Source organism: Patagioenas fasciata, chromosome 2, assembly GCF_037038585.1.
Source record: "Patagioenas fasciata isolate bPatFas1 chromosome 2, bPatFas1.hap1, whole genome shotgun sequence".
Classification (NCBI taxonomy): Eukaryota; Metazoa; Chordata; class Aves; order Columbiformes; family Columbidae; genus Patagioenas; species Patagioenas fasciata.
In genome coordinates, this window is record NC_092521.1 from 55,427,145 (window position 1) to 55,499,233 (window position 72,089).

Consider the following 72,089-nt stretch of genomic DNA (forward strand, 5'->3'; position numbering starts at 1 on the left):
ATGTAGTCCAATCCCCTGCAATGAGCAGGGACACCTTCAGCTGGATCAGGTTGCTCAGAGCCCTGTGCAGCCTGGCCTGGAATGTCTCCAGGGATGGGGCATCTACCACCTCTCTGGGCAACCTGGGCCAGTGTTTTACCACCCTCACTGTAAAAAATTTCTTCCTCGTGTGTAGTTTTAGTTTAAAACCATTACGCCTTGTCCTGTCATAACATGGCCTTCTAAAAAGTCTGTCCCCACCTTTCTTATTAGACTCCTTTTAAGTACTTTTTTAATTGTCCACCTGGCTGACAGAAAATCCAAGGCACAAATACTGCATGCAGAGTATGTAAGGCCTCAGGAATATGAAAACAGAACAAGTTCCTGCAGCTTTGTGTTGGCAACTTACCTTGTGCTGTGTGCATCTGACAGAAAAATGCTGCTTCTGTCTGGTTTTAAGGGGGCTTGGCTGTAACTACACGCTAGGTACAAAGGGAGACCTTAAAGCAATTACATAGCTAAGGAAATTGAATGAGAAAATATTAAGCCACTGGTTATTTTTACAACTTAATGATTGTAAAAATAGCTTAAATGACTTGGAGTATCTTTTTTAATTAGAGGTATGAACCATATAGCACTGTCTGAACACATGGCTGTTGATTTGATGTTCCTTTTTTGTGTTATGAGCTGTGAGATAAGGACAAGATAAACCTTTTCGGGTTTCCTCCTTATATACATATCTACATCAGAGCTGTGAAGTCAGAGGCGGAAGCTGCTCACACAGTACTGGCACGACACCGAGCCCTTCCCCAGAGCTAAATTCTGATGAGAACCCCAGCACTGGGGAGAAGAGTACCACAATGGCAAGATGGAGAGACGACTGAAGCAGGATCTTAATGTTCACCTCAGCAATTAAAAAAAATAATAAAAGGAGACCCCCCTCCCTCCACCCCAGAAGTCTGCAGTCCTAAAGTGCAATTACTTTTGTGCAGTCATGTCAGGCCAGGGATCAGACTGGATGAAGTTCAAAGCACAAACATCAAACGAGTGCTGTTCTGGATTCGAGGAGGAGGGGGGAAGTAAGGAAAAGAACAACAGTTCTCAGGCATTCAAGTGCATCAAGAAAATAAATGTCCCTTTCTTTTGGAAGAAAAACAACCCCCAGTCTGGTGGAATCCTGGCTTTGTAGTCATGAAAAATAAGTTGGGGTTTTTTTCACTTCTAGCTGAGAATGTCCCAATATGACACAGTACAAATAAACAACACCAAAGCAAGAGCTGGCGCCTTGGGATATTTTTCCGGTGCCCTGCTGCTGTACAGCCTTATTTTATTCTCCTCTGGTGACTCCTCAGCTCTGGGTACTGATGAAGCGCACTGAATTAAAGGCATCTGGTAGGAAGTGGCTCTCTTCTCTGGTCGGTCGGGGCTGGACCCGTCACTTGGTCTCTGGCCGTTGTACAGCAAGTACCTGCCCCGGGCATCCTGCTCCATTTTGAAGATTTCATACTCGGTGTGAGGTAGGCGGATGCCGAGCGCGATGCAGCCGTTCGTGTGAGTGACATCTTGCTGAACCCCAACTTGCCAGGACCCCTGAGCTCCACACTCGTTCCCGTTGAAGACGTTGAGCAGAGAGGCCGTGGATATATCCATGGGAGTGACCTTCATGTGATTCACTGCAAGAGGGGAAGAGAGGAGCTGTCAGCAGGGGGACAAAAGCAAAGGCAACATGTGGATTGGGGTGTACCTGTCAGATCAGAATTGTCCCTGCTTGTTCGTTCTTAAATCAATTTTTTTATATTGCAGCAAATTTATTTGCAATATTTTATGTATTTGACGTAATTCATTCTATCACAGAACACATGCGTGCACAAACTCAGTTGAAGAAAACCTGATGGCCACATATCTCAGTCAGAGATTAAGCAGAGCTTTTCATAAATTCCAGGTGATCATTTACAGATAAAGCCTGGTTGGTTGGTTATATGAGATAGGTAAAAGAGGAAACAATAAAACTGTACTCATGTTTTATTACCATTCATATTCATCCATAAGTAGGACTGTTTAGAATGTATTTTTCCTAATTTTTAACATATGTTACCCTGCAAAGCTAATAAAATAATTATTTCCAATTGGAAATTTTGGAAAGTACCGCAGCTTCATTATCTTCCTATATTACCTGTCCTTTTTTGCACGAATTATAAAGTATTGCTTACCTACAAAGGGATGCTCTTTCTCATATCTAAACAGTGGCTACAGCTTACAGTATCAGATGTAGAAGTGCTGCAGCTTCTGCAATTCCAATTTGCCTGTATTTCTGAGGAGCTTCAGGCACATAAAGTTTCATTTTTCAGACAAGTTTAAAACAGTAGGAAAAGCTAAATTGAATGAGCCCATGGAAGCTGAATAGAGGTTATTCCTGGTGTGCATTTTACACTGTGTATCAGGAAAAAAGGTGTCTGAATGGATCAATGTTGACCAAAACAGAAGAAAATAACCAGGCCTCATGCCTCTTAACACACCAAAATCCCAAATTCTCTTGCAGGTCGTTAACAGCGTATGTGTCTTTTTAGAGTAAGATTTGTTGAAAGTTTCATACTGAGGTTTTATAAACAGGTATTTGACTCAATGGCTCTACGTTCCACATTATTTGTCCTACCTGGTGTAAAAGCTCATCTATAAGTAAGTGAACCTAAAAACTGAAACTGAATTATTGACCTCATAGTGAGGTAGGCCAGAAATTCAAGTAAAACCTGGGTTCAACCCCAGGAGCTTAGCTGGCACATGTTGCATGCAGCTGTGAAGAGCAAAAGCTCTGACAGGCGAGGATCTCTCCTGCCTTCTATGAAAATCACAGATTGCTGAATTATTTCTTATAGTTAGCTGCTTTCCTAAATCAGAGCCATGCAAGAAGCTGTATGTTTCTCACATGGTAACTGAAATAAGGAGGAGAAGAGCTCACAGAGTACTTGCAACTTCCAGAGGCTCTGCTGGGGCTGCTGCCGTGGTAGGACGGCGTGTTTTGGAGATGTTTGCTTCTGTGAGTGGTTAAAGCCACTGATCTCTCTCTAAGCAGGGTGCTATGGGGCTATTTGCACAGCAGGGCTGCTCAGCCACAGGGACCTGGCTGGCGTCACCACTGAGCGCTGCTTCTCAAAGTACTCAAGGGGTTTTGGTTGGATACATCCAGTCGTCACCGTGGTGGGATTAATCAGACCTGCCTTTAGAGACATCCTTGCTTGCTCTAGGGCCCCTTGGAAGCTGACGAAAAGATACACGCTTGTTGCTGCTGCTGCTGTATATGTCTTAAGCAGAAAATGATTTATACCACTTATGACCTGAAATGCCCTCTGAAGGTGCATTTTTCTCCCTACTGAAGGAGCCCTATAACACAGATCTATTCTCAGATGCTTTGCTTAGATGCTTGAAGTCTGGCCACCAGACTCAAAGACTTAGTGATGTGAAATCTTATTTTCTTGTGCTGCACTTAAAGATCTCTGCCCCAAATGAGTATTGGTTCAGTGGTGTGAAATGCCATGAAGCTGTGTAGTTTGGCTGGGCATTCACACAGTGTCTGTGGACTTCCCAGGAGATGACTAACTCCTGAAAATGACAAAATGAAACCATCACTGACCAAACTTATGAGCAAACTCTGCTCTGTTCCATAACTACATGGCCACCTTCACTGCCAGTGTAGCAAGCCACTCTACCTTTGAACACAAACTCCGTGCCGCCCATCACTTTGGACGAGTGCACCCCCCGGCTGTAGCGTCCCTTGGCGTAGATGGTGAAGGTGGGGTGCTTGCAGATGGGGTCAGAGTAGTGGTAGTAGTGACCCTCCCAGGTGTTGTTGTTGTCATGGAAGATGAAGTGCCGAGTGAGGAAGAGGACCTCTGGCCGCACCTCGCAGCGCTGGCTCACCCACTCTCCATGTAGCCCGATAGTCAGATCTGCCTTTGGGGGTAAGATGGGAGGATGGTGCTCGTCTGACCGGTAGATGATTCTGCATGCAATGCATGTGCGGTCGTGGTTCTGAAATGAAGCAGAGAGAAACCCTCATTAGGCATTACCTGTCATAGAGGGAACTGAATCAAGCCATACGTTTCATGTTGAAGTGACATCGGCCTAACATTTTAAAGAACATGTTGTTATTTCTTATCTTTTTAATGTTCTCCTGCAGATTCACCCTTCAAAGCACCTGAAACATGGCACCACTTGGTTTTGTATGTATAAGATTGCACAGCAGGAGTGGAGTTAGGAGATTAATTCCCTCATCTGCATTTATCTGAAATGAATGTTTTAGTTCAGCTTTATATTGCATCTAGAAAAGGCTGACTTCATGCTTATGAGAATCTGGCAGATGGTAATTTACTACGGTAAATTACTGTGTACTGTAGGTGGACACAGGTGTCCTAAGTACATTTTCCAGTTGTGTAGCAGCCTCGGAGAACAGTAACCAGCTATTTTAAACTTTTTCAGCTTTTACGAGCCCTAACACAAGCTCGTGAAGGGTACAACGTGGCTGGCTGCCACTGGACATGGTGAAAGCTTGATGTCCCTCTCCAGCAAGAAGGGGGTCCGTGGTACCTGCTCACCCCTGTGGGCCAAGCACCAGCCCCCAACAGCCGGATACCCCCAGCCCCATCTGTGAGTGTCGGGGGTGTCTTACAAGGGGCGTGCAGGCTCCGAGCCCATGGCAGGAGGGGAGGGAATTTCACGCTGAGGCTTCCAGCTCCTGACACCAGAAAACGAAACTACGAAGACCCATGTCTTGTTCCTAAGGCTGTTTCGGCCTCTGCGAGGTTTTCTCTTGTTGGCAAATGACTTTGGCTTAGCTATTCTCTTTTAAAACTCTATTTTGCTTTTTTTTTTTTTTTTTTAATCCAATGGCAAGAGAGATGGCAGCATTAGCATTTGTCTCTGCTGTGCTTAACCTTGAAGTAAATTTTATGAACTGATACAGGATTATGAAACTAATTTTTTAGCTCACTTCATTGATAACAAATAATTAGATCAAGGAGAATAAATGCTGTTCCATCAGATAAAAGCAGTGTTTTCTGTTATCCTGCTGTCTGTTTTGAGTTGGCGATGTGCTGTTCATCTATTTTTCAGGATCTCTTGTTGGCTGATGACGTTCAGAGGGGCTGTAAGGAGGCTTATGCTCAGAGTGAAAGGCAAAGACCACACAGACAGCTGGTACCTTCATCTTCCAAGGACACTTGATCCTTCCTGGAGGCAGGGGGATGCACTGGGGGGAGGTTACTGACATCCACCTTGTTCAAGCTGCGAGGTATTTTCCTGAGGTGCAATTCGGAGTGCACCTGAGTCAAGAGCTGTAGCTCCCCATGCAGCCACTGGGGAGAGAGATTTACACAAGTACATTTTCTTTGTGCCTCTTTCCAGCTCTCTTTTCTCAGTTCTCTTTGAGCTACCTTTGTAATGTAAATGCTCATGTTCATCTTCATTGTTCGTACTTTAAAGTCCACGGGAGCTGCTATGGAGTCAGCTTTTCTCCGCTCACTGCCCTCAGCTCATGGCACACTTCAGGGGCAACATTTACACAACCTTTACACCTTCACACAATTGGTACCCCGAGTTTGTCTGATAATATGACTGCAGGTAGCTTCAGAGAACCAACATACAAATACGTATATCCCTTTTACACATATTATACAGGGTTTATATTTGCCCGCAACCTAAATGAACAGCAGAAGTCAGTGAAATAAATGAAAAGTCTGCTGTTCTACATCCCCAGGATGTAGAATAATGGTCTATGTGCAAAATAAGTCTAAATGATGTAGCTCAGGTTGATCTGAACCAGTGCCGGTCAACAGCCCTCCTTCGAGGAGGAGGTTGGACTTGGTGACCTCCAGGGCAGTCTTTCCACCCCAAAACATGTGGTCTTCTGGGAACCATGTGCCAGCATGCTATTAAAGTGGATGCAGTTCTCTCCCACTGTGGGACTTGTTAATTAGTTTTAAGATACATTTTTCCGCTGAATTCTCCAAGCAGGTGCAAGGGCCATTAGTATCTTAGTGAAAATACAAAGAACATTTAATTGAGTAGTTTAACCGCAACTGGTAAAGTTAGCACAGATTTGTGCCATAGTAACTGACAGCAGAGGCTGGCACAAAACATCTGGTTCTCCTGGACACTGAAAGCTCAGATAACACATAAGGACTGTGAAACTGAGCCGTTTTCTGAGATCGCAAGTTTGAGTTCGGATTTACTGACGGTCAAGAGAGGAGCCAAGATCCAGTTTGGTTTCCTGTTTTGCTGTAAATTTCTTGTGTGACTTAACATAATTTCATAGAAACACAGACAATTACAGCTCTCCTGTTTGGGATGGGACTGGCAGGAGGCTAAATAAAGACACTGAGTTGTCAGAAAGCAGACAGAAGTTTCAGGGGCCTCGATATGATTAGAAATAAAATAATAATTATTATTATTTGAAAATGTGTGTAGCTCTATTCGTGGAACAAACCTTCAAATACAATCTGACAGAAGTCCAGTGTCTAACTTCCTCTTGCCTACCATAAAATCTCACTAGGTTTCAACTGGAAGCTTGTTTGGGACTTATGAATTATGTTAGGGGGGACTTATGAAAGTCTGTTGATTTCTTTATCTCTCTTCAGAGCACATCAGTCTTTTTCTTCAGAAAGTGGTCTGCTTTTCTGGGCAGTTTGTGGCTGAGGATTGCTGGGGGTCAGTAAGCGACTAGGAAATAAGCTGGGCTGACATGCCGTGACATGTCTCAGGAGGCAGCAGAGCCTCTCCATTTCCCCTTGAGCTCCAGCCATGAACAGGGATGCCAGAAGCAGAGATCTACCCTGTCCTGGGCAGCACTGCTGGTGCTGCAGAAAAACTGTCAGATGAGGTTTGCAGCTCCCAGTATCAATACAGGTTGGGGGAGGAAGGGATTGAGAGCAACCCTGCAGAGGAAGACTTGGGGGTACTCGTGGATGAAAGGTTGGACATGAGCTGGCAATGTGCACTTGCAGCCCACAAGGCAAATGGTATCTTGGGTAGCATCAGTACAGCATGGCCAGCAGGTGGTTTTGCCTCTACTCCACTCTGGTGAGACCCCACCTGGAGTACTACATCCAGCTCTAGAGTCCTCAGTACAGGAAAGGCCCCATTGGAGACAGTCCAGAGGAGGCCACCAAGACAATCAGAGGGCTGGAACACCTCTGCTGTGAGAACAGACTGAGAGAGTTGGGGTTGTTCAGCCTGGAAAAGGCTCCAGTGAGACCTTATTGCGGCCTTTCAGTACTTGAAAGGGGCCTATAAGAAAGATGGGGACAGACTTTATAGCAGGGCCTGTTACAATACAACAAGAGGTAATGGTTTTGAACTAAAGGAGGGGAGATTCAGGCTAGGGACGAGGAAGATATTTCTTACAGTGAGGGTGGTGAAACACTGGTCCAGGTTGCCCAGAGAGGTGGTAGACGCCCCATCCCTGGAGACATTCTAGGCCAGGCTGGATGGGGCTCTGAGTAACCTGATCTAGTTGAAGATGTCCCTGCTTATTGCCTGGGGTTGGACTAAATGACCTTTGAAGGTCCCTTATTCTCTTTGAAGATCTCTTATTCTATATGATTCTGTGGCTCCATTCACTGCCAACCAAAGCACCCAAAGAAACACACACTTAACAGAAATCACCTTTACTTCTTGGAGACCGACGTCCAAAAGATGCCTTGCACAGACTCCTGCAGTGATCCAGGCTGAAGTGTTGCTCTGTGGAAGATACTAATGTCTATCAAGCACTCATTTCTCCAGCATGGTTGTCCCACCATGGGCAGACTGGCATCATGAACAATGTAAGGGCTAATAAACTGCGCTGACGACAGTAACTTGATTGCTATGATTGCCCCACTTGCATAAAGTAAAGCAAGAAAGCAAGGAAAAGACACTTATAAAACTGAAAGTACCTTATAAAAGCTGAATTGGTCAATAGTAGGAGACATTTTCTGCTGCTGTTTCTTTTCTGTTGAATTTGAAAGCTCTTATGATCTCCCAGAGGAGACCCTGGCAGAGCAGCATGGGCCAGCCAGGGTGGTTTGGTTTATATTCACATTGCCCTCTCAGAAGCCTGTCCTCCACAATCAGTCGGTAAGCCACGACAATTTAACCTGGGAACCACTGGTTTCTGTTGCCCTTGTTAAAAATTTGAAGAAAAACAAACAGAAAACCAGCCTGTTGTCTTCTCGGTCACTCTTGGCTGTTTGTGGGATTCCTCTGTTGTTTCTCAGGTCTAGTGGATGGACAAGAATGAGATCTGTAATCAATCCTATTTGCAGCAACATTGGTTTTTTATTTTATTTATTTATTTTTTTTTTAAACCAGGAAGTACTATCAAACATAAATGCTCTTTTTGCTGTTCTTCTAGTAGTGATTTTAGGTTTCATCTCTGCTCTACAACATTAAAAAACAAGGGTATTGTGAGTCAAGGCTCTGGTGCTGGGCAGGGAGTATTATCATAGTTTGGTGTCTTCTCCACTCTCTTCTGGGAGTGTAGAAGGTGCAGACTGCTCACACCTGCAGCTGCTTAGTCCCTTGGCAGTGACCACTGGCAGAGGCGGTAGAAGAAGGTCCACATAGCTCCATAGTGGAAAAAAAATACCTAACTATGAGCAATCCCTTCCTCCAGATTAGAGGTGGATTCATGTCTTGAGGAACAAGGAGTTACTTCCAAAATTTGAAACTTGTACAGTGTGACTACACTGTGAGGGGAGTGACTCCTTGGGCAACCACAGTGAAAGTCCAAGTTAACTCACAGAAATCAAAGTGAAGTTTAGCAGTATGAACACTTGTCTGTGGATCATCTGGTTCTTGGACCTCTGTGGTCCTGAACTGCTGTAAGTCTGTGCAACCCATCTAATTCTGAGGGATTTGTACCAGCTCTGAAGATCTGGCCAGTTGTGCTGCTAAGAAATGTCCAACTGGCCTGTCTTCTAGTTACTGACAATGTGTCAGGATGAAAGGGCTAAGGTGAATAGGCACTTTTTGCAATGAATAGGGAGTGGGACAGGGGGAGGCTGAGGCAGTGAGGAGGGATACAGGAGTATCCCTTTAACAGGCTGGCTCAAGCACCTCATACGGATGTACCCTGAATGCATCGCTTCCCTGAGACCAGTGCTTGAATCTAACCCTACATAAATCTTGTTTTTGTTTTTTCTGTGATACTGCCTTCACAGAGCTATGAACTTCTTAGTAGAAGAGTATACCACATGTAAACTCCCTCAGTACGATTTTTGTCCAAGTAATGGATGAGAGAAAGATCTAGCTTTGTTATGAGGCAATTGTACTTAATTATGAAGTAATTTATGTTTAACAACTGACTGTCTTTTTCACTGTTGTTTTTTTCAGGTCAGCTGCTCTTAGCTCTTAATTACACTAGCTGAGGCTTTGCAAGTCACTCCCTTTCCATGTGTCTCAGCAAAAGATTATTTTCTAAAAACAGACATTGAAAGAAAACAGGGAACACAGGCATAGGACATTCAAGTCCAAACATGATTAAGTACTCTCTAATAAAAAGCTCATTTGGGCAGGACATAAACTAAAAAGCAACAAAATGAGCAGTAGACAGGAAGAACATCTGTTCTAAGTTTTGATTATCTTAGGTGTACAATGCAATACTTTTAATAGCGTGGTTTTGCTAAAAGGATTGGCCCCTGAAATGGCTACTGCCCAATGACTGGAAGATCCCTTCCCATGAAGGGTGCCTCCTTGTAGCTCTGCAATGACGAATCCATGGTGCTGCAACTCCTCACCCTTTAAAGCCAGGTTCTGAATCAATCCATGAGGCCATGTGGGCTGAAATAAGCCTGAATTTCTGGCTGGAAACTCAGTCCTTGTACTTGGGGAGAAAACAGTTTGTGATCTGAAAATTTCCACCAACATTTTTCCTTATCCCTCCCTCCTGCTGCCTCAGCTGAAGTGGTAATGGGGCCAGAGAGCTCTCCAAGCCAAGCAGGGAGGTTTCTAATAAGAAAAGCAAACAAGGATGAGGTTCCTTGATCTTTTTCCCAATTGCTGTGGATAGTCAGAAACATAAACCCTCTTGGCATAGTTCAATTTTCTCATAAGTTCCATGGGTTTCTATGGCTGCCTAGGACTAATTTGCCTCTAATCAATTCATAGTGTTTTTTATGGCCTAGGACAAGAAACTATCACACAACTGGCATGCTCTCTGAGCAATGGTGAAATGTGCTTTGAATAACACCTAGAAAGATCTTTTAGCAATCTGTTCTAGTTTTCTTTGTACACCTTTGTATTCTGATGCTTTTGTTACAGAGTAAGACATCTATGGACCAAAGACTTTTCAAAATGTACAGAAAGTCTACCCGTGCCTTACAGTTCAAGCAGAAGCTGAAATCAATGCTTAACATCAGAGGGAAGACCTGCAGGATATACTGCAAGTTGTATTTAGGGACAAAACAAGCAAGCACTAATAGTAAAGAGGAGACTGAAATGATAGTTATTTTCAACTAAACACCTTGTTCAAATTTTTTGCTCTCTCATGTATCTGTTTATTCTTTAGATCCTGAAAATGAGTCTGTATTTCAATCCAAAAATTTTAAACCACTATTTGTCTGAAACAGCTCAAACTGTAACTCAACTCTTCTATCATAGAACTACAATAGGTGACTATTCTGATATCTGGCTATTTGCATAATGGAAAATTAACATTATCTCAACTATAACCTACTGGTTTTCAAGGGAAGATTCATTGCTCAGACTACTTAGAGTCTGAGAGATGCAATGCATTCTTAGCAGAACAGACCAAAAAATTAATGTGACGATATTTTTCATTAGATTCTTATTTTAAAAAGGACATAGGAAAGTATCTCATTGAGTGTACACAGTCTAGAGGAAGAGAGATAAAAGCAAAATTTTGCTTTCTGATATTCATTTTTTTCTCTGAAAAGCAAATGTTTCTCTTAAAAAATGAGAAAAGCATGTTCATGGGACTTTTTTTTGTATTTTTAATGGAGAATTTTGGCCATTTTCTGACAGGCTCTCTCTGTCATCTTTTATAGTTGCAAATAGTCGGTATTTTACCAGACAAGAGACACATTAAGAAGACAAAAGCATAGAATGTAGTGATGTGTGTCAAGCTCCTAAACCATCCAAAACTAAGGCAACTCCCGCTACAGGAGGCCAGGTGTTGGGGCAGATGTGGGACTGCTGCTGTTCAGAGCTCACCCAGGCTAAGGAAAAGCAGTGAACGATTTGGAGAAGTGGTGAACCTGATTAATTTCCTCAGTATCAGTTTGTTTTACCCCTGCAAAGGCTTTAAACTTGCACAAAATTACACAGCAGTTTGCCAAAGTTATTTGGGAAATCATGTCTCCTCTTTTTATCTGGAGCCACTCCACAGTGGACACATCCTTCCCATACTGTAGCTTGTTTAAGAGATGCAGGTTTCAGCTCTGCCTCAGCAAGACAGAAAAGCACACGCTCTTCACAATCATCTCGGCCACCTTTGGAGTCCTCCTTGCTCTCCTCTTCCCCCACAGCAATGCCAGTGTCAAACCAAAACCCAACCCAAGCCCCTTGGCAGAGCAGAAGCTTCTTTCTCTAACGCCTCCCTCAGCGCTCAGGCGTTTCAACTTTCACCTTTTATTCAAACCCAGATATTCCATGTGGTTACTCTAAGCACATCCTTCCCTCCCTGGCCCCCACACCATTGCTGGCTGGGCCTGATCTCTCCTCAAGGGCTGCTGCCACCCCCACCCTGCTCAGTTAAATAATACTATGCTGAAGTCACTTATTTCAAATTTCTGTAGCAATATCCTTCCTTATCAAGCCACGTACTGACATTAATAATATTTCCACAATGGTCTGCTGTTGTCTCTGTGCTGGTGGCTGTAGCGTGGGGAGCTTGTTTGGAAGAGCAAAGTTCTCAGCTAGTGTTTCTCAGCTGCCTTTGGCCAGTCTCTGTTTGCACTTGTTACTGCTGTGTGGCAAGAAGCAGGTCTTGTTCATGATTGGAAAAGGAGGACAGGCTGCATCTATTTGGTATTGCGAGAAGCAAGAGTTAGCAAAAGCCCCAGTGCCCTGCTCCCTTCTGCACCCTCCCATTGGTGGGAAAGACACTCCTAACCAAGCTGTGGAGTCCACATGAGACAGCCCAGGCTCTGCTTGTTCACAAGGCTGGGTTGCTCTTGCGTTGGAGGCTTCCCCTTTAGGGTGGATCCTGTGGCTAGCCTGTCTGACATTGGCTATGCAATGTCACCAGATGGACCACATAGCAGTGGCTGCATCTGGCATACTGGCCCCTGCATATCCTCATTGCAGGGGGATGTGTGGTGAGGGACCAGGTGCCAGGTTTCCTTAAGCACAGGCTCAGGCGTGAACTGCACATGCAGTATGGACCTAACCAGTGGTCTAGGATTTTGTAGGGTCCAACAGTCAAAATACCTGGGGTAGGGAACCCTTGCCATGTGAATGCATGTATTGCCATGAGGGAAAGCACTGAAGAAGAGGGGAAAGAAAAGACACACTCAGCAATGATGTCTTGCATCTTACTGTGTGTCATAGGCAGGGCTAGATGGGACCAGAACAAGTGATGCCTGGTCAGGATGCTTTAAATCTCACCACTCGAGAAAACCAGGTGCCAGACTTTAGTGTAAGTAACTGAGTGCTCCTAGGACGAGTGCAAATGGAAACCCTTGGGAGAACGCCAGTTCAAGGAAAGGCTTCCAACTAAAGTTGGATATTTTTGCCTCACCTTGCCAAGGAGCGAGTCCACAGAAACGACACTTTTATGAACTCTTCAGTTTAGTATCAAGCTCTGTTCCTCCACCACTCTAGATAACTGCAGATCAAGACAACACTTTAACAAATGGCTACAATCTCTTTCCACCACAAGAGCAATAATTTGCAGGCTTTCCATGACCTCATATGAAGCTGAGTTGGCTAATGTGTATTAGGCTGGCTCTGGGGAGTTGACAAGCACAATTGACACAGTTATAATTCAGCCTGCCAAAGAGGATGAAGAATAACAAAGATTTAAAACTTTAATTAAAAATCTTGAAGCAAGTGAAATGCTGGAGAGAGTGGTAACTCCCTTGCAATGTTGTCAGTTTGGGATTTCTTTTGGTGGGTAACAGACAAGCTGCATGCAGGAAGGAGGGTGGAGATATGTTCAGATTTATCTGCATATGCATGCCATATATTTTACAATATTGAGGAACAGTTTTTGTTAACTGCTCCCATGAAGGAGAAGATAGTGAAGGAATCTGAAGGCACTAGCATTACAGAACTGTTCAATCTACGATGTTGATTCTCTTGCACGACCTTGCATAAAACTGAAATAAACACAACCAACATGAAATTCAAGTCTTCTGCTTGTTCTTTTCTGATATAAACTACTTTAGCCTGGGCAAAGGACAGGAACAAAGAGAAAACCAGCCTTTTTCTCAGATGAATGTGCTTGCACGTCATCTATCTCGTTAAAATGATATTGATTTATGGTGACATGAATATTTTGGGAAGTATCACAACAAAAAAATTCCTGGAAAATCCAAAGGGACAGCTTAAATGTCCATCTTCAAGAAGAGAATATTCCAAAATAAAGCTGCCTTATGTGTTTATTACGCCCTTAAAAAGCAATCTATGTAGCCCTCTGAACCATGTACCAATATTACCAGCAAATTCTCCCTCCCCTCTTACAAAAGGTGAAGCCATTGTGGTTAGGTGCCAAAAAGAAGGAAGGTGTCAGTAGTTTAGATACATATGTGGAGATGATCTGAAGGACCATGTTTCATTTTGCTAGGCTGAATAGCTAATCTTGATCTCTGGTACTGTGTTTGTGTTGAGGCAGGCTTTTCCTGCAGTTGCAGAGCAGACAGCAACAGTTAAATCAGTGAAGATGTACAGGGTCTTAAAAGCAACCTTTAGCTTTTGAAGGTTCACACAGAGAGTGAAAAGCAACGTTTTGCTTCAGCCCTTGCCTAGCACTGATGCTGGTGTAGGCAGTAAGTGGCACCTCCAAAGGAGGTGCATGGCCACCGCCAAGGGCAATGCCAAGCATGGCAAGGACCAGGTTCAGCTAGAAGCTGTTTGCTTATCTCTGCAGGGCATCACATGCACTGTTATTGTTTGTAAACCTAGAATTAACTTATCTGAATGTTCTTCTGGCTGTTCTTTCTTTGTGCTACCCTCATAATTTCCCTAACCAAGAGTATTTTGCAAGTAATAATGAACAAAAGAAATCCTTCAAGTGTTGGCTTAATCTGGAAGTCTAGTGGCACTACTCTGGGAAACAAAGGAGTTTTGTCCTCCAAAATGACACTTTTTGGTTGAGATAATGTTTTGCGTATTTCTCTGAGGCACTTCACATGTTTAACAGCTATTTATTAATTTACGCTCTCATTTGCCTGGGAGCTCCTCAAGGACATAGCATTCCTGTACAGACTAAGTCACTGAGTTTCAAAGAGATGAAGACACAAATTTTCAAAGCCACAAAAAAATTTGCGCACTTTGTTCCTTCACTGCCTGGCTAAAGCAAAGCCGAAGCACCAGTCTCCATATGTTGAATCTGTATTAGCTGCAAATGCCAGTTGCTGCTGAAACTCAGCTCCCAGCAGCAAATAAACCTGTAATAGAGAACTGATCCGCTGGAATTGCATTTTCAAGAGAAAATGTCTTACTGCAAGTATGTGGCCAGCCAATGTTCAAGCATGACAAAGGCAGAAGAAGGGTTATCCTAGCATATTTTAGGCTTCTCGCGATGTTCTTGACCATTCCAGCCTTGTTTCTAAATAAAGATCTAACTAGAATGACTGGTCATCACAGCTCTGCTCTGATCTTTCCTGTTGCTCTGTCAGATGATAAAAAAGCACAAGGAGTTCTTTGTTTACAAAATAATGTTGCTGAGGCAATTACATGTGAAGTGTCCCAATATTGCTGTTGTACATATTTCCTGTAGTTTTAGGGCAGATATCTCTGAAAAGATCTTCTGTCCTTCCACGTAGCAAACAAATACTGCATCCAAACCTTGCTTCACTCTACAAGCCCCTGTATGCATTTGTAAATAAGTTATGATTTTATGCTGCTTGGCATTATCCTAATCAGGAACATTGTGTCTAATATGAGTGATGATGGCCAAGCAGTTTCGCCATCCTGGTCTTTCCAACCGTGTCCTTTCTCATGCTGGCTAAAGAAGCTGCATGTACAATAGCTTGAATCCTTTGACAAACTCACAACATCAAGAGGCATCAAAGATGTTTGGCCTGGTTCCTCAGCAAGTCTTAATTGATATCTTGAGCAAGGCTAGAGGACCGCCAAGATAAATCTATGCAGTGACCTAGTCATCAGCTGCACTCAAGAACTTTCACATATTTTACCGGAGGAATTTGTTTAAGGTATGCTCTTATCTAAGAGAATTCATAAAACCTTAAGAGATGACATATATATTTTTAAAAGCTCCCTGATTTTATATGAACACTTGAGATACGGTAATCTGTGAATTTATTCAGATTTGTAGCTCAGCATAAAGCTGTCTGGTTTTTGGACAGCCCTTTTGATTTACCAACCTGTGGTGAAATTGCTACAGGAATCTGGAGAACGTCCAATTCTATTTGTTTAAAGTCCTGATCATGTGGCTTTGGCATTCCTAGCATATCCAGCAATCGTTTGCTTTTAATTACCATTCATTTCAACCACATAAGTAATGAATGTGGCTACCACATTCAACTTACAGGCTGTGTAAACTCTTGAGCTGGGTGGAACTTTCTTCTATATAGAGGCTTAACTATAAATTTAACTCAAAATGTGAATCCTCTTAACTTATTTTAGGCAGGCCCTTATAAGTTTAAAATAAAAATAAATAAAAAGGAAATGAAAAAAGCCCTAAATGAAAGATTCCACACAATACACCTGATTCACTTCAGAAGCAATTTCCTGGCCTCCCCAACCTCTTGGTATGACTGTAGAAACCTTAAGAAAACAAGTTGATTTAATGTTTCTATTTATTCATGGTGTCCAGTTTCCAGAGGAGTCTGTGCCTTGTAGTTTTAAACTCAATTTAGCATTTAAACTCAGTTTCAGCTGGGTCCCAGTGGAGCAACAATTAGAAAAGGAAAAGAGTTCAAAGAAGAAGGGTTATAACCTTTCAGCGGTATGTTTGCCTGGACTTTAAAGACCCAAAAAAAAAAAAGCATCTCTCATACTGTTCTTCCTACATTTGGCAAACACCAGGTCGGACGGCTGTGTTGTGAACCTGTTAGCATAGAGAATTTCACGGTACAAACCGACTCCCAGAAGTCTTTCATGGCAGCTGAGGCAAAGGTTCATTTTTTAGTGGTACTGTTATTTGTATCATGCTGAAAGCCTGGTTTCAGCAGGCCAAACTTCTCTTGAGAAAAAAGAAATCTCGCATTGAATTTGAGCAAGAGGAACCTACCAAAAAGTCACAAAGACAAGCTGTGCTGTTATGCACTCCAATATTGCATTAAACCTGCGCATCGTTTGCTGTTGAAGGTTCCAGCTGAGACTGGTGTCCCAGCAATCCACATGCTGTAAATACACATTGTGGGAGCCAACCGGGTCTTGCAAGCAATGGCTGGAGGAGAAACAGAGGCATTGTAACTCTCCATAAGTCATAACTGGCCAAACTGGGAGTCGAGCAGTGGGCTGCAAGTCAGGACTTGGGGCACCCATTTATTAAAGCACAGTAGTTTCATCATGGAGAGCTGGAATCCTTATGGATTTTTATGCTTTCTGTAGGCAATAGTACTCTTATGAATAGGCTTCCAGTGCCATAAATTCAGCCTCTGCCAACACCTGGGTACCAAAACTCTTATTTGGAAGCACTGTACAGGGGACAGACTTTTTAGCAGGACCTGTTATGACAGGACGGGGGGTAATGGTTTTAAACTAAAGGAGGGAGATTCAGGCTAGACGTGAGGAAGACATTTTTTACAGTGAGGGTGATGAAACACTGGCACAGGTTGCCCAGAGAGGTGGTAGATGCCCCTCCCCTGGAGACATTCAAGGCCAGGCTGGATGGGGCTCTGAGCAACCTGATCTAGTTGAAAATGTCCCTGCTTATTGCAGGGGGGGTGAACTTTTAAAGGTCTTTTCCAACCCAAACTATTCTATGATTCTACTTCATGAATAACAACAGGTAACTAGTTGGCTTGTTTGTTTTTTCCTTCCTCTAGTTTTTGTAAATATATGATGTGGAAGCCTCCCCTGGGAGCCAGACTGCAGGCTGTCCCCAATCAGAGCACACAGGTACCCCTGGGCGGGACCTGCCCATCCAGACGCATGGGACTGCAGGTTAATGGTGTTCAGGGTGACCCAGGCAGACAGGCTGAGGCTGGCCTGACCTTTCACATAGAGATGTCACCCACTCAGGTCAGAATGGATTGGACCATGTCTGAAATCATGGACTTTGTGGATGTAAATGAGAGTTTCCAGTGCTCTCACAGTTTATTTAGCTAACCTGGTTCAAGAAAGAGACCTCTTATGCAAGATTTGATCCCTTATATTGGAGCATTATGTTTTAGAGGGAAGAAGTGATGCTACAGCAGCAGAAGAGACAGGAAGGAAAATTGTTAACAGTGTGTCCTAAAATTACAGCTGACGTGGGCAAAAATCTTACTTTTATAAAGCTGGTTGACAGTACATCTGATCATTGTGACTGTAATGAAATTACTACAAGGTAGAAGTGTAAGCATTTACTATGTTATTTATCAGCTCTTAACAACAGAACTAGATTTGACCGGAAAAAATAATCAGCTAGGGTGAATTAAACCAAGATTTTATCTCTATTTCATGTGGTCAGAAAAAGGGGTACTATATTTTCTAGAACAGACACAACAGATAGCCAGTGTCAGATCATTTGTACCTACAGGTACCTGCAAGGAACAGGTTTAGGAAAGAACCATCACTCCCAAATAAGCAAAGAGAAAGCCAATGTGCTTGTTTGGATTAATTAAAGTAAAATTTTGAGGAGGAACATGCTGTGGTTCACCTGTTGTTGCTGAAACTCTCCATTTTGGGAAGACATGTTTAAAAAGAAAACACAGATTTGTCCCTGCTCACTTGAAGAGAGCAGAAGAATGACAGAAATGACAGCAGCTTTCATACAGAGACATATCTGACTGTGAATTAAAATTATACCTAGGCCAGGCTATTAAAATGATTAAAGGTAGATCATGTAAGGTCCTGAACTACTGAAATTTGATGTTCACAGGAGGCAGATATAAACCAGGGTGGACAGTTTTGAATGGAAGGGAAAGCCAAAGCTTTCTCATCAAAATCCTCCCTTTCCCTGTTGTGTTTCCTGCTATTGCTGATAAGCTATAGCCGATTTGTGAATCGTTTGCAATGAGATGATTAAAAATGGTGATAACCCATTAGCTGGACGTGATGCTGTGTCAGCGGCACCCGGCAATGTGGTTCCAATCGCCGCCTGCCTTTGAAATGTCACCAGGAAAGATCTATAGACAGCCCTCCTGCAGGCCATCAATGTCTATTTTTCCTGTTTGATTTTTATTTAACTTACTATGAGTTGATCAGTTCCCAACGAAGCTGACGGCACTTTGAGGCCCCTTTGAAAACTGAATTATCAAATGGAATTAGAGCCCCATGAAAAATTCACCTGTTTTTCATTTCATTAATGTGCGTGCCTGCGTCTGGATCCGTGACCTGCACAACCCATCAGGGCTTTTTTCCTTCATGCTGCCCTTTCATGTGTCTACCTTCCAATTTCCTCTTTTTCTCTTCAGGTTATGGATCACCCAGCTTCCATATGCTCATACAATTTGATTTCCTCTCTCCCTGGGACTCCTGCAGCTACAGAAGCATCCACTGATGCCCGTTTTCTCTTGCTTTTTCTCGGTCCTGTATCAAACTTTCTTCTCAACTGCTAGCCTACAGCTGTGGTCCCAGCCAACAACTCCCACCACTGTATACAAGTCTTTGATTCCATCTTCAGAGTGGCCTTCATTGACCTTAGTTCATCAGACTACTATTTGCGCATTTGATGTAGTCTCATAAACCACAGCAGAGTTACTATTCTCTTGAAATACACTGTGTGATATTTTTTTAATTGGCTGCATCACCTGTAAGGCTGCAATCCACCTCTTATTTTAGAAGCACATCTACACTTTAGGTTACACTAGTGCACTGACTCAGAAGAGCTGAATAACGTGGGCTTTGTCACTAGTATCTTAAAAAGAGGGCATATCTACAGACACATACCTTGGCATTTTGAAGAGGAGGTTGGTAGCTAGAGGGCCGATAGTACCTCCTCTGAGTAGCATCAGTATGAATGTCTCCAAGAAATAGCTCCTCCACAAGGTGGTCCAAATTGTGGTGCAGATACTGCTTCTCCACACGGATCAGCTGGAGTTCATGCATGGCAAAATTCAGAGCTTTGGTGCATTCACAGCCATTCTCTTCTCTCAGCAAATCGTAGCTCACATCCTGCTCCCAGGGACTATCTTCAGGTATAAATCCAGGGCACGTATGGTTCACCAGCTCACTTAATTTTTTGGCTATTGCTTCATTGTGGCATATGATCTGTATGCTGCGCAGCTGATAATCAGCTTCAGTACCCCCTCGGATGATCCAGGATGCTTGGCGGAGACGTATTTTGCCACGTATAACTAATGTGTAGATAGGGTTTGTGCAGCGATTGCCACCATAATAAAACTGGTAGGCCTTAAATGTATTATTGTGGTAGAACCTGTAAGATCTTGTGATGAACTCTGGGCCTGCCCTAACTTCGCAGCTGTGGGAAGACAGAAAATGATGGAAACAAAATTTTAGCAAGGTGAGACATCCGGTACGCTACAGGTAACAAGGCTGAGCAAACCCCCTTGGCTCCACAGAGACACTTGGGTGCTAATGTCCCTCTAGCATGAGTGGGAGTAAATAGGAACTGGGCACCTGTGGCCTGCCAATTAATCAACAATTTCCTCTGCTGTTATGCTGTTATTAGTATATTGCTTCATGTTGATCGTATCTGACTAAGGGCTTTACTTTTGTAGGTTTAAATTCTTTTACTTATGTTTTTCTTTTCCTTTTTGTCTAGGGACCACTACGTGGCTCAATTTTTCTTTGTAAAAAGTAGCATCTTATTAAACATCTATTTTTATCTTTTGCATGGCAGATTTAGGAAAAGGATTGATAACATCAGTAAGTGAGATGCTGAATATCCACAGAACAGTACAGCTTCTATGCTGCTGTGCAAGTTTCTCAGCAGAGCTCTACCAACTCTGATCTGCAGAGGACATGCAGGATCATGCTCTCAGCTTTTCCACTCAGACTTTCAGCAGGGGTGGCAGTTAATTCAGACTTCTGACTGTTAATGCAAAACTTATATTTGGCTTGAATTTGGGCCATGCAATGTTCAGGGTTTTTTTTTTTTTTTTTTTTAAGGTGTAAATAGCAGTTAAATTCCACTTCCCGTAGAAAGTCTTTTTGTGCCTTCAAACTTATCCCCCTTGCCACATCTGCACGGCTTAATACAAATACACCCCTTTCTGTTAAAGAACCCCAGTCTTTCCTACTACAATTCACTTCAAATAAGCATGTGAATGTTGCCTGCTGAGACAGGAAGCAAAATAGCTCTCTGAATTATGAATTATCATGTACAGAGAGTAATAGAACTGGTGAAATACATCTTAATTTCTTATGCTAATAAAATCTGTGCTAGACACATGCTCTGAAAGCAAGGACCCATTCAATGGATCTAATGCATGTAGTCAAAGATAGCAGAATGTTATATTTGAGTAAGCATCCCTTTTGGCAATTTGTTGAGATCCTTCCTATAGAAAGAGAGATTTAAAGATATTTCACAGCATGCTGTTCAAAATCCAGACTATAAATTGATTCATCAAGACAGCTTTATAGTCTGCTATTCTAGTGTACATAATGCTGCTTTTTTTCCTTTTATGCATAAACATATAGAAAGCATCTGGAATTTACAGCATCACCATATTAAAGAAAAAGTTTTCCCTGCTGCTTAAAGTGGGAATATTCATCCTTGCTTCTCTGCTTCCTTCCCCTCTTCTGCAGATATCACTCAAGCATCTTGTTTTATCTTTTCTTACCCAGTAGAGACCCAGTGTCCCTCAATATTGGGAGGCATCTGCACAGTGATCCGGGCTCCATTGTGAAGGTGTTTCAGCATGTGATGACACTGTGACTCCTTGAAAGCCCTCCATGCGCTCTTTTCCAAGGACCGAGGGTGGGACCTGCTGTCTGGATGAAGAAGAGCAGAACCTTCTCCCAGCCCTGTGGAAGAAAAGTGTAAGTTATCATGAGACCCTAGTGAGAAAGGCTTCAACGCGATAAAGGAGGTTGAGAACATCACGTTGAATGACACTTGTTCACAATATTTTATGTGTAGGAATGTGCTGTTTACATTTCTTGTCTAGTCTGAAAAATTAAATAAATATGGGAAGATCTTCCTCTCTGTCAGCTCACTAATAATCCACTAAATAGGTTTGCTTTATGAAATACAAGGGAGAAAATCGTTTGAACCAAAGTGTTGCACTTTCACACCCAGGAGATGTGGCTCTGAACCTGAATTTTATAGACACCTCTTTGATCTCTAGTTGAGACAATCAAAACCTGGACCTTGAAACTTGAAGTTGCATTCAGATCCAGACGTAAACTGTGCAGTTTCATCCCACCTCTAATTTGAACGCTTCTATAATAAACTTGCAAATGAAGACTACTCTTTAAAGCCTAGGGAAAACAGATACTAAAAGCAAAGCCTCTACACACAGGAAGCCTCTGTTATGACTGAGGTGGTCAATTAAAGGCAGATTCTGCTATTTTTATTTTAAAGGGGAAAAGGAATTTCAAAAGCTAATTTTATCTCCAGCACACAGTAATTTTGGTTTCTAGTAATGTATGTATACAAAACCCACCAGCACTCTCTCTACACAATATTAATTGAAGAAAATTAATATGTAGCTTCAGAAGGAATGTGTCTTTACTCTTTTAGGCACAGCCTGCTCTCAGATATGTTGGAAAACATGGATCAAAAGAAAAAAACACATCTAGAGGTTAAGAGGTGAAAAACATGAACCCTACATCACGGGTTGGGAACTGTATTGCTTTGCCAGATGGAATTTAAGAACTGGTGGGCTAGAAAACAAATATGGGGTGAGGTGGAGAGGCTGCCTGTTAAATCAGGGTGGCTGTTTCAGGAGAGGGATGTCTCACTACCATGCGCTCCCAGGGGCAGAGTCTGGAATTCCCCCTTCTCTCTTCTGGTGCCCAGGCTGCCTGATGCAGGATCCTACACTTTATTCCCCAGGCCCCACCTAATACTTAGGCATGTACTTGAGTAGTGTGTAGCACTGCTACTGAAATTACAAGAAAATCAGTGGTGTGTTTTTTTTTTTTTTAGGGCAACACTGTCTCAAACCTTTCCCATTTCCTATTGCAAAAAAGAAAACAGTGTCAGTGATGCATTATGTTGGCTATGCCTTAGATCTTCCGAAAGAAACTTGGGTAACACCTGGGAAAATGGCATTGCTAAAATTATAAATACATGTCAACCCTTTTAAAATAGCAATTCCTAAACTAAACATAGGCAAGGACCTGTCCAGTAGGCAGGGTGAAGAATGATCAGAAAGAATACAATAAATACCTGAATGTAAACGGTACTCACCACTGAATGATCCCAAGATTTAATGAGATCAGTGATTACAACCTCATAAAGTCTTTACCGGAAAAGCTGGTAGCTTTGTTGCAGGTTACAAACAATTCTTCAATGTGAATGAGAATTTATGGCTTTAATTTCTAAAGGGTAATAAATACTAGAGATGCTTTGATATTTGAGCACACCCTCTGAGATGCCCTTAAAGGAGGCAGATTTTCAGGGGCCAATACTTCTCCCTTTCTGGAAGTCACGGCTTCTCAGGTATTTCTGCATTGCTGAGCAGAGTCACTTACTTTAGTGTCAAATATCTGCCCATTCTTCAGCCAAAAATAGCATGACTGCTTCACAAATGGTAGAGCCAAAGTACAGTGATGCTCTGCTTGAACTGACCACATCTTTGGAGGGGCAGGATTTAGCAGACAGGGTCAGTGCTTCATGTATGCAGTGGTACAGCCTCCTGGGCTGAAGCCTGGAGTAGTATTTGGCACTCTCAAAAACCTGGGTTTATCTGAAACCTTGTGGTTATGGGACAGATATCACAAGCCTTCACACCGCTATGAGAACAAGTTCAGCCAGATACAGGTGAACTTACCACTCTATGTATTTTTGTCCATATGAATTTCAGCTAGTGACTGAGAGCTTGCCTCCTAACACCCCTTTCCATCTCTAAGTCTCCACACACTCAAAAAGCCCATGTTACTTCAGCGCCTCATTCTGAAATGGAGCAAGCGCTCCTGTCTATGGGTTCAGAGCATCTTTCGGGTCAGAAGTGACGCCTCCTGCCAGACACCAAATAGAGGCTGCAGCCATCAGTACTAATTCAACAGAAACATAGTTGTCAGGATGTCTCCTGCAGACAAATTATCTCACACTGAAAAAGTCTTTGAAAATTTGCTTTTCCCCTTAAAGTTGTCAGGTATTTGAAATCTGCCTTTGAGAGGAGGTTTTGAAATGGTTGAAGTGACTTTTTCCAAGGCATATTTATTATACCACTTGCTTTTAAGGAGTTGTGTTTTGCCTAGCTCATGTCATATGATTCAAGAATACAGATGCACTTAAAAAATGAATGATTTATTCATTTAAACATACTTGGGCATTTAATTTCTCCAAGCAAAAATTCTTCTGTGGGAGGATACCATCTTGCATGTGTACATATCAAAGGAGAAAATGCAGCAACCACATTATACATTCCCAATTATTCCCTGGAGGATATTATGAAAAGAAGGGAGTTTTGAAAAGGACTCAGATTTGTGTTATTATACAGTGTCTTTTCTTTGATATAGCTCAAAAGCAATGGGGTACCAGTTCCTCCTGTCACATGTATGTAGTTTTGTCTGCAACTTGCAAATTATAAACTGTAACCAGTTGACCAAAGGGACATTTGCATCGATACCTCCAGAGATCTGTACCTGCAAAGAGGGTATTTGTTTGAGACTCTGTTCATCCAACTGTGACAAATGAGGGCAGGAACAAGTTTAGGTAATCAAGACAGGCATGAGAACATAACAAAGGCTTCAGAAACAGAGGAAGGGATGTAGAAAACACACATGCCAGGCAACATCACATAAATATGATGTGAATATCAGAATATGAATTACGGTATAAAATTAAAAGACAGTGATGGGACCTTTACCTATGTTCATGTTGCTGGGGCAAGGAAATACTTAATTTAGCACAGGCTTCTTCCTTACCAAGTAATCATTTCAACGCTTTTATATTTACTGGCATATGTCTGTACATATGAGTACCATACAAAGGAGCCATAACTTCCCCTTGTACCATCTGCAGATCAAACACCAAGACCGGTGATAACGCTTCCCACGCACGGCAGCAAACCCCCCGCACCACCTTCCTGTGCTTCTCCTGGCAGCAGGTGCTCAGCAGCAGCGCCATGTCGCCCGTCCCCCTGTTGCCCGTACCCCTGCTCCACCCTTGATGGCATGCAGTGAGGTGTTCTGCAAAACTGAGGTCCCGCAGGGATGATATTGCTCATTTTTTTAATGATCCATTGGGCCATGTTAAATTCAACAAGGCTGGAAGGCTCGAGGTTGAAATGTGCTTTCACAAAACTGGGAAAAGCATTTCACGGCTCTTTTAAAAGCCCATTTTGGAGCCTAGACACAGTTGCAACATAGTTGGAGCCGCTACTTTCATTCAGAGTGATCCAAGTCTGCTATTCTCTACAACAGAGACAGATGGTTGGTTTCAGTACCTCTATGACATGTCACGTAAGTATTTCAGACTCAACTGAGAGTACCTCAGACACTCTCTGACTGACTTTTAATTTTTTTGTGTTATGAAGGAATCTTACTCACTTGTTATAAATAAATAAATAAATAAGGTCCACCATGTTATTACTCCAAAGTGTGACAGACTTCAAACAAAAAAAAGATCTTTGCATGAGACTAATAGCACTAATTCTCTGAAGCCTCTGGCTGGTTTTCACTTTAGCTACACGACAACCAGAGGTCATAAGATTGTATCACCCGCTCCACGGTGGCTGTTTACACAAAAGGAAAATTCCAGAGCCCATCAGAAATGCCATCTAGAGAAACAAAGCAAAACAACTGCATTTTCTGATGAGCTGATAGCCAGCTCCTCTTTCATAATCAAGCCCACCTTCAGCATCAAGCTGGTTAAAAATCGTATAAGAGGTGCTACAGCTAGCTGGGGATCCCTGCCCAGGCCCTCGCGGGTCACATTTCACAGTGACAGATGCAACATCCATCTGAATGGGAAAGTGGAGGTCTGCACAGCTGCCACCCCAGTTAGATGTGGACAGGAGCATGAACTACACCAGACAGAGGACCTCACGCTCTCAGATTCACTTACAAATCTGTATCTGATGTGGGAACAACCATCCAAGATAAAAATAATTGCTAAGGGAAGATAGGTTACTTTGAAGTTCTTCAAAGACTTCTGCACATAGCTGCGAGTAAAATACAAATCTTGAAAGGGCAATCTGTTGGCAGCCCGTTACCCAAATGTGTTTCAAAACTGGCTATGACAAAGCTCTCCGCCAACATTTCTGCAAAAACCTGCAAGCTTCTAAAATAAATGTTTTTGTTTTCTGAAAAATAGTATGCAAATAACCTAAAATTGCAACACAGATAATGGTAAGTAGAGTTGTCCTTGAACACAAGTTCTTATAATTTAATTAGTGCCTAAACACTCCAACCAAATTCTGTTCTCAGCAATGCCAGATTTCTGAAGTATAATGCAAATAATCTTAAATCTTAAACAGCTTTGATGTAATCAGTTTAATGAACACCTTTACTAGAATCCCAACCATGGCTTCCAATGTGTCCAAGTGTAGTGCTTCAAACCAAAACTCAAAGCTACCAGGTGTTCAGCACATTCATGCTTTGCTAAATGAGAGAATAACTTTTACCTGAAAGTAGGATTGAAACCTGGATTTAGATTGGTATTGCTCAGCAGGAACCACTCCACTTTTTCTTTCATTTATAGCAGTGTAAATTCAGAAAAGCACAATTTTATTATGAATTAAAACAACCTCAAGTGATGGTACAAGTTCAAAATACGAAATGGCTTCAGCTCTGATAGAAACAGTTTCATCTTTGTGTTTTATTTCTGCAGCAAGCTCTTTACAAGTTAGAACTTGTTTGAAACTTGAAAAACCTTACGACAGATAAAGAATAATTTGCAGGATTAAGTTTATAGCTCTCCTTATCTAGGCAGTTGCCCTGCACAATTAAATAAAGAGACATTTGGATTACGTTCTTTCTTGATGTGGGATAGTGTTAGATAACACCCATGACAGGCTTTTAGCTACAGCGCAAACTTACGTAATTGCCATGGAGAATATAATGTCCCGTTACCAAGTCGTAGTCTGTGTTTACCAGTGTTTTCCCTGCACTTGGAACTTCAAAGAGTCCTCGCAGGACTGGGACCTACATTAGCTACTACAAAGAAAAGGGTTGGGAAAGGAAAGCTGGGTTTTATGGCCACGGAAGCAGACAGGACAACGATTTCCTTTCACATGTATCTGCTCCCTTCCTTGTGCACACAGAGTTTCCAGATACAGCTTTCAAAGAGATGTGAAATGAATGTTTCAGAGTGTGGAAGGTCCTAAAGAGAGATCCAAAGTATATTTAGATGGAACAATCAAAAAGAAACTCCTCCAAGGCTGACAGGCCCAGCTTTGAGGTCCTCTGTTGTCCTACATCCTGGTCCTTACTCAATGCCTCATCTTGGAAGAGGTCAGAGAACAAAACGCCAAGCAGTTACACAACTAAAAGTCCGATAATATGAAGTTCGGCTCTTAATTGGGATGAGTGCTGCTACCCGTGCAAGGTGAAACACCACTGTCTGCAGAATGGGCTTCTTTATGAAGCCCTGAAGGGTTAAAGCCCACCTCTCCTCAGATCAGCAGGAACTCTCCCCCTTGTCATGAATGGGTGCAGCACTGGGCCGTAAGTGCATTCCAATATTGACAGTAGTTTGGTCTTGCCCTCTTTGAAGAAAACATTTGCTCTGTGTCAGAGACATCTGTCCTGCAGCCTGCAGACCCCTGCCCTGTCCTCCACCCACGCCTCGACACCAGCATTTATTCAAGTGGAACTCTCCCCAACGCCAATGAGATTTGTGTCTGAGTAAAGACAATGCTAAACAAGCTTGCTATGTATAATCCTGCCCTCTGTCAGCCCTGCTTAAAGCACCACATCAGTAACAAAATACTAGCCTTGCCTGGAATAGCTGAAGGAATTTGCTTTCAGCATGGTTTAGGCTAGTTTGGGGCTTCATCGCCTGGCAGCCCATCTCCTATGGGCACCCTACAGAGCACAAAAGTTTCCCTTACTGCTTGCGACACCTACATCGTATCTCTGTTAGCCCACAGTCAAGCTATTGTGATGAATGAAATTGAATTTACACTGTGAATAAAACTGAGTCCATCTTCTAACTCAAGCTCTAAAAGTCTTACAGGAAGCAGCGTGTCTTCCCCTCTTTTCCTCTTTGTTGTCTTCCAGATTTCCAAATGCAGTATTTTTACTGAGGGAATAGGTCACATACACCTTTAGCATGGAGCACAGTATTTGTCCATTTTATGGATATGGGTATTTATATCTCCTGATACATTTGCTTATTATTTTCCTGAACAGATTTTGAAATGGAGCACTTTATGTAACTAATTTAATCAATATTGCCGGAGAACTTTTAAAAGCATAAACAGTTTTCCTCTGAAAAGCCTAGCAGTCCTGTCTTCATCATCTTTATTGGTACTATTTCCATGATGTTATCAACAAATAGTTTTACTTCAAGTTTTTAATACATTATTCTAACAGTAACATAATCAGAAATATACTAAAGTTTCTTCTTAGCATTTGTATTTGTAAAAAAAGTTTACATTTACAAAAGAAATTAGCCCAATTTGTTTTGAATCCACTTGAATGTAGCTCTTATTAATTGGGTTTTCTGGAGCTGAATGATCTTAGCATTTGACATCTGAAACTTCTGTTGCTTTTTGTCTAAGCAAAGAAAACAGTGATAATGGACAACTTCCAGCTGCAAACATTATTTTTTTTTCTCCTGACATTGTACAGGTTTTATTTTGATTAACAAAGACAAGTTTTTTCCAAATTTTAATTCAGTTATGTTAAAGTAGGCATTCTTAATATAATGAAAGCGGAAGCTTTAGCTTTACAGAACATGTTAAGTTGTGTTACAAAGCTTTAAGTCCTAAAAATCCTCAACCACTCACCCACACTCACTTGCTTTTAACCCTTAAATTGCCATATGTAATAGAAATGCAAAAGAAAATGGGAAAACATCAAGTGCTGTAAAGAGGCTTAACACTGCGATCCCCTGAGATTGCAGTTTATTGTTACATATTACCAATTCGGGCTAGTTGCTGACTGAAGGATGTTCCTATTGACTATATGACACAGAGGGAAAAGCTGTAGGACAAGTTAAAGCTAACAGGATAAATACATTTAAATGGGCTACATTTCAGTGCATTATATGGCACTGATGTCATTTCAAGTTTGTAAGAGGGCAGTAGTTTCCCCACACTTGAAGCTCAGATCCAAACTGTGCACTGCCACATTACTGAGGTGTTTTATCTTTATATAAAAGATGCTGAGTTGTATCTTTCTACAAGAACATAGGTTTATGTTATTTGATTAAATATAACTGCAGATGGGAGAAATAGATTATTTTTGTCCTTCATCCTCTTCTGGCAGCTGCTGTTTTGATCTGATCACTGGCCCTGATTTGTTTCCTGCTCCAGCCAGGGTTCTGCTCTGCTCTGTAATTCCAAGCAGATGAGCCGGGGAGTCCAACCCTGTAATTATGCTTCCTCTCTTTGCCCTCTAACTTCAAACCTCCCATTTTGACTTTTACATCCCAGATCACAGAGTTTTAAAGAACACCTCTGGCGTCCTGGCAGGTCTGGCTCGACTAAACACAATTCTATGCTCTCTGCATTTCATAGCTGAGCTGTGAGAAGGGTATAAAACCCCCTCCTTGGGAAGAGGGTCTCCTGCTCCTTCTTTCTCGAAACAGAACACAAAATCAGAAGCTCATGCTCTTTATTATTTATTGAATGCCATCTGTGTGCCTAGCACTTGTACAAACACAGCGAGAAACAATCCCTGCTCCACAAAATCAACCCCAGAACAGCTTTGAAATCCTTATCCCAGCTCACAGATCTCACACCAAACCCATGTAGGTCACTTGCATCGTAACAGTTAAAAAAAAATTCCTGTTTTTACGAGTAAGCTTGGGGTCTTAAGAAATGTAACTGAAGAAGGCTGGATGCTGCAAAGTACTTCAGAATTAGGAACACTCTTCAAAATGATGCTGTAACCAAATCACTCTTTCAGAACAATATCGTGCCCAGATTTTTCAAATCTGGCTGCCAAATGTTAGAAATACCTAAGCAGCTCATTAAATAGCCTCCTTTTCAGAAGTTGCTCAAGAAGAGCAGTGGCTTTCTGGAAAGATGGGTTATCTGTTTAAGTGCCTAAATATGAATTTACAAGCTGACCTTGTAAGTTTAAGTATAATATGCTGGCTTTTCTCACTAAAATTTTGCTTATTGTGCAGTTTTAGAGAAATGTCAATCCAGGGCTAAGCTGAGAGAGCATCAGAGCAGGGCTGTGCATCATGACACCCAGAGTTTCTGCTCTGTGCAGCAAAACTTTTTGTTTGGTACATGACCCAGTACTGGCAGACTCTTCTGCCCAAGGCTTCCCAGCAAATACCTCCACATCAGAAGAACTCTTATTTGCCTGCAGGTGAGCTGTGGATCCCGCAGGACATCTCAGCCAAGCTCCCGGGAACTTGGTTGAGCCAGCCCTTTGCCCAGAGGTGTGTAAAGCATCTTTGTGTGAGGTGCCTGGAGCAGCTGTTCCATCCAAGCAGTTACAGGCATGCAACGATAACATCTCCAACACGAACTTGGAAGCTGGGTGCTTTCTGCATGATTTTACCTACCTCGGCTGGCTGCCGCACCCACACATTTTACAAAGGGGTGCCGCTAACAAGGGGGTTCAGGCAGACCAAAAACGATCTCTGCTCGCTTCGGCATCCGTGCGGACCTTTCCTCCGCGAGACGCCCGATCCGAGCAGCCGGGACCCAACATCCACACCCACGATAGCGCACCCACCCGCGACCCTCTCCCTCCACCAGCGAGGTCATGGGGCCCGCTCACAACCCCGCCGGCTTTTCGGGCGCACCGCGAGTCGTCACCCGCGGGCAGCCGACCCGGTCCCGCCCCGTCCCGCACTCACCGTGCAGCAGCAGGGCTGGGAACAGGTATCTCATCAGGCTGCCGTACGGGGCGGACATCTCCCCTCCTCGCAGCGCTCCTTCCCTGCGCCTTCGCTCCGGCCGTCACCTCCCGCCGCGCCGCCCGCGCCTCAGCGCCGCCGCGGGCAGCCCACGGCCCGGCGCTGGGGGGCAGGCGGCTGGCGGGGCCGGGGTCCGCCGGACACTCTCCGGGGCCGGGACCCGCCGCCGCTCCTCAGGGCTCCCGCCCCGCACACAACCGCTGCCGTCGTTGCCCAGGCAGAGCTCGGGCTCGGGCACCGCCGCCGCTCAGTGCTCGAAGATGCCCGCTCCGTCGCCACTGCCTCCCCCACCGTCTCCGCGGAGCGCAGCGGCGACTCCGCTTCATATTTCCCCTTCCAGCAGGAGGAGGAGGAGGGGCTGGGAGGTGGGGACTCCTCCCGGGGCGGGGAGGGGGGCGGCCCCGCCGCTGGGCTGGCGGTCCCGTCGGAGAGCGCTCCCACGGCCGGGGAAGGGGCGCTCGGGACCCGCAGGGCGCGGGTGGCGGGGACGGGAGGCAGCGAGAAGCGGGCTGTGTGGTGGGCGGCGGACAGCCCGGGGCTCGTGAGACCGGACGGCGGGTGGGATGCGCCCGTGGGAGGCTAGAGCACGTGTGGGAGAGCGTGCGGGGGCGGTCGGTGCTGCTTCACTGCGGGGAAAGCGGCCCGAGCAGGGAAGGGAGGTGCCGGTAGAGCTGCGACTCCAGGTGCCAGAATCGCGCCTCCCTCTGGGTGCTGAGCGGTTGTTTGCTGCTGCACCCATAAGCTAGAGGGAAAGTTGTTGTGTGCCTTTGCCTCAAAAAGAAACCTTCATGTGGCTGCAGCTTTCCACATAAATCGGGCATTTTAAAGTCTAAAAATAGATGTCAAGGTTGTCTTCTTTGATGCCATGCTCTCTTGCATGCTTTACCCCGTGTCTGTTGCTGGTTAGTTTTACTTTTTAGTTTAGTCTTAGGCCCTGGTCATGCAAAGACACATAAGCTTAATGTTGTACATGGGACTCATATGCCTGAGTTTGAACCTGAGGGTTTTGTTTCTGATGTCCTCTGGACAGGCATGTCATGTTTTCTTTGTGTTTGCACTCGTGGACTTGTGTACAGGCCTCATGGCAAAGACTGTGTAACAAATTAGCGGAAATTGTGAGAAAATCAACATAACTGAGTTTTGGGCAGCTTAACTGAGCCAAACAGTTGACATGCTGCATACTTAAAAAGAAATTGAAACAATGATGTCTTCTTCCAACTCCCTTGAGAGGGAAGAATAAATTTAATCTTCCTCACTTGTATAGGGAGGAAACTGAGAGAGAAACAAGTGATGAGTCAGAATTAGAGCTCCAGTGCCTTGGATTCTCAGGGCTATGCTTGCGCCTCCACACAGATGTTTTTCAAACAAGAAAGGATGGCTTCCAGTGCACTTTGTGGTGGTCTGTACAAGCCTGGAGTCATCAGATATCCTCTCAGTGACCTGGAGAGAGATGCACAGAGAAAAGCATCATCCTTTCAGAAACAGGTGTCCATGAACATGAGCAAGTAACACTGGGTAAGGATGTAAAAATACCCTTACCCAAAGGTGCTTGCTCATCTTCAGCCCATTCCTGTAGTTGCTATGGAGGTGTATGTGAAGGGAGGTGATTCTTGCTGTGGACATAATACATCTGGAAAAGTTGTTTGGGAAGCCTTGTGTATCCACTTGGCTGCTTTCAGGACTAATTCAGGTCAAAACTCTGATTTTGACACTTGTATCAATCCTACAGACACCCAAGTAGTTTTTCTTTACCTTCAGGTTCTATAAGTGAAACAGATCCAGTGAGCAAGGAAAACTACAATGTTTGCTTAAATACAGTACAAGCATCTGTGTTTCTGAGCCTTGAGGACACATGGTGTGCTTCAGATCTGTGTGTGACAGTTGCATCTCCTAAGAGAAGTTCCTGCCAGGGTGATCAGTGAGAAAATACTGAGCGTGAAAATGGGAGATATAAGTAGAAGTGCAAGGCAAGGTATGTGGGAAAGTGAATTGCTCTGTTGTTGGCCATGAGCGCCAGATTATTACAAAGGGGTCCTGTGTGATGGAAGAAGCTGGCTTGAGGATTCTCACATTTGGCAGGTGTATAGATAATAGGGCATGTAGGAAGGCTCTTCATGTAAGTCACTTGCTATTTACCTGAAGGTAAAGGGTAGATCAGCATCAGTGTAAGCAATAACAAAGGAACAGCAGTTTCAAAGTAAAATTGTATAAAAGCAGCAACATCTGAAAGGAGAGACTTTTTCTATAGACACAATCTGCTTTACCATACCAAGATTAAGTGACATAATTATCTGCAAAAAGATGAGATGAGGATCACCTGCAAGAAGTCATTTATCCCAAAAGCTAATTATCCCCAAAGCTCATGGTTTCTCCCCTGGGAAGTGACAGCTCCCTCTCACCCCCCAGCAGCATCACTAGCAGCTTTTCATAAGAGGAAAAGGGAATAACTTTAGTGCTTCATTGGCCAACTTGGTAAATGAGGCTTTGCTTGTGATTTACTATCAGTGCAGCTTCAAATGTGGTAGTGAAATAAAATGAAATCAATACCCAATGGGTTCAGACACAGGAGAACTTTCCAAAAATAACACAGCCTGTATGTTATCTTTTACTCATCTTTTTTACTTTGTGTTATTTTAAGGATATGGTTTTTTTCAGACTGACGCACAATATTATTTTTAAAATATGCCCAATCCTACTTGTTTCATTACTGTGCCCCTATTCAGAGTATGCTGTAATGGGAAGCAGTGACAAATAACAGCTCTTTGCACTTTGATCTAAGCAGCATGTCACATCAGTGCTCATTAAAAATTGTATTAACCAACCCAGCCATGACTTTCTGAACCTGGGCTCCCAGGGCAGGGTATATACCTAATATAGATGTAATGTGAAATCATTTACCAAGGCATCCCTTGGCCATAGTCTCAAAAACATCACAGGGGTCAAAGCATTTCAAAAAAGTAAGTAGTCAGCAGAAGTTTGCACAGAAAGGAGCCTTTTTGAAAAAAAAAAAAAAACAAAACACAAAAGTGATGGGAAATGTACTTTGTGGATGGGGCCCTCTGCAAAAAGTATTAAAATAGGAAGAAAACTAACTTGTTGGACTTGTTGCGTGACACTTCAAAGATCTAGGCATATCAGCACAGTACTTGTCTAGCTAAAGTGCTGGCTGGTTGGCTGGCTGCCAATGCCAGCCTGGTGGTGAAAGATATTTAAAAGAGAGAGAAGATAGGAAAGAATGGAGACAGCGAGCATGTGGGACACTTTATGCTATGGAGAAGAATGGGATGGGGCAGCATTCTTTGACTTGGTAATGCTTTGGCAGTGACATGACTATGATGTGCTAATGGCTATATCATGTTCTCTTGAATAAGTCAAAGAAGTGTGATGTAAAGATGTATTGGAAAGGAGTGGAGTAACTAATTCGTAAAGAATCAAATTTCTGTCAGATTTCTGTTTATGAATTGTCCATGACAAATTCATCAAAATAAGTGGAGATCTGGAGAGAAGTTGCCCTACATGTCCAACTTGAGTTAGAATCCACAAGATGAGCCTGAAGCCTGTCTGATACATAGAAATATTCACTATGTGACTTCCTATATTGGTTTCAGCTGTTTGAGGGAGAAGTTAAACTGTTTTACGACGTAAAACAAATGGCAATCAGTTTGTTTCTCCTTTCAATTTGGACTGAAAATACTACATTTTATGGGGTAGGGTGGGATTTATCAGTTACAGTTATATTTTTAGAATAAGGTGTTAAAGTACTTTTAAAAAAAATATATATATTTTTTAAAGTAACTAAAGAGCCTTTGGCAATACTTTCTAGACATTTAACTCCCAAATTGTGCAGAATATTTCAACTTCCTCTACCAGGGACTTGATCTTCAATGAAGTCACTAAAGCTAGTGGAATTTTATGATTATTTCAAGGGATACTGAATCTGGGTTTAGTTTTCTCAAGCAGGTGCCTGTGGCAATGCTCACCTGCAAGCTATGGCTCTGAGATGGTGCAGGTTACCACAGAGATGTATCTTTTATTGCTCTTCCTTGTTTAGGGAGATAACTAGCCTGAGAGGTGTATTTTGGAAATGAATTTATTTTTGTCATCTGAGACACAAGTCCCATGTAGAAGGTCTGCTACCTCGTAACAGACGTGCAAAATATAGACAAAACACAGTAAAAATGAAGGTCTCGTGGCCGTTGTCAAGATAGGCTATTTTGCCTCTGTTTTTTCCAGATACTCTCAGAGACATGCATGCACACACATACACACACACAGAGCCCATCTGCTAGAACAGACTTGCTGGTTTCACAAAAATGTAGTTGTCTGAAGTAGGTTTTCTAGTTTTCCTAGAGCAGTTTGAAAACTAGGTGGGAATAAAGGAATAAAACGACATGAAGAGTAGACTCTGCAGAGCTCAGACCATCCCAGACAAAGAAATAAGAGAAAGATGTAAAGAACTGAAACCAAGCAAATGGCTTTCCATAAAATCAGCTCTCTCCCTCTCGTTTCTCCCCTTGCTTCCAGCATTTAAAATTTACTCGTGATTTGATTGCTCGAAGCCACAGAGGAACTTCTCTGTGTAGAATTACTTTACTAGCAGCATGGACAATTTCATGGTGCTATTGCTGCAACCAGACCTTTAGGACCAGCTCCCAGGGAGCTCGACGGTGGTCTTGCCGTGAACTACAGCGAGGGTTGGATCAGGCCCTGGATGAGGCTGTTGGGAAGACCAGCTGGAACAATGAGTGCTTGTTGTACACTGACAACGTTCATCTGGAACCACGGCAAACAGGGGACAAGGGTGTTTTTTGTTCAGCGTACACATGAGCAGCCATCCTAACCCTCTCCAGAGCTGCTCATTTCATTTGTCCATGGCACTCAAATGCCATGAAAATGAGTGTGGCAAAAACACCTTTGTAAATGCTGTTTATGCCTTCTATTGTTTGCACAGTGGCTTTCTGAAGTTTTGACCTAAAAAAATAAGTAAAAAAAACCCTATGCAGCCAAACCAGCAAATTAAAAATCTGTCGTGGTCTGGGCAAAAATGCCCTTCATATATCTTCTTGCTCTGCAGTGCTGTGCAACTAGTCAGACTAATGATGGTTTCCATCACAGAAGACAGAAGAAAATTTCTGGAAAAATTTGAACACGTGTGCGGTGTTGTTCATTGTTGCTTACATTTTCTCAGAGTGAAATTAAACTTTGATTTTGATTAATTTCTCAGAGAAAATGGAAGTTCTGGCAATTTTTTATAAACTATCCAAAGAAGCAGATTTTATTTCCAAACTGAAAAATGGATAAATGTGACTTGCCAAGCTTGTGTGAGAGTCTCAAGTAGCAGCTAATGCATCTGAGAGGTACTTTCTTAGTTTATATTCTTCTCGTAGTCCCTTTGGGGCTGATGTCTCCCCAGGTTAATAACATCACTGGGGAAATGAGATTTTCATTCCTTGCAGAGCACTGCCCATGGTCTTCCTTCCACTTGGCAAACTTCTGCGGCAGGGGAAACACATAGTAGAGAGATAAAGAGTGGGAAATGGAACCTGTTCCAGGCTGCCCTGTTAAAGAGGAAGGTGTCCCTCAGCAAGGAGAGGAAGAAGCTCTCCTGCCCTTCTGCCTGTAGCTGACCTGCTCTTTGAGGGAGCTGGTGGGAAGTTTTCTTTCGCAGTTTTTTTCAGTGTTTGTATTTGGTGATCGGTAAGGTGCCTTAGATACACAAATGACCAAACACAAATTGAAAGTATGATCCTGTCTCACGGTGCCTATGGGCTTTTGTAGTGGCCCTTTGGCTGGCTGGTATCTAGTCTCTTTCTTGTACTAAGGTTGCTTATTTCTCAGTTTTATATACAGCTACTACTTTCAATCTTGATCTGGAATTGCAGGTCTCACAGACTTGGAGGTCTGCAAGTATCTCAAACATACCCATGTATAGGTATTTTAATTTTGTTCGTTACAAGACTGGCTCATTCAAAACATTCACTGAATTTTAGACTCAGGGTCTAAAAGCCACTTGTATGTTCAAGCACGAGAGTATTTTCTCAAAGCTTCTTCCCAACGGAGGCTAACTACCATCTTTCAGCAAAAGCATACTGCCTCCATGCACTTTCAAACAATGACATAATCAAGGTGTCATCATGGCCACTAAGGGCACAGCTGGCTACCAAAACCCCCATAGAAACATAGGTTTTGCCAAGCAGATTGAAAATAAGAAGGAGGGAAAAAGTAAGTGATGAGAAGTCTTGGAGAGTTACCACTTCTAGTCTTGGCAGACAAGGTGGAATAGAGGCCGGGGGCAAGACTTTGCTCTGGCTTGTTGTGCAAGGCCAGTGTACATCACTTCATTTCTCAGGGCCTTGCTTTCCCCAGCAGTGGAAAAAAGAGTACAGATCTGTGGATAACTTCATGGAGTAAAAGCAATGCATGTACAGTATGAGCTGTAACTTAGAATTGGAGTTCACCCACAGCTAGAATGGCATTTTGTTGAGGTTGGGAGAGAACTTTGGAGGTCATTTGGTCCAACCTTCCTGCAGGGCCACCTAGAGCTATAATTCCCAGGATCATGTCCATGTGGCTTTTGAATATCTCCAAGACGGGAGATTCCACAACTGATACAGGGCAAGCCATAATGATATCAACTACAGTACATTTTGAATTCTTTCATAATTTCCACCTATTTATGTAAAACGTATGTTATATACATATATATACATATTTTTGTATGGGTGGTGCAGGTACGTATACAATACATTTATATGCACAAAATGCCTTTTTTATGTATGCATAAAATCTTTGAAACATCTGGATAGTGCATTATGCAAGCACATGATCTTCAAGTCCATATGCAGCCAGCCAGCTTGCTGACTGCCTGAATTAACTGCAATCTTCCCAGACAATTCTGTCTGCAGCTGCAAGGTGTTCTCTAGGCCACAAAAAAGTTGCCAGGTTCTGCAGGAAAACTGCTTATCTCTTGAGAAAATATTCCCAGCAGCTTCCTGGAGAGAAGCTCCATGTTTCTTGGAGCAGTGGCTAAATTACAGTTGTAGGTAATAAGGGAAGGGAAGGGAAGGGAAGGGAAGGGAAGGGAAGGGAAGGGAAGGGAAGGGAAGGGAAGGGAAGGGAAGGGAAGGGAAGGGAAGGGAAGGGAAGGGAAGGGAAGGGAAGGGAAGGGAAGGGAAGGGAAGAAGAGGAGAGGAGAGGAGAGAGAAGAGAAGAGAAGAGAAGAGAAGAGAAGAGAAGAGAAGAGAAGAGAAGAGAAGAGAAGAGAAGAGAAGAGAAGAGAAGAGAAGAGAAGAAGAGGTCTGATGCTTTTCAGGCCCTAGAAAATAGCTAGTGAGTAACTGCCCAAAGTAACACAGAGCTGCTCTGTCCCCTTTTGCATCTTTGTCTCTTACAGACAACAGTGCCGAGATCTTGCACAGCCTCCATGTCTGGAGGATACCTTATATCTCTCCTCCTGCCTTTATTTTTTTTGATCTGGACGAAGTTACAATTAACTTGTGTCAAAGAGCACACAGAGGTACCTTTTCTTCCTGCCGTTCACAGCAGCGCAGAAGCCCTTTATCACTGTCCCCTCCACCCGCTGTGGCTTCGGGATCTCTGGCAGCCCCTTCCCCAGCCCCCTCTCTCAGCCCCTTCCCTAGGCACTGCAGTCTGGCCCTGTACCAACAAGGAACATGTGCCTGCGAAGGATTATGGAAAACACCTGGCAAAAGGGACATACAAGGTGTGCTGACCCTGGTACCGCTCTTCCTCTGTTGGACACATGCACAAATAAACACACCATATGTAGGTGACCCGTGGAACTGTTTTTCCCACCGGAATAATTGCAGCTACTCCAATTACAACCGCGTGTATGTGTGACTTGCTCCTGGCAGATAATTCAGTGATCTTAAAGCTATCAAGTTACTAAAAATAGCCCCATTCATTCCACTCTTTAATTACTGAACTGTTCCCCATCACATTACAGAAAGAAAGAGTATATTGGGTAGTAACTGTCTGATGTGAAGGAGTCTACACACAGAGTTCTCTGCTCATCATGCAAAGGTGGTAAAGTCCCTGAGATACATTTTACTGGAGTCTTTTGCAGAGTTTGCCTTCATTGTGAATCAAGGGGCAGAAGCTGCTGCTGCTTTCACTTTGGTGTCTACTTTTCCAGATCTGGAGGATGCTAATGTGGTCAGAGCAAGAGGCTGGTTGGTGACTCTGCATTGACAAGTGTGGGGAGCAGAATTTGCTCTGAGCATAATTTCATGTGAAATGGGAACAAGCTGCTTGCACTGAAGGGAGCTATTCGAAAGGAAAAGGAAGAGGTAGAGTTCATGCAAATTCCTCATGTCACACCAGATACACCCTGTAGATTTTCACTTTCCATGGGGGCCGCAGAGAGTCTCTAGCAGGGGATAGGAGATAACATTCTACTCACAGAGTGTAAAACAGAGTGCCTTTCTGCCTACTGCCCTGTTTTTATCATTGTATATTATGAATATAGACAGTAGCATATCTACTGTTTTCTGACAATGCTACCACATCAGAGTCCACATTCCTGTGGGATAAAAACCTCTGAGGAATACGGGCAAGAGGAGTAGGGGTGGCTGGGTGTAAAGGGCCCCCTGCAACACACTCCACCGTTCACAGACTCTCTCCTCCCTGAAACATCAAGACTGGAAAATCAAGAACTCAAGAGAATTGCAATTTAATTGCTCATATGCTTTCATGGTCACCCATTACCAAATTTGTTGCTCATCTCATTCCTGTCTGATATGAATCTGTAGCTATTTATGAGATCCCCATACTTACTTTTACTTGCTTATACTTGGTTTTGGACACCTTAACAGTATAGAGGCTTGCTCTGAAGAGCTATGTATTCCTTATTCACTGGTGAAATGCCCTAGATGTAAGCACTGGGAATGCTTTGTGGCTTGATAGACAGAATAACTTGTATCCCAGGAAGAGAGACACACAGCGGTCCTGCGTTTCACTAACCCTGATGATGATGATGGTGATGAAAATATTTGTATCTTTACTTGCTTTTTCAATTTTCAAGTACATCTTTGTCACTAAGTATGTTGTTCCAGGTTTTGTCCAGGTTTATACAGTTCAGTAGTTTCCTATTGCAGTCAATGGGAGTTTCAGCTTTGGTTTCAACAGAAGTGGGATAGGTTGCAGGGCCAGTGACAAATCCTTTATAGTTCAGTTTGAAAGCAAGTGCAAACAGCTAGAAGAAATATCTTAATAAGGATAATTTGCATGTTGAAACTTACATTGCGTAAATGTGCCATTAATATCATTAATATCTTCCTGGAGATAAGATGCAATGAACTTCTTTGAAGATGGATTGCTCAAGTCACCCCTGGCATGACTTCAGTGGAATCTCACCCACTTCTGACAGTGATTTATTTTGTCTGGAGCACTTTCCTCTGGGAGTCCAAGATGTGTATCTTTTCAAAGCCACACAATCTAACATCAGAGAACTGAGAAGCAGGACTCTCAAGTTCCAGTACTAGCTCAGCCATGAACTAGCATTATGGTGGTTGTCTCATTTCGTTTCTGTATGCCTTGGCTTACACATAAGTCTCACAGGCATACTTATTTCTTGCAAAAGTTTTCAGAATTTCGCTTTGAAAGGTGCACTCATGAAAAATTTAAATTACCACAAATTAAATGCTTCTAAAATAATTTGCAAGTAAAGAAGGCGATTCATTCCCACTAAAAGGAAAGAAGATGTTCCCTGAGGCTGTCATAGACATTTTTCATCAAGCCTAATACAATGGAATAGCGAACAAGTGTTATTGGGGTGTTTGTTTGCAACAGAAAAAGGCCCTATCCTCAACATTCTCTGTTGTTGTATTAGTGTTTGTTTGTGTATTCAAAAGTTAAAAGTGTTCACTTCTATTGCAGGAGAAATGGCAATGGTTCAGGCTCGAACATGATTTGTGGTGGGTTGCATTTAAAACTTGTCACATTTGACGTGGAATGAAAAATTGTCTGGCCAAGTGTTAGTTTAAGAAGAAGATACCAACATTTTAGTCCTTCACATTAACTGAACAATTGCGTTTCTTTAACCTACTGTTATGCCTCCTTGATGATGGCTAGGAGCTGTTTTGGGTCTGAAATAGATTTGTGTTCATTTTCAAAGTCCTAGGTTTTAATGCATGCTTTGCATCTTGCCTTCAATGAGATACGAATAATAAGAGTGGAAATGGAGGCATATTTCCACAGTCTAAGTTTCAAGGATATTTGCCTGTATTGCAGCAATGCAACACAGATTTTAGGAGTGGATAGAGCCCTTACCGGTTCTCTGCTTTCATACCTCCATGCTTTTTTCATACCTTGACTTTGTGTTGTGACGACTCAGGGTCGTTTTTCTCTCTGTGATGCTTCTTAGGGACATAGTTTAGGGGTGAACTTGGCAGCGCTAGGTTAATGGTTGGACTCGATGATCTTAAATGTCTTTTCCAACTAAAAACAATTCTATGATTCTATGACAATAGCAAGGGACTTGTGATCTAGCCTGACCTCTTGCTTAACAGAAGACTTTTAATTAATAGTGAAGTCACTTGTTGCGGAAGTTGAAGAAACCACGATTTATCTAAACAGTCTCAGACACATGGACAGAACAGAGAATTCAAAACACTCATAGGCAAAAAATGTTTTGTTATAACAATATAGGGAGGTAACACCCTTAGAGATAAGGTGACAGTTAGTGCTTTGAGACATGTGCTAACGATAAAAAAAATATAAGTTTTTTGTAAAGAAATATGTATCTGCTGATGAAGGACACTTGGTAAGTAGTTGCAGCAGAATGGTGTACAGTTTATCGTGTGAACTACATTATATTCTCCTGTTGCTATTTCTCTTATGCATGCGAATATTAGTGTTAAAATGTTTAGGCTATATCTTAAGTAAGTGTCTGTTCATATATGTATTTGTGTATGTATATGTATGTGTATACATACACACACATACATACATATGTATGTCTATGCCAAATCCTTTTATGTCTAAACTGTAGATTGTGTCACAAGACTAAACAGCATAGTTTTGTAAAACTAAAATGAAACATCTGTTTGGAAAGGTCCTGGCATTGTAAGAAAATTTTGCAGGCAGTTTCTGCGTTCAATGAGCATTAACCTACATAAGTTTTTATAACTATTTCAGCTCAAATAATCTCATCACCTACATTCAGAGAGTAAAGCTGAGGGATCTGTTGAACTTAAGTAAATGCTTCTCCTGAATTAAAGTTGTTAAGCTTGCATAATGTTCTCTACGGTAATCTGTTGTTTTCACTGACTGGTAGTATTATCAACTATCTTAGCTGGACCCCTACTTTAAGGTGAAATATATTTTTCAAAGACTTCAGCAAGAAATTATTATTTTTTCACCACTGCTGTGAAAGGCAAGGGACAAGTTCACCTTACTTGTCAGAAACTGCTCTCTGGGAAGAGGCCTGGGTCTAAAACAGGGGATCTGGGGATCAGAGTCCTTTGTACTAGGGAACCATGCATCTTTAAACACATCTAATAAACATGCAGAAATGATTACTCCATCTGAGGCATCCAAAATTAGTAAGCATTTAAAACATAATCTAAATTATTTATCCCAGGTCTTATGGTCTGGTCTTGGTACCCAGCTTTCTGAGATGCATGGCACTTTTTTTTCTACAAGACATTGTTGCTTCTTAGATGGAAATTATTCCAGATTCTGTTCAGTTCTTTTTCCTAGTGAGTAGAGGATATATTTACCTGTTCAGGATAATTCCTTTATGATTTACCAGGGAAAAACACATTGTAATCGCCACACTTTTTTACTACTGTTGATACAGGTTGGCTGCTTGATGTATTGATCAGCAGTAACTGAGTAGGGGGGTGCTTGGAGGTCTGCTTCTCCTCTGGAAATCAGATCACCTCATGTTACACCATAATTTCTCAGTCCTTTCTGAATTCCTCACAGATAGGATAGATCAGATTTGAACACTTGTTCTGAGAGCAGGGAGAGGACAGGGAAAACTGTTGTCTTTTCATAAACATATCAAAATCTGCGTCAGGGCAAAGAAATGTGGGCTCTGAAAAATAAAGGTTTTTCACTGTATCTGCCTGAGTAGAAATAAAAGCAGGAAAATAGCAAGTTGCCATGGTGAAAATGTTCACGTTTTTCAGCTATATTTTTCCTTTAGTAAAATGCACAAATTGGGAAGCGCGATGGATCAAGTTCTGTGGGTATTTCAGCATGGAACTTGGCAGGGAGCAGGTTTGGTGGCGATGTGGCATGCCTTTTGCAAATAGGCAACATCAGGCTGAGGGACTCTCACAGCCATTGTCACACTGTGCAAGTAATTTCACACACTGTTCACTACTCCCTGCCTTTGGGCCATTGAACAATGGTCATTTCTGAGCAGCTCCAAGATGTTAGTGAAGCTTTTAGGAGTCAGGCTGTTCAGTCTTCCAGATGAGGCACTACATGCAATACCAGTGGACCAGGTCCTGGACCTTTTACATGTACAGATATAGAGGAAACAAAAATGAATAGAAGCCTTTAGAAGAGTAGATACTCAACTGTATACCATGTCTCCATGTGCAGATGGGAGTCCTTTAGCATCTTTATGCATCCAAATAATTGCATTAGGCTTCCAATGCCTGCCCTTCTGTCCCTGTGCTCATGTTCCCTCAACCGTGCAGACTAAACAAAGTTCAGAATTGCTGTTTTTTAATTTCAGGCCTCCTTCTTTCCCATATGCTTTGTGTTTTGGTTAGGCAACTGGCTAATACTTTAGAGACTGTTTCTTAGTATCCATGTGGATGTAATTTAACTATCTTTTATTCCAGTCATGCTTTTATTTGAAATTTTAAGAGATGGTGGTACAATACTAAAAAGAAACAAAGAAAAAACCCACATGATTCCTTTCAGAAAAGACACGTTATTCTATGAAATGCTGGACCACTGTGCAAAATAAATCAGGCTATTAAAGAATAAGAATTAAAAAGGAGAACCGATAAATAATAACAATTACCAGAGTCCTGCAAATACTAATGTACTGGCTAGGCAACACAAAGTTTAGACTCCATTCTTCGATGTGCTTGTGCTCTTCAATAATCTTATATATATGGGGATCCATCTATCCCCGTGTCAGGTGGACACGGCTCTGTGTGAACAGGCCTGCTATGTGGTATGAACTGATGCATCCATTTCACTGTTAGAGCTGTAGGTAAGTGGCACTAAAGCACTGAATTAAATTAAATCAGATTAAAACGTTCTCATAATAACCTTAAGGAGTAGGTAAGCACTATTACGTACATACAGGCAAAGATGAGACATGCCGTATATTTTCATGCCTATACTCAGTAGGTCAGGCAGCAAAATTAATTTTGACTGAGGTCTATCTTCTGTCTTTGTTAAGTGTATTGGATCGAACAGTGTAATATACAGACTTTTAATGTGGAATGAAGCAAGATCCCATATTCACATAGTTTATTTCTGACAAAATCTCATGTGTATGTAAACATTGCTATTTCCTTTCTGGAAGCTCCTAATATTGTGCATAATTTCATCAATTTCTAGCATAACCATTTCTGACATAGCACATACTTGGGCATGCAGAACACGTACGTGGAGCATTTACAGAGGCCAATTTCCGCTGTGCTCTCACAGAAGGGTGGATTTACCTTTACTTACAGGGATTTTTGAGCTGTGAGAAGGCCAGCATGCTACGTGATGGTGGAAGGGGCAGAGCTGTGCCTGTCCGTGGAGATAGGCAGTTCCCGCAGGGCACCCTCCTGGGGAGTCCTGCCTGGGGTTATGTGTCCCCTGCATGACTGCTGGCATCCCTGGAGTCAGGACCAACCTTCCCTTGTGGTAGGAGTCAGGAATCATAGAAAGGTTTGGGTTGGAAGGGACCTTAAAAGGCCATGTAGTCCAACCCCCTGCAATGAGCAAAGGGCATTTTCAACTAGATCAGGTTGCTCAGAGGCCTGTCCAGCCTGGCCTTGAATGTTTCCAGTGATGGGGCATCTACCACCGCTCTGGGCAACCTGTGCCGTGAAGTTCAGCCCTGCCTTCCCAGAGACTGGGTGTGTAATTTAGCAAGCAGGTGCTGAAATACCTGAACTGTATTTTCTGCTTTTGGATGCTTGTTCCCATCTGTGAGAGCAGCCGCATCTTCTGGCTACCACGAGCTGCCATCTGCCCTGGAAATAACCACTACTCAGCCCAGTCACTTAGCATGAGCAGATCATGTCTGTGACAAGCACCAGGAGCGTTAGGAAGGCCTGGCCAAGGATTAGGTATTATCCCAGGGGACACATCCCTTGGAAAAAGGTATGAGGGATGCAGAGCATCATGCAACCAGGACCGTGGGGAGGTCCAGGTGATACAGATGTACAGCTGAGGCCAACATTGTAATATGACTGTTTCTGCTGTAGGATATTGCATGTATGGTAGGCGAAGTGAGACAGGTGTAGGTTCAGTACTTCACCTATTTACATGGAAAAAAATTGTATCATTTAAGTTGCATTTTAAGCAATTTTTGACATCTTTGTTCCCTCATCAGTTTTCCAGAGTTGAGTATAGAAAGATAAAAATATTTATTGTATTTTTTCTCTCTTTTTATGACCTTTTTCTTGCCAACGCAAAGAAAAACTTAAAGACAATGGAGAGAGAATCAGGAGTTTTCTTGTGGTTTTAAAAGAAGCAAACATCAAAGTTTTTAAAAAAAGAATAAAAAATAATCAGTTTGGATTGTTTAAAAAAGCAGAAACATCAGAACTCTATGTTTACAAAAATCACATTTTCTGATAGAAGAAAACCCTCCTTAATTGAAAAAATGCCTGCCATCCCGCTGACTGAATTACACAATGGTTTGGTGACAGTTCCAGAAATGAAACCCAGAAAATTCAGTTCCCTATGTCAAACAGGCCACATTGCCCCATTATTTTCCGAGCAGAGGCAATTTTCAGTGCAGGATGTCTCACTAGTGTGGAAAGCCTATTTTGAGAGTTTTCAGAAAAGCTGAAGTTTGGAATGAGTCCAGGATAAGTGTTACTGACCCTTTTTAGACTGCGTATTTATTAAGCAAACCAGAGGATTTTCAGCTTGACCCTGTCAAATTTAGCAACTAAAATTATTGTTGGATGTTCTGTTGTGCTGCATTGGTGTTTATGCTTTCAATGTATATAAACAAACTAAAAAGTACCTTTTCTTGGACAAATGGATGAATTTTTGCATGTAAGTAAATAAGAGAAAAGTTCACAGGCCCCAAATTTTTAATTACAGTTAGGCAAACTTGAAAATATCATTGTTCATCTTGACAATCAAATATATTTTCTGATTTCCTCCATAACATCTGAGGTTTTCTCAGTAAGTAGATTTATTTATTTAATTAATTACTTTACCCTGAAGAACAAGGTAATCCAATCTAGCTCTTGAAATATCATACAGCTATTTATACAGGACATCAGAAAAGCAGGCTTTTTTTTTTTGCCTTTTTTTTTTTTTGATTAAGTATTTCTCTTTAGCTTTAAACTTGCAGGTAAGGTTCAGCCTGATCTGTTATTTGGTGGTTGTGCTCTGAAATGTCATGACAATGAAGTGCCCAAGGCATAGAGAACCAGGTGTTTTTTGGATTATTTGATCCATTTTTTACACACCTTCTGTACATTGCAGTATAAATACCAAAGACTGTCATCAATCATGCAGTTCCCATTGGCTGCGATACGGGTGGAGTTCCTTATCAATGGCTGGGACGCTCCTCAGATGACTCCAGAGAAGATTTATCTCCAGAGAGGTCGTCTTCTGTGTTAAAGATGAAGGACAGAAATGGTGGAAGAAGGATGTCTATAGCAAACTGTTGGCCTCACAAGAAGAGGGTTGGCAGATAACTTGGATATAAGATGGTGGAGATGCCAGCAAAAATCTGTCACTGGAAGCAGTTTTCAAGCATCAGAGATAGAAAACAGGAATGTAGGAATGGCAGTGCTGGTCAGACCAGGCACTCATCTGATCTAGGATCTTCCCTCTAATGTTGGAAAGACATGGATATCTAGGTAAAAGAAGAAGAACAGGGCTTAGTGCTTAGTACTTGCCTGGTATGCACTCTTGCCAGCCAGTGACTCAGGGTTCAAAGAGATGCAAGCTGCATCTGTAAAATGTGGCAGTACCCTCTGAACCTTTGCTTTGTGCATTTGCCTGGTTGTTTTTTGAAACCACTGGTATCCACGACATCCTGAGGCAAAGTACTCCAGAGCTTAAAAACACATTGTGTGAACAACTGCCGCCTTTCCCTTGTTTTCCATTGACCACCTTCTCTCATCACATTATGCCCCCAGTTGCTGCCTGGAGGGGACAGTGCTCCCATTGTGCCCAGCTTGCCCTCCCCTGTGACACACATCTGTGATTTATGGACCTCTGTCATATCCCCACTCCGTCATTTCATTTCCAGCCTATTCTGTTCAGTGATTCCTGGTTGGGAAGCCGTTCCACACCTTTGATCATTCTTGTGACCTTTCTCTGAACCTTCCCCAGTTCAAATATATCCTTTCTGAGGTTGGAGGAGCAAAACTGCGTAGCCCACTCAAGGTGCAGGCACATAAGAAATACACACAGTGGTGTACTAATAACAACTTAGTTTGGTTTTTTTTCTTTAAAAGGCCCACTCTTTGATTTTCCTTACTGATGGCATCCTGATACCAAACCTGTGTTTATGTGAAAATATCCACACAGAGGATTGTACTCTAGAGGGGTAATCGGCTTAGAGGCCATCATTTTAGACTGGACCAGCCTAGCTGAACAGTACTAATACAAAAAAGTAGTAGTTTGTTTCAAGAAAAACAGGATAGGATGAGTTAGAAAAAATTCTGAATGAAAAGAAACATCATTAGGGCAATTCATCCGAATTTTATTTTCATAATTTTGTTTGAGAAAGTTTTGTGAGAAAGTTTTATTTGTATTTCTTTATTTTTTTAAAATAAATATTATGTTGGTTTAGAGATGATTCAAGAAGTTCCAGGCCATGAACCTTACATTCACACCTTGCGAAAGACTTTGTACTAAGGAAATAAAATGAATCTGGAAGGTCATAACGTGTCTTTACAGTAGGAGATTGTGTTGGGTGAATTCTTGGATCTCTTTGAGTATGTCAAAGAAATAGTGGATAAAGAAAAATGAGATGGTAAAATTTATTTAGACTTTGAAAGACCTTTGACAACAGCTATTAAAAAATTAAATAGTCACTGGCTAAAAGTCAGAGTTCTTATTACTGCCATATCAGGAACGAATCAATTTCCATCAGTGATAAGTTCCATTATTGCAAAATCCTAAGAGCAGAGTCTGACAAATTTCAATACAAAGGCCAATGTTTAGTATATGCAGTAATAACTTGGAAATGATGGTGAGCGCAGAGGCAGTAAGTCAGCAGATGGTCCCCATATAATTTGGGTTAGTAGAGGTGAAAGAAGTAGGTAAGAAGACAAAGACTGATAAAAATTTGGTGAATCTTAAAAAAGCTAGATAAATGAACCACTTGTAGGAAATGAAGTTCAGTATTGCTAATGCAATTTATAAATGCAGTAGTAGTTATAGAAACACTAGATATGTGCAGTGCAAATATACAGAAGTGCTCTGCAAACTCTGGACAGGTCTATGTTACAGGAATTCAAGAAAAAAAGTGAAAAATCTGCTCAACCTGCAACTACCAAGCTGCTACAAGTAGCATATGCAGTAGGGAAAGTCCTACCCACACAAGAAACAGAAACTACTCAGTTAGTCAAATCACTTCCTTTTAATTTAACAAGCCCCTGAACCACACCGGTTTTAAAGACAAAACATTCATAAAGAACAGAATTTTGAAGATGCTACTTCCTTTTGCAAAATTATAGTCTTGGTAACTGCTAGAAAAGTGTTCTGACTGGCCAAAACCCCCACTTTAACTAAATTAGGTTAATTATCATTATAAGTTGTTTGAAGATTACAAAGATAACTATCTTTTGGTGTACTGATACTACCAGTAAGTTTGAAAAAGTTCTCACATGGCAGGTTTAGTTTACTTAAGACTTGTGGAATTGTTTCTGTTTTGTGACTGAGCTGTCTAGTCATATAATCCTACTTGTAAAGTTAGGGGATAAAGCACATTCAAAATTTGGTTTTTTGTCCTCAGTATGCAACCTTGTGTATTTCTGCTTTCTACAAACATTTGAGCTAGTAAAACCCAATATCATAAATATGCATAAAAAGAAAACACAAAAGAGAAGAAAACAGATGGGAAACATTTGTTTAGAAAGTTGATCAAATATTTGCAGACTTTTATTTATTTTATTTTTTTTTCCCAAGTATTTACTCTCATATGCAGGCATGGAGGTAGCTTTACTTCTTTATGCAGGCAATACTTTTCACCTAGAGAATCCCAACCCCTTTTACAAACAATGAGCTGATACATAAACTCAAATTCAGGGTAACAATATTGCTGCGCTTGCCCAATTCGAAGCAACCTCCCTTAATTTTGATAGTGTGCCAGCATTGCATCAAAGGGGCAAAATAAATGGTAGAGATGGAATTCGATCAGCAGACTTAAATCAACACTTTCAGAACACCCTGGATCTTTTTGTGACAGCAAATAGCAAGAATCAGGATTTCAGCCAGACCCTCTGAGTGATTCCTTGGCTCAGGGAGGGGATGGGGAGAAGGTTCCTCAGAAGTCCTGCAGTAACGTGCAGACACCTTCCAGCTGTTTTTAATGTGGGAGGAAGGGTGTAAGGCATCAGAGAGCAGGCACTGTGGATTGTGCGTGGGGCACTCAGTGAACTGTTGTCTCTCTCTTCTCTTTTTCTTTCTTCTGCTCAGGTAGGTTTGCCACAGCTTGAATCAAATAGATTCCATTTGTCAGTTTTCAGGGTTGATGCAATATCTTGCCTTGTATCTTGATTGACTTTTCACTTTGTGCTTTTTTGCTCTGCAGCTGCTGACAATTCTTTACCGTAAGTTGTCACAGATGTAGACTTTGACTCACATGCTTGCAAAGTGAATCAGTGGTAACATCTGTTCCCCCAGAGGGATGGGTGCACCAGCCTCAAACCACCCACAGTGGCAATGCCTATGGAAGCTGGTATTTCCTGGCTTGAGTTCTGGCAAGCATGCTCATTAAAGGGAAAAAAGATCAATCCATGCTTCTGTGCTTTTGAGCAGAGGTGCGAAGATCTGCCCTGTATTCACGAAGACAGGCTTGGAGAGAGGGAGTCATGTGGCATCAATACTAACATGCATCTGAAAGTTCCACTTCAGTCTAAGGTTTCCTATATGGTTATCATAGTCAGAGATGGCATTTTTCATGTGTGGCAGGTGGTCCCACACCCTGTGAGGAATTATTTGCTATTAAAACAAAAACCACTTTGTAGGATACATTTTTCTCTCTTTAGTGGATGTGCATGGATGTAACTGAAGCTGACCTGTACAGATGTTCCAAGCAGAACTGGATGTGGATCCTTGTGGAGTTCTAACAATCTGCAGTGAATGAAACTAAACAGTGGGATTTTGGACAGTTCAGAAGAGGAGATACCAAGAAGAGGAGACCATGTGTGAGGCTGATTAAGCATCTGTTTCCATCCCACATCGTGACCCAAGTCTATGGTTCTTCTGTGATTAGCTGTGTATTCTTCTTTAAAGACTGCCCCTGAGAAAGATGATATGATTGAGAGCTCTCCAACTTCAATGGTAAGATGGAGGAAAGCCAGAGATGAATGGACACAGTCAAGAGCAGAGGAATTGATTTATGATGAAGGATTAAAAACGAAGGGAGGTTTACCAGGGTGGCTTAGTTTCCCTTCCCTCTATTAGTGACACAAGGAACATTGCAAACTGTGGGTGAAGTGACTGTGAAAGAGTTGTGATAAGGTGTGGTTTCACATCCTCTTTGTGGCCACACTCAACCCTGCAGCATTCTATGTGGAGATCCTGGTGGTCAGTGGAAATGTTCCCATGATCCTGAGGAATCATGGGTCAGCAGTGCAGGCTGATCTGGGGAAGACTGTGTGGGCATCTTGGCCTACATCTGCTTTGAGGGTTTAAACATCTTATTTCTATAGTTTTAGGACATGGGCATGTAATGTCAGAACCGTTATTCTCCAAGACAAAATCTTGAGTGGAAATATCTTAATCTCTGGTGTAAGGAAATACATTATACTGGCAGGCAGCCTGAGATGTCTGTGGTTTGCTGGCAGCAGCTGTACTGGGAGTATCACAAGGGAGTTACCAGATCCTTAGGACATGGGTTTACAAACAAGAGGTCACGGTACTTAAGAGGTGGCTTGATGGGAACTTGATTGCAGGAGTAGGGCTTGCAATCAGAAGTGGGGTCATGAGCCTGGAAGTGCACTGGGAAGTGAAGTCATGAGTGGAAACATTTGAGAATCTGCCCAAAGAGCTGTGTTTAGTGCACGGTTGCCCTTGGCCTCTCCTACATGCTCCCATTGCCATGTCCTTAATGCTTCTACATAGAATTAAAAAACCCCTTCCTGATCCATGAGAATATTCACTTGAATTCTTTGATACAGTTCAAAACACTTGCCAGCAGGCTAATAACAATCTCCTTTGTCAAAGTGAGGAAAAACCTGGGAACTTTGTGATCAAAGTCTATTTCTCATTTTCAGGAAAGCACTGAACCCCAGGGGAGATATTTCGAGTCAAAGAATAGAACTTGCCTCAGCAAAGCTGTCATACATATACACACAACAACTAGTGGAGCTTAGAATCACAGAGTCTTGTAGCACCAGACCAGCTTCTCTGTAAGAATGATCATGCATAAGAAATGAGTCTTAGTAGCTATTTGTAATTTAAAAAGGCTATTTGTTTATATGTGTCATTCTCACGAATCCAGAAGAAGGCTAGTTTTTCTCAGTCTAAAGAAAGAGAAAGTCAAATAATCTCTCATGTTTTCCTTTGGAACTGTGGTAACAGAGAAACTAATGTAAAACATGTAAAAAAGGTTGTGAGGTGTTTAATTAACATTAAAGCATTAGAACAGGAGATGATACATTGTTTTGTGCAAGCAATATAATAATTTTATATGATGGTCCTTTTACTGCAGAGTATTTATGGCCAGATTGTTTACATTTTATTAGGAGCATTTTTTTGAATGTACAATACGATCCTTATCTTTACATATTAGCAGTGTCCCCTTATAAGGAGGCCTTAGAGAGGGTCTCACCGTCTTCAGGAGAGGCAAATGAGATGCAGGATTTCCTTAGAACTCCATTAGATCTATAAACAAAGTTCCTCTTCGTATCTCTGAAAGTTTAAATGCCAACTCTTAAGCAAGAAACAATAGAAATATCTCAGAGTTTGGCAGTTTTGACTAATTATTTTAACTGAAAGTGTTGGGTTGTGTTCCCATTCCTACACTGAAATGTCTTGCAGGCACAGAGAAGAGGAATTATTTGTGGAATGCAGCATCAGCCAAGTCTGAACACACACGCTGGAAGGAATTGGCATAGGCTCACCTGGTTTTGCGTACAGGGGAGTGTTGAAGTGTAGGAGTTTGGACTGGTTTTTCTTTTTAATTCTTTTCATTACTGTTAAAGAACAGCAAATTCAAATTGCTCATTACCTGCTTGCTTTTCCCATTTCTCTAAGTCAGAATAACTGTAGCTGTCTATGGGATTTGCCTTGCTGCAGAGAGCATTAGACAATTCCTCTCCTCTCCTCTCCTCTCCTCTCCTCTCCTCTCCTCTCCTCTCCTCTCCTCTCCTCTCCTCTCCTCTCCTCTCCTCTCCTCTCCTCTCCTCTCCTCTCCTCTCCTCTCCTCTCCTCTCCTCTCCTCTCCTCTCCTCTCCTCTCCTCTCCTCTCCTCTCCTCTCCTCTCCTCTCCTCTCCTCTCCTCTCCTCTCCTCTCCTCTCCTCTCCTCTCCTCTCTCCTTCTTTTTCCTCCCCCATTTTCCCTTTCCCTTTTTTCACCTGTCTTACAATAATCATATTGTCTTCTAGTTAGTTTTCTTGTTGCAGCAGTTAGTTTTCACATAGCCTGGAGTGCTTACAGCAGCTGAGCAAGTGAGATCTAGCAATTGCATACATCATTAGGGCTATGTGAAGAATCTATTTTTTTTCTCTGGTGATTGAGTTAAAAAAAAAATAATCAAGATTTTCGTTTGGACTAAAATGAATCTAGACTTGTTTCCATTTTTTTTTTCTCCTCAAGAAAAGAAGAATGAAAACTCCCAAAATGACATTTTATATTGAATGAAACATTCTATTCAACCCAAAACGAAACATTTCATTTTCCAAGCATTTGCAAGAAAAGCAAAGGAAATGAAGAGATAGATTCACAAAACTGGAAAATGCAAAAGAGGAATCAGATGCTTTTAACCTATTGCCAGACAACTCTTCTGTTTTGTCACTTTTCAACTTCATATAAATATTTATTGGAACACAGAAACGAGCCCAGAGGAGTGTTCCAACTTGCAGACTACCTACGCCTTCTCCTGTATGTATTTCTCTTGAAGATTTGAAAAAAAGATTTAAAAAAAAAGTAGACCAGAAGGCAGCATCTTCACTGCAGTCCCAGTTCTGGTAAAGACAAAAGGTGAGTTTGCACACGTCGTCTTTGCACGGCGTAGCCTTTAACCACTTCTGACACCTACAGCTCACTTTTCCTGCACTACAAAGCCTCTGAATCAGAAAGCAGTGAATTTTAAGTAAGATCTCTGTAGTAAACATCCAAACCATCAGGTCTTAGTCAGGCTTCCTCAGTTGCTTCTGTTGAAGCTTTTCTACCCTGTAGGGGATTTTTAGAAACTGAGACAACTAAAGCAAATGAAAGTGACTCCCTACCCTGATGGGTATGATGCTCAGCTGAAAGGTGAGAAACCTGCAGTTTAGTTGTTTCTTGAGTTCTTTAATTACTAGTGAAGCTAGTTAATGGGGCAGAATAAGACAGACACCCTGTGCTTTGTACAAAAGGTGTTGATATTATGGGTGAACTTTTGGGAGGCAAGGGCTATTGGTTACACCTCATCTCGCAGAGGAAGGAAACCAGTGTTTTCTCACATCCACCTGAATACTCCAACTGCTATAATACTAGTTAAAAGAATACCACAACTAATGCTTTCCCGAGTCTGGCTTTTTTAAACTTTTCTTCAAGCCAAAATGATTCAGTGAATCATTTGACCAGTCTGCCCTTTGCTACATGTATTACATGGCAGATATTCCACCAAATAAAAAATGTACTTGAACATGTGTGAATTTACACTGTGAGTCCAGAGTAAACAGTAAGCTGAATGAAGACTTTTAAGATGGAATTCACCTTTTCTTTCAGAAAGCTCTGGAAATCAAGACTGTACCTGGCATTTCTGTCAACACAAGTAAAGGTGTAGTGGAGTGGTCTATCGACAGCGAAGGACTCTGAATTATAGATTTTATAGGGTAGATACCTTATCCTCTAGCTATAGTTTTGTACTTGATCTAAGCCCTTAACTGACAAGCTATGCTGAATTTGCTTTCGAAGTCTGGGTGTCTATGGAGAGAATATTAATAAGGGGAAAAAGCCACTTCAAACTACTTTACCAATGAAGGTGAACTGAGAGAGGCCTCATTTAGGACTGAATGGCTTTTCCAGAATTCGGCCTCTCTGTGACGACATCTTCATGTACATGGAAACTTCCCATGTTTTCCTGATATAGACAAGGAAGAAGGCTGAGCCCAAGCCAGTTGCTCTGCATGGAAGGAAGTTACTCATCCTTTACACTGTGGATGCTTGCAGGCTCTTTACAATTAAGTTTTAAGAGTTCATTCTTGACAAGAACTCACATTGTGTTTTTGTAGAAAATATTATTGGCAACCTCAACTTATGCTAAGAGAGCCTGATGTAAATTGAGCAAGCTGTGTTAACAGTCAAGTATCAGTGTTCATAGCTTGAGGGTAAGCAAAGAGAGAGAGGGAGAAATGAGATTTTTCATTCAATTTTTTTGTTAGAGCTAGGAGATGAAAAATATTTTGGAAAAGTGAAAAGGTTTCATTTTGTACATAAAATTCAGAAAATTTAGACAAAAGTGGAGAGAAGCGAGCCCTGACCCAAGTATTCCATACAAGATCCCCACTGTATTTTCAGTTTGGTAGCTAAATTGAGGTCAGTGGAATAGACTCTTGCTGCAGTGTTGACCCTAAGTGATTTCTTTTCCCTCATTTTGCAAGGACTCAAAATCAGGACTGTTTTGTGGCATAAAAAAAAATCAATATATATCAGAAAAGGTAAAGAAGCAAATGCTTTTCTCCACACTTTACCACTGTGGCTGAGTAAGTAGATACACAGAATTTACTTTGTATTTGATATAACTGCATATGTGTACAAAACATTAATATTCATGTTAAAAGCCACATACCCATACGTAATTATTCTTTAAAAACAAAAATAATTTCAGATTGATCAAAACCTTTCATTTGACACAAAGTTAAATACTGAGTTTCCTTTGCAGGATTTTAAATTGTCTTTTAAAACTCTTTAAATTAATTGGGCAATTTTAAAGAAAAAATTACCAGTTTGAAACAAGAAAGGGTAGGAATACTGAAAATATCAAATGAAACACTTTGCCCTGTTGTTCATTTTTCTAAGTTCTCACTGCCAAAACTGTTCATTAGATCTAACCTATCTTTCCCCTGCCTGCTTGCAAGAAGTGTTTTTCAGCAAGTGAAATACTCACTGAGCATAAATAACCTTTTCTACCCTGGAGTCCTTGCGCTGTACTCCTTTCTCTAGTTCACACATCTTGTATTTGCTATTATTTGCATGTTCAAATAACTGTCCTGATATTTGCTTACCCATCTTGTTGTGCACAGAAATGTACAAGACATACTCTTCAAATGTTTAAACAGAAAAATGTAAGATGTACAATGACTACTGCAGAATCTGAACAGCTGTCCTAATAAATTTCCAGAAGTGCAGAGAGCAATGTTAACCACTGATAATCTCATGCTCTCCTGCTTACAGGGACCTGCCTCTGATGGGTCTGGCTTTTCTGCCTCCTCAGGGATGACCACGCTGCTTCTGCTGAACTTCAAGTTTAGGTCTGTGTGCTTGCAGAGGAAATTGGATTACTTTTTGCACATTTGTATGTTTGCTTCTGTTTTCTGCTGTCAAAAGCATTTTTTACCTGAGAAAGAAGGAGTTAATAAAAATAGGCTTTCTGCTCTTGAAATGTCAGCCACAGCTTCTCATCACCCCATGAAAAGCCCTCTTGTTTCCTTGCTCAGCTCCTCCTGAACTTCAAACAGTCCTATAATCCCTTTGACCTTAGAAGGTCAAAGATATATAAAAAGTATCATTCATTGTGTAAAAGCACATTAATCATTCTTACCTAGCCCTTTATTCTCTTTTGAGGGCCCTGTGATATTTTAATTCAAGAACCATCTTGTAGCATTAACATATATAATTTTAATTCTCTTCTTAAGCAGGTTAAAGAGGAGAAATCCTTTCTGTCCTTGCTTTTGCTGACTGAGTACAGGCATCTAATTTATTTTCGTAATTCATTTAATTGCATAATTTGAAATATTATTATTAACTCAAATGACACATATGCATGTCCAATTGTACTATAAATATTGTTCAATAAAATGCTTTAATGAGTGGAGGTAGATTTTTAAGAATGCTGCTCTCCATTTCTATGAATTTGGCAGGACTTGAAAGTCCTAGGGCTAAATTCTGATGTCAGTGCAAAGCTGGAGTTTAATTTAGGTCAATGAAAAAAATCTCTGGACTTTTACCTCAAGACAGAATTAATCTCCCTTGAAGAGCTGTATCCTGTAGTGGAGGGGGAAAGGGAATAGACAAAATGAAAACCTCGCCAGAAATGAAGCAACTTGCAGCCAAACTTAATTAACTGTGTGGAGTCTGTCAAAGGTCAGGGCAAGATCACCGCAGGAAATGCAAGTGCAAGACTGAAACAACATTGGCAGCGGGAGAGTGAGGGCAAAGGCAGAAATGAGCCTTTCAGGCAGGCATAGAATCAGATAATCACAGAATGACTTATGTTGGAAAGGACCTTTAAGATCATTGAGTCCAACCTTTACCTAGCACTGCCAAGTCCACCACTAAACCATGTACCTAATCACCACATCTACTTGTCTTTTAAACACCTTTATGGATGGTGACTCAATCACTTCCCTGGGCAGCCTGTTCCAACGCCTGACAACCCCTTCTGTGAAGAAGTTTTCCTTAATATCCAATCTAAACTTCCCGTGGCACAACTTGAGGCCATTTCCTCTTGTCCTATCATTTGCTACTCGAGAGAAGACACCAACCCCCTCCATGCTACAACCTCCTTTCAGGTAGTTGTAGAGAGCAATAAGGTCTCCCCTTGGCCTCCTTTTCTCCAGGCTAAACAGCCGCAGCTCTCTCAGCTGCTCCTCATCAGACCTGTGCTCCAGACACCTCGCCAGCTTTGTTGCCCTTCTCAGAACTCTCTCCAGCACCTCAATGTTGTTCTTGTAGTGAGGGGCCCAAAACTGAACACAGGATTTGAGGCGCTCATCAGTGCTGAGAACAGGGAGACGATCACTTCCCAAGTCCTGCTGGCCACACTAGTTCTGATACAAGATAGAAGCCCCGAGCAACACTGGTGTCACTGGAAACTAGAATCTCAGCCTCAGTTCACTTGGAAACAGCATCAGGGTCCATGTCAGAGCAGCCTGGAGCAAGTTCAGGGACCAAACAGTGCCCTGTCTAATTTGCCTGTAAAATAGGGTCAGTGGGAACTAAAGCACTTGGCTGAGAGCTGTATAGCTTGGCAGACGCAGGCAGAGGCTTTGTGCTGGAGAGCCAAGCCAGCCTGCCTGTGAGGTTTTGCATGCCTGCGAGGGAAGAGCTCCTGTCTCCTTAGGTCTGTCCTGTGACAAGCAACTCAATGTGTATTGATGCCAGTGGCCAGTAACTATGCTTTTATTTTTTTCAACAGATGCTCAGCGCACTGCTGCATCAGGCCCTAAACTCAGAGCAGGCAGTTGAAAGAGCTGTACCAAGGATCTCAGTAAGAACCAGGCAGACGTGAAGTTGTTTTGAGCCTGTCTCATGCTTTTTCAACTGCCCACACTTGACGCTTTTGGAGGAGTAATTTTTTTTTTTTTTTTAAGTAGGATTGTTTGTCAAGGGATTGGCAGCACAGTTTTTAACTCTAGTTAAAAAGTTTCTAGTTTCATGAGCAATGTTGAGACTAGTAGGTCTGATTGGATATTTGGTCACAAGATGTCTGCAATGAGATGCTTGGAAAGGGAATATGCAGAAGCCTTTTTGAATGGGGTGGTTTGAAGAAAAACCACAGGCTGCAGAACTGTTTCAAAGTGTCAGCACTGGGGAAGAAAAACCCAAGGTGATTTATTCTACCTTTTGCATTTATTTTATTTTTTTGTTTCTGTATAAAAAGCCGAAAAGAATGTAAGACTGCAATGCTGTGACCCACGGCTGTCTCTACAGGTATTTTTATCTTCTTTCTTCCAAAGCTACAGCTGTTTGTGGCCTGAAAGACTTCAGTGATCTCTCTGCCTCCCAGGGATATGATCCATTTTAACCTCCCACCTTCTGCACTAAACCTGGCTTTTATCTACCCCCCAGTTATGCACTATTTTGGCCACTGAACCAACTGACTGTATGGGAAGGGCTTTTCCCAGCCTTTTTCTCATATACAAGGACTCAGAATTATATCACAGGAGCTGTGTATTTACTGTTCTTGGCCAACAGCTATTCTTTTGTCCAAGGTGTGAGTGGCTTGGTGTCCTAATCCTGCTAAAGGTACCATCTGAGCTGGCCCAGCCATTACAAATACCCACCTGGCTCAGACATCTGGTATTCGGCATGAATTTCTCTAATTTACCTCCCAGAATTTGAGAGAGGTGGGTCAATAGTTCAAGTCTGATTTGTGATGCCAGTCTGGCTTGGGAAACCATTGGAAATCAAACCCTCCCTTACAGTAGAGAGGACAGAACTCTCCTCCAGAGAGTTGCTGAGAAAAGTATGTAGTTGCCTGCAAGTTTATTGAGGGCGGGGGGCGGGCAGGGGGAAGCATAAAAATTAACCTAGGAACTGTCAGACCAGGTGCTTTACCCAGTGTTACGGGTTTCAGGGTATTGTCAAGCTCTGATGTTGTTAATGGACGTCCCAGGTTTCCTGCTGGGACGCAGAGAATAGGGGCATTTATATTTTAGCAAAGAGCATTTCCAGATACATGTGTGAAGGAAAGAATTGAAATTGCAAGGGCTTGCATGAAAGTTAAAGAATCTCTTGTTTATATCTTCAGGAACAATGCACAGTTTATTCTGGGTACTTTGATGTGCAGGAAGGGTCCTGTCTAAGCCCTTTTGCTTCGATGAAAGCTCTGACACACTGCCTGACTTCTCCTTGCTCAAAGCTTTCCCAAATCCAAGAAGTGTGAACACAGCCTGAGATGTGTGCCACATACTGAGCTCCTACCTGTTTCTGGTTAATATCAGGAGTTCAATGGAAGGACTGAAGCATCTCCTCATCCAACCCCTTCGCTTTCTTTTCACTCTCCTTTTATAGCTGGAGCAAAGCTAATAAACCTGGCTATGAGAAAGGCTTTTCACATGTTACAAAGAAGCTGGCTGGAGGAAGTTGACAGTTCGTTGGTATCCAGGAAGAGGTCGATTTCCTTCTTTATAAACATATTGGAGTAAGGCTATAGAAGTAATAAAATATTAAAGCTCTACCTTTTTAGTTTTTTGTGCAGTGTGTCAGGAGAGAAGTCAGGAGAGAAGACAAAGAATCATCAGTATGGAAGTGCATACAGATTGGATTATTTCCCCAGAAAGGAAAGAAAAAAGTCAGTCTGTGAATATCTTTTACAGTTAAGGAGGAAAATCACACAACTTTTTACTGTTAGACTCACAAACATCCACCCAGACCTGCTTTCTTTACTGGAGAGGCCAGTAACTTTCTGGATCACACTGTTTCACAGATATTAAGAGGCAATTAAAGCAAGGATCTAGTACAGGCTCTAGAACTCATTAAAAGTTGCCTGTAACTTTGAGAAGCTGTATCTTTGTGCAGCCTGGCAAAAAAATTGTGCATAGTGTCTGCCTTGTTCTTACTGGGTTTCCTGATATTAGTCGGAATAATTTTACACCGATTTTTGACTACCCTGTGTATGGGAAACTTTTTCTGAATAGCCAGGACTTCACCAACAGGTGCTAAAACTAATTTTGCTTAAGTATCTTTGAGCTGATTCTGAGTTTGGTGGTACGGAAGAGGACAATGCTTTTCCACCAGTCTCATCCCAGTATACAGTGCTGTCTCATTTAAGCTGTTTGGGTGTGTTGTAGCACCCAGACTTCCAAAGAGCTTGGGCATGCAGACAGGAAGCATCCCACCTTCTCCTCTTGATGCCACCAGAAAAAGCCAGCAGATCCAGCCAGGGTGTGGACAGGGGAGCTGCATTCATCAGTGGGGTTGGGCTTCTCTTGCTCAAGAACGAGTAGTTAAGGCGGAGAACAGACGTCTTCAGTTCAGGAGAGGCAGACAAAAGGAAGGGCAATGCCCTTATGGCTGCTTGATGTTCAGCCACTCTGTGATATTGCCAAATGTTCAGCTGTGTGACAGGAACCATATACCGTGCAAGATGGGACCAATAACCCCATAGGAGTCCTCTCTTGGTCAACACATTTGTTGGACCATGAAGGTCAGTATGCTAGTGGGAAAGAGAGGTAAATTAACACAGGAGAGTATCACAGAAATACGATGAGACTGGAAGGGTAACATGAGACTTGGACATCTAAATGATTAGCACTGCCTTGGACTGATGCTGTTCTTTGCCAGAGTGGGAAATGCCTTTTGTAACAAAAGACAGAAAAAGACGTATTTTACTTGGAGTGTGCAAGGTGGGTCCAGGATATCTGCTGATATTTCAGGTCCTCTGTTGGACTGAAATGCTTAAGTACAGGAATGTAAAAAGAAATTCAAACAATTTCAGCTCCCAAAATCTCCCCAAAAGGGGGAGAATTTTTGATGTGGAAAAGATGGAGTGGATTAAGAATTAATGTAGGCTGGATATTGTTAGTCATCACAGATGACTCAGGACCTACTCTGTGATATTCCTCTGCCTGGGAGGTAAAATGCACACAGCAGGATATGGGTAGTCAGACTCATTGAGAAGAGTCAAACTGGAATCAGGTTTGGAGATGGGATGGAGATCCAGTCAATTAGAATCTGGGAAATAGGCTACACTTAGCTAGAAGGTCTGGTCAAGAAGTTCCTCAGAGGCTTAACCACAAGACTGGGGACTGTAGACTACAGAGCAGATTGTGGGATAGCAGGTGAGATAAGATTTAAGCAATGGAAGACAAGCATGTCAGGATTAGGAGGAAGAAAATTAGCAAAGGTCAAATCAGAAGCCTGTGAAGAAGGGTCAAGAGCTAAGTCAGGAGCTACAAGTGAGGTTCAAAGGCCAAAGACAGAGCAGACAAGAAGCACTGATGCTGAAAACATACATATTCCCCATGGCAGAGTCTACCTGTACTGGATTAACTAGGACCAGAAACTCTAATTTTGTGCTGGGTCACAAATTCTTACAGGGAACAAAATTAGAGGATGCACTTGTCTGTCTTTGAAGAAAGGAGATTTATTTATCACAGACAGAATCCCCTGAGATTCTTGTTTTTGTAGACTCTATGAAGATAACTAGGTTAAAAAAAAAAAAAGATCTGAGGGACATAATGGTAGTTCTTTCTCTTTGCTTGAGGTAAACATTCAAAATAATTTCCAGTGTCCAAACCCTTTTGTGTAGACCTTCCAATTTACCCAATGGTTGTGGTCTGACTGCAGGAACTGCTGAATGGTTTCTGTGGTCTACATGCCGTAGCCTGTGTTCACAAAAGCCCCTCTTGTCACCAAGTATCAGGATGCTTTGGAGAATGTCACACCTTGCGGCACCCACAAGGGCTCCTTACCCATTGCTGTTGTTTATTCTTGTTAGTCTGCTCTTTCATCTGGGCTAAAAACTAGAAAGGAGAGAAAGGAGGTTAAAGTTGTTGCCATTTTTCTTGTCCTCAATGGGCTAGAGACCTATATTATCGACTGCAATAAAATGGTGCTGGAAACGAATTGAATATTTTGGAGCAGATTACTTGAATGAGCTTCAAAATCTTGTGTGTTCCAGCTGAAAGACCAACATCATTTTGGTTTGAAAATGCTGACACTGCTCTGGAGGGCTGCTGCCGTTATGACTTCATTAGCATGGCACAGATTCTTGTCTCCCCCGCCCTAGTTTTATGCTGAAGTAGCTCTGTCAGCTCACTGGATATACATCTGACTTCAGTCCATACAGCTGAGAGGAGAATCGGGCTACTATTGTCCTAGGCCCGATTCTCTCAGACAGGAAGGAACTTCTGGTTTGGATCCCTTGGGGTTAAGAGGAAAAAAAAAAGAAGAAGAAAAGAAAGCTTTTAAAACCTCAAAACCAAGCATAACCTTTCTTTCCCCTCAGCAGCAGGTTTTGCTTATGAAGTGATAGTATATGACTTTATTTAGCGTGCTGGAGCTGCCCCACAATGACACAGTATGTTTTCTATTTTCTTTCTGGGAAAGAGCCGGCTCCCCAGCAATGATGTGTGGACACAGCTCGGTCAGCTGTTGGACCAGGAAACAGTGGGTTTGCAGAGCTGACGCACTTTGGCTACCTCTGCCATCTTCCATTCTCTGATGGCATAGACAAAGTTCATAAAGGCAGATGTGACCTAGAAGGATGTTTATGCAATAAAACAATGAAGTATTTGTTTCAGGCATCTCTGATGACACTGAAATGATATCACTAGAAAAACATCTTTTCTGATGGTAATTGCAGGCTAATGCTAGATGTAGATCTTGACAGAATTTTTAGTCTTACTGCCTACATGACCCGATGTGGGTGTAGTATGAAACATCAAGCTGAAGCAGAGACGATGAGAATGGCAGAGCATTGACGTGGCATGGGTAAGGTCCCACCACAGAGCAATGGCAGAGCTGGGAGTGACTATGGCTTACAGGTCCAGTGGGTTGCCAGAGGAAGACAGATATATTCAGTTCTTATCCCATGTGAACATTCTGGTTGCGGGTGCAGCTGAAGTTGTTGATACAGGTTTCTGTGTGACAACCTGACACAATGGCTATTGGACTCAAGTCCAGTTCTGGGCTCCCCAGTTTAAGAAGGACAAGGAATTACTGAACGGTAGTCCAGAGGCAGACTACAAAGATGATTAGGGACCTAGAGCACCTTTCTTATGAGAAGAGACTGAGAGAGCTAGGTCTGTTCTGCCTGGAGAAGAAAAGTCTGAGAGGGGATCTTATAATACAAATATCTGAATCGTGGGTATCAAGAGGATGGGACCAAACTCCTTTAAGTGGTACCCAGGGATAGGATGAGGGACAACGGGCACAGACTGAAGCGCGAGAGATTCTGTCTGAATATGAGGAAAAATTTCTTTACTTTGATGGTGCTAGAGCACTGGAACAGGCTGCCCAAAGAGGTTGTGGAGTATCCTTCTCTGAAGACATTCAAAACCCGCCTGGACACCTTCCTGTGCAATCTAGTCCAGGTGAACCTGCTTTAGCAGGTGGGTTGGACTAGATGATCTCCAGAGGTCCCTTCCAACCCCAACCATTTTGTGATCCTGTGATTCTATGATTTTTGATTCCTTACACAGGTTGGAGGAAGATCTTTTGAACTGCTACTTGTCTTGCCAAGACAAGTGAGATGAAGGGATTGTTAGTATGAACAGTGGATTATTAGTATTTAGTGATTATGATCAACTAATGACAGATCTACTAATTGTAGATCCCAACCAATTATGCTTAAGAAAAACTACTATCTCTGCAACTTTTCATCCCCATTGACCTAGGAGAATTTAAGGCTACTGATCTTCATGAGATGGTACAAAACCCAAGTCACTCCCACACTTCTGTCTGATGAATGGAAGTTGTTGGCTGGATGTTGGTTTTATTCAGTAATTTGGGTTAAGGCAATCTATGACATTGTCTATACACATTCAGAAGCTTTGATAGTAGAGGCATCTACAAACCAGTCAGTATACTACTTGGCAGCTTGTGCTATAGCTCGTGCAAGCCAGCACTCCACTCCAAAACACAATGGGCTGGATTCATCAAAGTGACAGCAGGGTCAAAGGGGTAGAGTTGCCAAGACATAACTCACCGTAATTTAGAGGTAATTTTAGTTTTATTTCCGTTTTGATTGATGTTTAAACTTTGATTAAGAATTTCCAGGGGAGAACAATAGAGCTGTGGGACAGAAGTTTAAAAGTCCAGACTGATCATGCAAAGTGATAAAAAAAAATCCCCCATAACCTCTCAGCAGAACTTTTTCCAAGAGAAGTCCTTCACATCAAAATTAAACAGGTTGTTCCACTTCCACCTCCATTATTTAGCGAATGAGGACTGTCTGTAAATAAAGTTAACATATTGCCCATCTGTTACACACAGCTAAAGGTAATTTAAAGACAACACTACTAGAACTTCCAAATACACCATCTAACACTATAAAGAATTTATTTTCACAGCTCAGATCAAAGAGCTCATGGATATTGGACTCAGTCTGTCGGTGGCATGTCCTTTGGAAGAAACTCCCACAGTCATGTGATTGTTTTGCCACTGCCCTCTGAAAAAGTTCTCAGGCTCCATTTCCCTCTCCTGTCCCCTGGGTTATGTTTTACATCACTCGTGCTGTGGCCATTCATATCATCCTCTCTCAATGAACAGTGGTTTTACTTTTCATGTGTGGTGCTGAGATCCCCTGTTGCCCCAAGGAGGGTGTTGTGTCACAGTGTGACAAGTGGACTGTCAGAAACACCTTGAACTTGAAGAAGGAATTTTTCCCTTCAGAGTGGGCTGTGTTTCTTACCTTTAATCTTACAGAACTGGCTGTTGATCCTTGTGTAATGTCGCTGAGGTGGCTTGTCAGTTACCTTGTCTTAGGTCTACCAGCTTTGGGAAACTTTATGACAGTGCTGGTGCCATTCATTCTTCTAGATAAAGTGAGGAGGGCTTAGGCTTTGTCTCTGGATCATGCCATGGCCCAGACAATCAGCTCTTGTGTAGTGGATTAGGTGTGATGGGGTGATATTATCACACATGGGAGACTTGCACCTGTTGCAATGTTTTTAAAGCTGACAACAGCATATGGGTTGTGTGTTATGTTGGCTTATGTGCCAGGTGTGTCAAGCCATAAAAATATGGAAAACAGGCTTCATGGAGGGGCAGACAAGTGTCAGCTTGGACATGTTCATGATGGTCCAAGGCCAGTGCAGTATGAGCAGCCAAGAATTTGCTTTCCAGTGGTAACTGGGAGCTCTGTGGCTGCTCTGTATAGACAGGCAACTTAAAGTTCACAACCAGATGCACATTAATGCAGAGGAGCCACACAAAAGCAGTCTTCTTCTTTCTGGTTAAATGGTCACTACTAATCTTCCTCATGAAATGAGGAATGTTGCTTCATCTATTTGGTAATCACATATAACATATAACAGCTGCCATACTGCTCCCAAAGAGTACCTTTTGGAAACCGGTCCTTTAAATTTGGCAGAGCAAGACACCTGTGGATCTAACACCATTTTGTGACTTGATCTTCCTCTCAGCTGGTAAGCTTTTCTAAGCCTGTTTTTTAAATTCTTTTTCCTTCCCCCCTCTTTTCTTTAAAGCATTGCTAAGAAAACTTTATGATTTTAATACACTGTTTGTGATAACTTTGATAAAAATAATATCTGTAGCAGTCTTGAGTCCTCTGAGAAGCAGATTGCACATTGATTGCAGCCAGCCTGCAGGGCTCTGACAGTAGGAAAGTGTGGCCATGGCCTGAGTTGTATGGTAAAACAAGCCGCGTTTTGCGTAGCCTGTTAAAACAGGAGAGGTTGAGGAGAATGGCCACACTCAGATGTATTTTGGTAGTTACTTACGTATCCACTTTTAATCCTCTGAAGATTGAGGACTTGATTTGGTGAACGTGGAAAATCTGTTTTGAATTGCCATACAATGTATGGCAGTGAGCTGAACATTAGGGCTGCTTGTAGTGCAGATCAGCATACATTATGTTAGCTCAAAATGCCAGGAATGGGGCTACTTATCTTTGAAAAAGCTCTGCTATACCCTCGTCTACATTCTAACTATTTGCACATATGCGGGAACAGAGCAGTTTCTTAACATTATATGCTTAAGGCATTAAGTAAGTATTTAAAGACCTCATTACTTTAAAATTCTTATTCCTTTAATTTATCTGTTTTAATGTATTTACTCTTTGAATCTGTATCTCTTAAAAGGGCAAACGGTGATATGAGTAATTGTAGAGCAGCAACATATGTATCAAGTGATTCTTCTTGCTTGAAAAGAACACTGAAAGCGAAACAAAATATAAAGAATTTCACAGTACACTTGAATGTAGCTTGCACAGCTTTGCAGTCTATTAATAAACTTAAATTGGGTCATAATAAAATAAAAGAAAAAGGAAGTCAGTTGATGCTTTTAATTAATTGTTCCTCTTAGTTGAAAGTCTCCATAAAAGGTTTAGACAGTCATAATGTGAGAAACAAAGTGTTTCGGGAAAACAGGAATGTCAATGCCCTTACCCATCCCACCAAACCCCAAGAATATTCTCAAATATTCACAAAAGAGGAGATGAATTCATATCCTGGGATAGAAGTTACTTTATTTGCTAATGATGTGGAAAAAGAGATGAAAGAAAGTAATGTAATTGCACAAAATTATTTCAATGAATGTGACTGGGGATGTCAGAGGGACTGAAATCAGTGTGCTCAGCTCGCTCCCTGAAATGCCTGTACACCAATGCATGCAGCATGAGGAATAAGCAGGGGGAGTTATAAACCTGTGTGCGGTCAGGAGATTATGATCTGGTGGCAATTACAAAGGCATAGTGGGACAGCACACATGACTGGAATGTGGTCATGGATGGCTATGTCCTTCTCAGGAAAGACAGGTCAGCCAGGTGTGGTGGTGGAGTTGCTCCTTATGTGAGAGAGCAACTACAATGTATTGAGTACTGTCCAGGGGCAGATGAGGAGCGAGTTGAGAGTCTGAGGGTGAGAATTAAGGGGCAGGCTGACAGGGGTGATACTGTTGTGGGTGTTGCAGAGGCTGCTTCTACCAAGCTCAAGATCAGAGCATCCCAACATGTAGGAAGTCAAGGAAGGGAGCCAGGAGACCTGCGTGGTTAAACAGGGAACTGCTGGGCAAACTCAAGTGGAAGAGGAGAGTTTACAGATCATGGAAGGAGGGGCTGGCCACTTGGCAAGAATATAAGGCTGTTATCAGAGGATGTAGGAAGGCAACTAGGAAAACTAAGGCCTCCTTAGAAGTAAACCTTGCAAGAGAAGTCAAGGACATCAGAAAGAGCTTCTTCAAATACATGGCGGATAAAACCAACACTAGACGTAATATAGGCCCACTGATGAATGGGGTGGGTGCCCTGGTAACAGAAGATACAGAGAAGGCAGAGTTACTGAATGCCTTCTTTGTCTCTGTCTACTCTGCCAGAGGCTGTCCTGAGGAGCCCCGTACCACTGAGGCCCCAGAGGAAGTCAGGACAATGGAGGAGTTTGCCTTCGTTGATGAGGACTGGGTTAGGAAGCAATTAGGCAATCTGGATATCCATAAATCCATGAGTCCTGATGGGATACACTCATGGGTGCTGAGGGAGCTGGCTGAAGTCATTGCTAGACCACTCTCCATCACCTTTGTTAGGTTGTGGGAAACGGGAGTGGTGCCTGAGGACTGGAGGAAAGCAAATGCCGCTCCAGTCTTCAAAAAGGGCAAGAAGGAGGACCCAGGTAACTATAGACCAGTCAGCCTCACCTCCATCCCTGGGAAGGTGATGGAATGACTTATCCTTGGCACCATCTCAAAGCATATCAAGGATAAGAGGATCCTTAGGGGAAGTCATCATGGCTTCACCAAGGGGAAGTCATGCTTAACCAGCCTCATATCCTTTCATGAGGACATAACGAGGTGGATAGATGGTGGCAAAGCAATGAATGTGGCCTTGACTTCAGTAAAGCTTTTGACACAGTCTCCCACAGCATCCTCACAGCTATACTGAGGAAGTGTGGTCTGGATGACTGGATAATGAGGTGGACTGTGAACTGTCTGAAGGAAAGAAGCCAGAGAGCTGTGGTCAATGGGACAGAGTCTAGTTGGAGTCCTGTATCTAGTGGAGTCCCTCAAGGGTTGGTACAGGGACCAGTACTATTCAATATATTCATCAATGACTTGGATGAGGGACTAGAGTGCACTGTCAGCAAGTTTGCTGATGACAACAAACTGGGAGTAGTGGCTGACACGCCAGAAGGTTGTGCTGTCATCCAGCGAGACCTGGACAGGCTGGAGAGCTGGCTGGGGAAAAAATTAATGAAATATAACAAGGGCAAGTGTAGAGTCTTGCATTTGGGCAGGAACAACCCCAGGTTCCAGCATAAGTTGGGGAATGAACTGTTGGAGAGCAGCATAGGGGAAAGGGACCTGCGGGTCCTGGTGGACAGCAGGATGACCATGAGCCAGCACTGTGCCCTTGTGGCCAAGAAGGCCAATGGCATCCTGGGGTGTATCAGAAGAGGAGTGGTTAATAGGTCGAGAGAGGTTCTCCTTCCCCTCTACTCTGCCCTGGTGAGACCCCATCTGGAATATTGTGTCCAGTTCTGGGCCTCTCAGTTCAAGAAGGACAGGGAACTGCTGGAGAGAGTCCAGCACAGAGCCACTAAGATGATTAAGGGAGTGGAGCATCTCCCTTATGAGGAAAGGCTGAGGGAGCTGTGTCTCTTTTGCTTGGAGGAGACTGAGGGGTGACCTCATTAATGTTTATAAATATGTAAAGAGTGAGTGTCACAGGGATGGAACCAGGCTCTTCTCGGAGACAACCAGTGGTAGGACAAGGGACAATGGGTACAAATTGGAACACTTAAATATGAGAAGAAACACTTAAATATGAGAAAAAACTTCTTCACGGTGAGGGTGACAGAACACTGGAACAGGCTGCCCAGGGAGGTTGTGGAGTCTCCTTCTCTGGAGACATTCAAAACCCACCTGGACACCTTCCTGTGTAACCTCATCTAGGTGTTCCTGCTCCAGCAGGGGGATTGGACTAGATGATCTTCTGAGATCTCTTTCAATCGCTAACATTCTGTGATTCTGTGAATGAACTGACTTGAATGAATGACAGATAAAAGTCAAGGAAAGCTATAAAGTAATGTGCCTTTGGAAGAAACATCTGGAACTGTGTCAACCCAGTCACCACAGAATAAGATCTTCAGTTAAAGGCAACCAGCAGTGATAAGGAAGATCTTCAGCATGGAAGGGAGAAAGATCGTCTCAATTACTTGCTATAGGTCTTGTGTGTTTCACTGAATCACCTAGACATTGTTGGAAACAGGACTGCGGACTGAGACTTCACTCTTACCCAGTATGGCAAGCTTTTATACCCTGAAAATCGGTATTTGGGTGTCATTTTGAAAGCTTTGCTTTCAGCATATAGAAAAAGTACTCAAAATCAACCCTACTGGTCAAATGTCTAAGAGACAGCATGTCAAACAATTAAATGCTCTGATGTCTTCGTGGTGATGTGGCCTCACACTCTGCCAGGGGAAGTTTAGGCTGGATATTAGGAAGAAGTTCTTTACGGAAAGAGTGATCAGGCATTGGAATGGCCTGCCCAGGGAGGTGGTGGACTCACCGTCCCTGGAGGTTTTTAAACTGAGATTGGACATGGCTCTTAGTGCCATGATCTAGTAAATGGGCTGAAGTTGGACCAAGGGTTGGACTTGATGATCTCTGAGGTCTTTTCCAACCTAGCCAATTCTGTGTGATTCTGTGTGTGAAATACTGTGTTCAGTCATCTAATCTTAAAAATGGTTTCAGAGGTTGTTTTAGAAAAGAGATATATGCCTCTGGAGATGCTGATATGGACAGATCTTGCAGACAAGACCATGAACTAGCTGGGGCGATTCCTCTGATATGGTTCAACACTAGTGTGTTTCCTTTGTCTCTAGCATGTTAAATGTTCAGGCAATGACTGTTTCATTTCCTGAACTTGCATTCATCTTGTTTAAAGATGCACTTAACTGATGTTTAATAAAATATCATGGATAGTCTTGAATTTAATGAGTTGCCATGTCAGATTTCATTTAAATCCTTTGATTTTTGTCTTAGGTTTATAGCCTAAAGCTCTGTGTTTCATTTTGACCAGAATTATTGCTCTAGCTATTGGCATTGGATTGCCTGTATTTACATACCTACAAACTAAAGATTGAGCCAAACTAAATTAAAACTTAATAATAATAAAAACCCCTCAGAAAATGAAAACAACAACTGATCTCCATACTTCACCTACTCAGAAATCATAAACCACAACACATCAACAAAAAGTACCTTTTTTGCTTTATCACTCAAGGCATGTTTGTGTATTTTGGGTCTGAAATGAATGGGCCCTTCTTAAATATGACATCTGAGTATTTTAAAGAAAGCTAAACTTTTCTGTGGGAATTATGCTAAACTGACACCCACGGAGATAACAGGCTCTTCTTTTCATGTGGAGAGGATGTCACCCCACGTGTTTGTTTCTGTAAGTGTGTGTAACCTGTGCTCCTGCAGTGCCTAAAATAGCTGGTTTGCTGGGGTGTATTGAAGGATAACTCAGCCCATGTTGCTGGAGCTCCAAGTCTGTTGGTGCTTGTGTGGATGCCTTTGCCTGTAAGCAGTCAGGGACATCTGCACACGTTACATGCCATATGTATATGTGGCCCTGTTCTCATGATATATGGCTGCAAGTATCCCATAGCTACATCCACATATGAACTGGAGTGCCATACTTGTGCACACAGAAAGCAAGTGCAGGGCTATGTTACACTGCTAGAAGCCATGAGGCCTTTTGATAAGATAGAGCAAAGCAGAAGGAGGTATGTGCCACCCTTGCTCATTTATTCTGGTCATGGAATAAAACATCCCGTTTTCTTTGTCATTGACGTTTAATTTTAAAAACTGTTTCTGCTTGAACAGAATTTTTACAACCAAGAGTAAGTTTAAAAAATGCTGAAGATTATTATTATTTTTTTCCAACTCAAGAAATTCTTGGATGTGTTGTGATGTTTCCTATTTCCAGAGTGGATAAATTTGTGGTTATGACCTTCAAATTTTGCTTTTATTCTATTTGGTAACATTCTTATTTTGAAGCTCTCTATACACAGGTATGTAGAAACATGATCACCAGTATGCACTCAGAACAACACAGATGAGCAGAAACTCTAGAGTTCACAATGTGAAATTCCAGTCACCAAGACTGCTCTTCATTTTATATTATACTGTACTATCCAAGAAGTAGAAGCAGGGATGTCATTAGATATAGCCATGATGAAGATGAGCAATCCATGCAAGAAAGCCTTGTGGAGAGTAAGCTTTGGCATCTAGAATTCTCATATTTGCCCTTGCTCTTAAATCATATACCTGGATCTTCTCATAAATTATATTTCTAATGAGAAAGGTGTTTACAAACTTGATGCTGATTTAACAAAGTGACTTTCTGAGTGTATATTTGGTCTACTGTATGAGACTTAATAAAGTACTGCAACCATATTCTGAAGAAGCAGATGCTCAGGTGTGCTCTGGTCAGATAGAAGCCGCCTGTGAAGTTAATTGGTGCATGCAGCTATTCATGTCATATTCACTGTAAGATATATTAGCTGCTCTTTTCTTTACCTTTGATGTATCTCTTGAGACAAAAAATCTACTGGAGGGAACACGACAACAAATTCTCCTGGCTAAATTAGGAGCCATGTTAACATTGTAATCAAGCTTTTCCCTCCCCCTCAGACTCTGTTTAACTAAGTAGCTCAGGGGAGGGGTTTATTCCTCTTTTATGGTGAGTGCAAGTGGGACAAAGGATTTGAGTGGCAAAGGATTAAGAGGAAAAGACCAAAGTAGTCTTTCTAGCATTGTGTTCCTCTCTAAACTGAAAACCAAAAAATATATATAAAATGCTTCCTTTCTTGCACTTCAGTAAATCACAAAGCTTTTTCCCCAGTTTGTTTTACCTCAGTACAGGACATTTAACTTTCAAAGCAGAAAATATTATTTCTACACTGCTGTATTCCCCCGCCCTGCCCCTCCACCCCCCCCTTTAAAGTTTTTCCAAGGATTACAAAATAAACAAACCCTATATAAGTAGTTTGAGAAAGTGCACTGAACTCCCCCTTTTAATGAAGGAGAGGTGATTGAAATGAAAAATAAATGTCTGGGGCTTACTCTTTTAGGGCTGATAATAAGATTAAAAAAAAAAAGTGAACGCTCCTTAATTAGACACTTGTTATGTTCCATCATGATCAGAGCTGTATGGGACAAAATTGTCAAATGACAGTGACATTTTGTGCAGCTTTGAAAAGAGAAAATTTCTCCTCACCCTTTGCTTAAGAAACACAATGAGGGTGACTTTGGTTTTCTAACAGATATTTTAAAATCAGTTTGGGAAAAGTTATTTCATGAGGTAGAAGATCCTGTTTGAAGTTGAAGCTGTTCATCTGAAGAAATATCCGTCACAAGACATGAAAAGAATGATTTCTTTGTGACTAGGAAATCAATGAGACATCTGTTTTAATGTACAGCCCAGAAATAATGCAGCCAGTTCAAAAGGGAATCATAAAGAAAGCAGCTTTT

General features: G+C 42.1%; 1 protein-coding gene across 1 annotated transcript; it reads right to left on the reverse strand.

Moving 5' to 3' along the window:
* Nucleotides 1–403: 403 nt before the first annotated feature.
* On the reverse strand, nt 404–30,780 carry APCDD1 (APC down-regulated 1). The gene is made up of 5 exons (XM_065831181.2): nt 30,368–30,780; nt 21,051–21,234; nt 19,195–19,726; nt 3,684–4,005; nt 404–1,652 (listed from the first exon to the last, which is right to left on the reverse strand). Exons 1-5 carry the CDS (start codon nt 30,423–30,425, stop codon nt 1,201–1,203), a joined length of 1,548 nt encoding a protein of 515 aa, XP_065687253.1. The 5' UTR covers nt 30,426–30,780; the 3' UTR covers nt 404–1,200.
* Between the last annotated feature and the right edge of the window lie 41,309 nt (nt 30,781–72,089).

Coding starts and splice junctions, on each gene's coding strand:
- APCDD1 (XM_065831181.2), bottom strand. CDS start 30,425: ATGTCCGCCCCGTACGGCAGCCTGATGAGATACCTGTTCCCAGCCCTG. Junction 4,006..19,194: donor CTCCTCTTCAAAATGCCAAG/GTATGTGTCTGT, acceptor GCTTCATTTCAG/AACCACGACCGCACATGCAT. Junction 1,653..3,683: donor CACGGAGTTTGTGTTCAAAG/GTAGAGTGGCTT, acceptor CCCCTCTTGCAG/TGAATCACATGAAGGTCACT.